This window comes from Urocitellus parryii, chromosome X (assembly GCF_045843805.1).
Source record: "Urocitellus parryii isolate mUroPar1 chromosome X, mUroPar1.hap1, whole genome shotgun sequence".
NCBI classification, from domain to species: domain Eukaryota; kingdom Metazoa; phylum Chordata; class Mammalia; order Rodentia; family Sciuridae; genus Urocitellus; species Urocitellus parryii.
The window spans coordinates 35,924,184-35,996,272 of NC_135547.1; the positions used below are offsets into that span (position 1 = coordinate 35,924,184).

Consider the following 72,089-nt stretch of genomic DNA (forward strand, 5'->3'; position numbering starts at 1 on the left):
TTCTTCACTACATAGCTTCAAAATAAATTGTGAACAGAAAGCTAAGCTGAAAATAAACTGGATTAATGTCAAGAGACTAATGTTTAGTTTTGTAAAGTACAATTTGGAAACAGAAAAAATGATCATGGTAAAATAAGTTGCTAAAATAATTACTGTAACCAGAAAATTTATCAAATAAAATCCCCCAAACTGGTTATAATAAGGACAGAAAATAAAATTAAAGTCTTCCTCTGGAACCTGCCTAAATTCAGAACTTATTTGATTTCTAATACAGAGGTAATATAGTTAACACTGAAAACAAATTGACTAGCTAATCGATGAACTTTATATTGAGAATAAAATAAGAGACATTAAGATATTAAAGTTTGTTTATTGTTTTTATCCCTCTGGATCAAATTTTTCAGGAAGAAAATGTTACTAAATCAAGTCTGTTGCTTGACATTGTCAACTCCAGCCTCATAGCAATAAGAAATCTTGGCACACTGAAACAACAGCAAGATGATATATCTCTTTGGAAAAATCTGACAGTAAGTTTCAACAAAGGCAAAACAAAGCATAATGAAACCAGAGTCCCCTAAATCTGAAAACATAAAAAAAAAAAATCTTCAGTAGAAGATCATGGAAATGTCTTTCAAAACATGTTCAGTAACAATCAGTCAAATAGCAGAAAACCTAAGAGATAAAACTGCTCAGTATCTATCTATATAAGTCAAATCATGGTATAAATGAACATTTATTACACTAAACTTTTGTAGAATACTGGTCACAAGATCACTAAATTCACTCATACTTATGATCCAATAGTTGGCTATGAACCCAATTAGGGAAACAAATTTAAAGAAATGTGACTTCTAAACCAAACTTCAAATATGGTAGGCAAAGAAGATGATTCAATAATATATTGCAGAGGGGGCAGCTCATATCCAAGAAGAATAGAAAACTTTAAAAGCAGAGAGATGACCTAGGGAAAAAATAGGTAGAGATGATATTAGAAAGAAAAAAGAGGACCAATTTACAGAGTCTAGCACTTGGTTATATAAAGGATTTCCAAATATGAGAGAGCCACTATTCATAATTATAGAAATTATGGAGCAGGCAGTATTCTTCAGGAATGAAAAAGAACAAATGTGCTTATTTTTTTAAATTTATTTTTGAAGCTTTATTCATGCTAGGCAAGCACTTCACCACTGAGCTATATCCCTAGCCCCAAATATGCCCATATTTAAAAAATAAGGAATGATCCTTAAAGTGAAAGACTGGTCATTTGGACATTGTTATTTTTTTAAAAAAATATATTAGGAAAATTGATCTGACAGCCAGTTATACACAATACAAGAGCATAGAACCATGCATATCAATTGATACATACATTTGAAAAAGGCAAGTGATGTCAGTTTAACTTAATTTCCTCCTACATGGGCTTAATAGCCTCAGTGGGTTTCACTGACACAGAGAAAAGTATATTTAATCAACTTAATTCATATAAAGCCATTGATTCTTTCCCGCATGTTATTCTCAAATTAAGATAAGAAGTATAGACTTTACTTTGGGGACATTTATTAGGCACTTCCCAAGTACTGGATACCAGGTAGACACTATCATGTGACTATGTCAATCCAATCCTGAAAGAAGTATTATTCACATCTATGAAAGTACAGATTGGGACATAAAGAGTTTAAGTTGCTTTTCTAAAATTATACAGATATTAAAGAAATCGACTTCAGATTGCATGTCATCAGCTTTTTCCTTCTATCCTTCATTTATGAGTCAATTATACATATAAGAGTCTACATGCTGACTGAACACCTTGCCGTCTCTGCTCTGCCACCAGGATTGCCATCCCAATGAGCATCACTACCATTGTTACTGCTATTATAAGAATGCCTGTCATAAGGCTTTTACTCGGATGCCAAAGCTCTCACAACAGAGCTGGTTCCCCTAGCTTCATCCTAACAGTGAAGGCTGAGAATTTCTCCCTTTGTACTGCTGCAAGATGAGATTTTATGCTTCCACCATCTAAGGAGCAGGAGCAAATTCTTGTTGACACATAGAGTTGATTAAAGTAGAGATGGAGAAAGAGATGTGAGATGTGACCCAATGATCTTAAGTTAGAACATTAAATGCAATACACACACACACACACACACACACACACACATACACACATACACTTTTTTAACAAGGTGGTTATTTCTAAAAGGCAATTATTCATATAGGTCAGTTACACTACAGCTTAAATTTTTTTGTTGTTGTTAACGGGCTGATGTGGGACCTGATAATCATTATAATGTTATTCCTATCAGAAAATTCATTCTGATTTCAAATTACTAGTAGATGAGCTTCTGAGATGCAGGTAAATTATACATTAAGTATTACCTTCATAGTCTTAATCATATTACTCTCAGGCTGAGGACTAGACTTTATTATTTGGGGCATTTACATCACACAATGAATGTATCATACATTTTACACTGTGTGTGTGTGTGTATGTGTGTGCGTGTGCATATGCATGTGTGTGTGTGCATTCTATATATGGTGACTAGTTCCTTGAATCCAAGAATAATGCCTCTTTTATAATATCTGGAAATATGCTTCTAAATTATAGGCAATCAATGAATATTTAATAAATAAATGATTTACTGGATAAAACAAACAAGAATACACTGATGAGATTTATAAATATTCAATTCCCCTAATGCCATTTTCTAAAGGCAGTAATAAAATCTGAAGTGATCTTTACCAAACACATAAAGGACTCTGAAAAACAGGAATAAACTACCAATAGCAAGAGCACTTATTTAGGATGGGAGATAAAAGGTTAGGTATATATGCAAGAAGAGAAAAAAATCAGAAACTAAGAATAAGATACTGTAGCAGTATTGGGGATGGGGAAGGACCTTGTTCCTGGGATATTTTACAGTATAAGCAACACAAAAATGTAGATATTGTAAATTAACTTCATCAGTATAATTTTTAAGTTTGTAAGGAAAGAACTAGAGATAATTCCAATAAGAGTGGCTAGGATTATGAAGGGATGGAAGTGAACCTTTTGAGGACTAAGATACAAGAATTAACCTGTATTTCAAAAAAATATAAAGTATATCTACCAGTACATGAATAACTTTATGATATGACTGGTGACCACTTATTATCCACCTCCCATTGAGGAAAAGAATATAGGTGATCTTTTATTTATTATAAATATTTGGATATGCTTATTCATAAAAAAATAACATCTTGACAGTTTGGAAAAATTGGACCATTCCCCCTAGATTATGTACATTTTTTTTCTGAGCAAAGGGGTCACTCTTCCATTTGAATATTTTAGATATTAACCGGGATGAGTCAAATTCTTAAAGTTGCTTCCAATTTCAGGATTATGAATTTCATTTATTTATATTTATATATATAAAATTTATACATTTTGTGCTAACATGATGTTTTGATACATGTGTACATTGTCTAATGTTGAAATCAAATTAAACATATCTAGCTTCTCATTTATCAATTCTTTATGATGAAAGCATTCAAAATCCTTTCTTCTAGCTATTTGAAATGAACAATATGTTATCATTACCTATACTCACCCTACTGCTTGATAGCACACTAGAGCTTATTTCTTGTAACTATAAGCACCCAACCCTCCTTCCACCCTACTCTCCTATACCTCTGGTTACCACCATTTTACCCTCATCTTCTATGTGATCAACTTTTTTAGATTCCACATATGAGTGACAGCATGTGGTACTTTTCTTTCTATTTCTGGGTATTTCATCTATGACATTACAAATGGCAAGATTTGTCCTTTTTAATGGTTGAATAATAGAATATTATGTTTATTCCATTTTCTTTATCCATTCGTCAGTTGATGGACACATGTTGTTTCCATTGCTTGGTTATTGTGGATAGTCCTACAATAAACATAAGAGTATGCAAATAAGTCTTTGACATACTGATTTCATTTCCTTGGGGTTTATGCCCAGTAGTGAGATGGCTGGATCATATAGTGATTCTTTTCTTAATTTGGGGGGAAATAAAGCCTGTACTAATTGGTATTCCCACTAATAGTGTACAAGTGTTCTCTTTTCATGTATTTTTAGGTACTTGTTATCTTTCATCTTTTGGTTGTAGCCATCATAACTGGAATGAGGTGAAATTTCATTGTGGATTTTATTTGAATTTTTCTGATGATTAATGGTATTGAATAGTATTTCATATACTTGTTTGTCATTTGCATTGGCATGCTTTATTTTGAGAAATGTCTAAGTCCCTTGGTTTTTTTTTCATTTTATTATTTGTTGTTTTTGTTGCCTTTTTTTTTTTTTTTTGCTATTGAGCTGTTTGAGTTCTTATACTTTAAGGAAATTATTCCCTTATCACATATATAGTTTGCAAATATTTTATCCCTTTCTGTAGGTTGTCTCTGTTCTTTGTTATTTCTTTTGCTGTACAAAAGCTTCTTTATTTGCTATAATCCTATTTGTCTCATTTTGGTTTTGTTTCTTGCTCTTTCATGGGCCGTATACAAAAAAAAATCCTTCCTCATTCCAATGTCTGGTAGTATTTTCCCTAGTTGATTTCATAGTTTCAGCTCTTACATTTAAATCTTTAATTCATTTTGAGTAGACCCCATCTCTCACTAGTTAGAAAAATCAGCTTACTCTTCTGCATGTAGATCAGAATTCTTTTTATTGGTTATTATACCTCTACATAATAATGGGATTCACTGTGATATATTAATACATGTGCAACTCTCGTACTCTCCCTTTCCTTCCCCCTCTCCCATTTCCAGATTCCTCTAGTATATTGATTTCTGTTATGTTTTCATGAGGTCCCTTTGCTTTTCTTTTTTCTCTTATTAAAAAAATATAGAACACTTCACAAATTTGCAGGGTCCATGCTAATCTTCTCTTTGTCATTCCCATTTTAGTGCATGTGCTTCCAAAGCAAGCACTAGATCAGGATTCTGAATGTCTGTAGTATAACAAGGTGTTAATTTGCTGGGATTGCCTTAACAAAGTGCCACTGACCCCGTGCCTTAGTCAATGGAAATTTATGTTTTGCAACTAAAACATAAATTTGACCAAAATCCTTTCTTCTAGTTGTTTGAAATGCACAGTATGTTATCATTACCTATACTCACCCTGCTGTTTGATAGCACACTAGAACTTATTTCTTGTAACTGTAAGTACCCAACCCTCCTTCCATCCTACTCTCCTCTACCTCTGGTTACCACCATTTTCTTGATCAGAAATCAAGGTGTTTTTGAATGAGCTCTTTCTGAACTCTGTGAGGGAAGAATCTATTGCAGACCACTGTCCTTGGCTTGTAGATCGCCATCTTTTTCCTAAGTCCTCCCACATTAACTCCCTCTTATATATGTCTGCCCTTGTGTCAAATGATTCATTTTTAGAAAGATATCAGTCATATTGATTAGGGCCCACCCAAAAGTTGTGATATTAATTTAACTACCAGTATAAATTTCCTACCTCCAAATAGGGTTACAATTTGAAATACAGGGAGTTAGGACTCCAATGCCTCTCTTTTGAAGGACATGATTCAACTTAATAGTTTCAGATATACACAATCATGCTGTCCTAAATAGTATTGTCAAATGAAATGGTTTGTAACTCAGAGAGTTATGGAAGATTTTCTTTTATTGTTGAGAAACCTCAAACTTACCTCTACTCTTATTGTACCTGGCACTAAGCTTCTGAGATGGGATGATGGATTCTACTGCAATTATGAATGCTGCATTGTTATATAAAAGTAGAAGAAAAGTTTCTCCCATCTTTTCTTAGTTCTCTACCCTCAATTTTGGCATCTGCTGAGGTCCCAGATATGTTTGGCAGTTTTAAAATTGGAATCTCCTGTTGTTCTTTCATTCAGTTGCTTCCCAGGCAGTTGCCAACATACCCAAGACAAACAGGTCAGTGTTTCTTCTATGTACAATATATTTTCATAAAGCAGTCAATACCCATATGACAGAAAAAGGGTAAAATCCACCAAAATATGGCCCAGTTGTTAAGATTGATCTCCCAGGGTTTATAATACTCTTTAATTTTGCACAAATGAAGGTTTTGTACAATACATTTTCCACTGAAGAGTGAATACTGAGTTAGAAGAAGAAATTTTCATGAACACTTTTCTGAATTTGACATAAAACTAATTTATTCAGCTATTATGCATTGGGCACTTTTTTAAAACATGTTGTGTGTGATGCAAAACCCTATGAGGGTATTCACTAAGGGATCTAACTCTTATTCAAAGGAAGATAGGTTAGCAGAGAAGATAAACATGTACACAGCTAACTTGAATACAAAGCAGCATCTAATAAGTGCTTTAATAGATAGAGATAGAATAAACTACTGTGAGGCCCAGAAGAGGGAGTAGTTAATCATGTCCAGAGTTCTTCTCACTAATGTACATTAACACCAATTTTTGGTCTTTTGCTTTTACTTACAATTCTAGAAGGTGAACTTGGAAAAACTTTGCAATAGCATTTTGAGAAGTGAAGTTCTGAAACCAGAAGGTTAAAGCTGGGTACTGCATCTGATAAACAAGGAAAGTTATATGACTGTGTCGAATGAAAATGCCACTGCATTAGTCTAGCAGTTCAATCAAATGTTCCTAATCCTCTATCAATCTAAACAGAAAATAACCATACCTTTTTCAGGCCAAGTGTACAAAAAACCTGCCAAGAGAACGGAAATGAAGCTGAAATTACTGCCGTTTCATGAAATTTATGATGCCAAAAATGCCATTTAAGTTAAGCTGCTGCTGAAGAAAAAAATGAATTTAATTAAACATGGGGCAGACCATTCATGGTTTCCTTTGCAGGGTGCAGAGGGGTTTACTCTACACTACCCATTATTGTTGGCAACAGTTCTTCTTGGTGAATGAACCATTTAAAAATAAAAACAAATAAAAAGACCATGATGCTTTTCCTCATTTCCTCATTGAAAGAGAAAAAAAAGACTCAAAAATTAAGAGAGTGCTGAGAGAAACTTCAATGTGTTTCTATGGTAATCAAGATCAGCAGCATGAGTCTATCATAATTATATATTCCAAAGCTCAAATAAAGTTATAACATACTGAAATTCTGTAGTTGCTAAAGAAAGAGGATTAGGATGATTGTTATCCAAATCACATGAAGCATTTTCAGAGTTGATGCATAATAAAAATTCTGAATAACTTTAAAAATAATTACTTGTTATAATGTCTCATAGAATCAGAATTGAAAGGGAGTCTTAGATTGAACTCATCAGTGGACAAATCAGAAAAACAAAGTCTATAGTACAGAAAACTAACCACCTGTTCCAAGGTCCCTGCAGCTAATAGAACTCAGATTACAACTCAGATCTCCTTTTTCCCAATTTGCTGATCTTTCTAATATGCTAATTATTTACCCCTGAAAAGTATAAAATTAAAGATATTAATTCATATTTGGGGTATAAAAATAACAAGGCTGACTGTTTCCCCAAGTTTAAATACATGGATTCTGAAACCAGACTACTTGGATTTACATTCTAGCATCTTCATTTACTAGTTCTGTGTTTGGACAACTACCAAATAACCCCATGCCTTATTTCCTCATCTGAAATGAAGGTGCAATGTCTTCTACCCTGTTGATTTGTCATGAGAAATAAATGAATAAACAAGTGTGAAGTGCATTGAAATGTGCCTGAAACATAATGTGTTTTGTGACTATTATTATTTCAACCAACTAAATCAACCATTTTAACATTTTTCCATGTTGAGAACATTGCCTTCCACCAGTGGCTCATCTTGGGAAAAATGTCAAAGTGGTTTCACTGAACATTTGTGGACTCATTCTTCCTTCCTCTGTCTTTGAGCATCCATCATACTGACTATATTGCCTATATGCCATAATTGCAATGTTCTGCTTGGTTCTGTCCACCTCTGGAAGCAATTGTTATGGCCAAACTTGGCAGCCACTTCCTTGCCACAACTGTCTGGTCTCACTCCCTTGGGGCCCCACAAAGTATATCTGAAATGTTATGATATAGTTGTTTAATATATTGTCCTTCTGAAAGGTATTGTGCTTTCAAGATGAATTGTGTTTAGTATTGCTACTTCAATAATGAGAAGAATATCTAATTAAGGAATTCTAAATATTTTGGCAGGGCAACAGAGAGGGGACAGGGACCCAATGATTTTTTCACTATTTATCATGTTATCTCAGTTAATTCTCAACCATGTGTTATGGTTTGGATGTGAGGTGTTCCCCAAAATCTCACATTTGAGATAGTGCAAGAAGATTCAGAGGAAAAATGATTGGATTGTGAGAGTCTTTAACCCAGTCAGTGATTTAATCCTCTGACAGGGATTAACTGAGTGTAACTAGAGTGTGACTAGAGGAGGTGGTTGATTTGGGGCATGGCTTTGGTGTATATATTTTGTATCTGGAGCTGGAGTCTCTCTCTCCTTTCTGATCACCATGATGTGAGCTGCTTCCCTCTGCCACACTCTTCCTCCATGATATTCACCCTCACTTCAAGCCCCGAGGAATGGACTAAGACTTCTGAAACTGTGAGCCCTCAAATAAACTATTCCTCCCTTATAGTTAAGGTGTGCTGATCATGTCCTGTAGTCACAGGAGCAGAAAAGCTGACCAAAACGCCATGGAATATATTATTCTCTCCCACTTCAGCAATAAGAAAACTAAGGCTCAGAGAGAGCAGGTGAAATGTTTAAAATCATACAACTAATAAATTTAAAGAAATTCTGGTTGATTTGATTCCAAAATCTGTTGTCAGTATTTTTAAAATAACTTTTTAAAAATCTTTATTTTTATTTATTTTTATGTGGTGCTGAGGATTGAACCCAGTGCCTCATGCATGCAAGGCAAACACTCTAACACTGACCTAAAACCCCAGCCCATGTTCTCAGTATTTTTCATAAATAGTTCTTTAATCAGTGCTCCTCAAAACACACCATTTGTGCAAATAACTCTTCCTTGTGTCTTAAGATGGGCTCTTTTTCTCTAGGAACTGCTGAACTATCTTCCAGTTGATATGACAATTCAAAATATAGCTAGAATATTTTCTGTACCATCTTATATGGAAAGTCAAGGCCCCAAACAAATGGTATAAGGTATTTTACATGGAAATTTTTGAATATGCTATGTATCAAACATGCTAGTTTGTTACACATTGAGCACTCTGTTGGTTTGCCATGAAATAAATGACAGAGCAGAAATAAAAGGGGTTCAATGAATACATGTTTTCAACAAGTCTGTGAATCCCCTTGACCAGTTATTTCACAGTAGAAGAAAATGTAAAATGGTGTTTATACTAAACAGTCAAAGTACAAATAAATTCTTGCACTAATAAATTGTTGACAGGAAAGGAAAAAAAACATTAAGCAAAAGCAAAAATTTTGCATTAAGTCTGGGCTGTACTGGTTGCTAAGGTGTAAGAACTCAGCATGTGTGAAATAATCTTCAAGTACGTGAATTAGCATAAATATGTCATGAGGTTGTCAAACTCTATTCCAAAAGGCTTAATGTTTTATATTTGGAAAAAAGCATTTTTATCACAACTCATTCTTTGCTGAACCTCCTCATTTTATAGTTCTGTCTAAGAGAAGAAAAGTCAGCTGGAGAGTTTATGTTGATCTATTAACTTCTCTGGAGTGTTTCTGTGGTAGATATATCTTCTTAGAGGTCTTCAGAATGACTCCTAAAAAGAACACACTAAAACCTTTTATCTCCAGGGTTTATTGCATATTATCAGTCAATAAATGTAGAAATGATGGGGTCTGGAGGTGCAGCTCAATTGTACAGCTGAGTTCTGAGTTCTATTCCCAGTACCATTAAGACAAACAAACAAAGAACTTAGCAGCCATCACATGCAAAGTTGTAGGGTAGATGTCAGAGATACAGACATAGAATGGAGTTTAGATTCTGCATAGGAAGAAATGTCATTCACATAAAGAAATAACAGTTAAATAAAGAACCCAGAAGCTAAATAGTATAGACAATGAGTGCTGCGAATCAGGTGAATGTTGCCACCAACTGGGGCATCAGGATGAAAATGGGTCAGTCTTTGTAGATGAATTCATTGCAAATAATTTAAGTCTTACCCTATCTATCTTCTGGCTAGCACTCATGAATGCATAATAAGGAAAGGTAATGAGTCTTCAGGAAATACACAACTAACAAAGTCTAAAAACTTGTTCTTACACTGTAAGAGGCAAGCTCTGTGAAAGTGATAATTTGTAGCTTTAGATTTCCTATGTGATAAAAGATTTTATTGGATGTTAAGATATAATGTGATACAAATCCAAAACATCCAATGCAGCAGAAAGCCAGCTGAAAATGGTAACTATTAACAAAAACAGATTTTCCTCTCTCTACCTTGCTACTACTGTGGAGTACAATATAATGTGGTCCCAATACACCCCAGCCTTCAGCTACAAAGCAAGGTCATGGACAGCAATAAATAAGAGAGAAGGCCTATGACTCAGCACCAGAGATGCCAAGAGAAGGTATAAGGGGGAAGATAAATAAAAAGGATAGCCCAACTATAGATTAGGTCTAATAGCCTGAAGACAAGAAAGTGATATAAGAAAATCCAGACAAGTAGCCAAGGGCCAGGCATCACATAGAGACAAGGTATTAAAACAGACAGAACAACTAATCAAATTCAAGAAAACAATAAAAACAGAGACAAATAGAGCATTCAGGAAATGAGGAACCAGATTACTGAAAGAAAGCCTAATCAGCTGACTTTCTAGACTTTGCTGGTCATCAGCATGAACACAGAAAGGCTGTGGCAACCTTAAAATTTTACATACTTGGAAGAGCCGTTCTTCCAAGGAACAATTACTGATACAAATGACTCATTCTTGGGGACTTTGAAACCTTCATTTTGTTGCATAAAAAAATGACTGATGGACCAGGCATAGTGATGCACATGTGTAATCCCAGTGACTCGGGAGGCTAAAGCAGGAGGATCGAAAGGTCAAAGCCAGTCTCAGCAATTTAGCAAGGCCTTAAGCAACTTAATGAGACCCTGTCCCTAAATAAATAAATAAATAAATAGGGCTGGGGATGTGACTCAGTGGTTAATCACCTCTGGGTTTCAATCTCTGGTAATAAATAAATAAATAAATAAATAAAGTGAGCTGTGGGCTGGGGAAGTTGCTCAATGGTAGAGCACTTGCCTAGCATGTATGAGGCCCTGGATGTAATCCCCAGCACCACAAAAAGAAAGAAAAAGAAAGAAAGAAAAAGAAAACAGTGAGTTGTTAGTTAAGCAAAGTTAATGAAAATAAGAGTCTTTAGAGTTGGACCCTTGCTTCAATGTGCTATAAACATTAGAAAGAATCTTTATTTCCACTTAAGGTTCCTGTGAGGATCCATTTGGTATGGTATGTGAGCACTGGAGATAGCTACAAACATTCCAAATGCCTCCTACATTCCTAAAGCAGAATAAGACTAGGTACCAAAATGGTCTCAAACTTCAAGTTTGTGAAAATATCCTATTTATGGTTTAAGTATACACTTTGCAGATTCATTCTCTCTCTCTCTCTCTCTCTCTCTCTCTCTCTCTCTCTCTGTCTCTCTCTCTGTGTCTCTCTCAGAATTCAGTTCAAACACGGTTTAGTTAATTTATCACCTCATCGATTGTTATGCTGCTACTATCATATTTGGAAATATTCCACTGAAATGCAGCTTTTAAATGTTCATAACACATCAGATGGTATTGTTGCTATAGGGACTCTGTTTCATTATGAAGATGGTATTTCTAGGAATAATTTCAAAACGGAGAGGCTGAATTGGATTTGTTGGAAGGTAATGCAGGTTTTTCTTAAGCATTGTGCAAGCACCCAAGAGCCTTAATTTATCTTCAGTATACTCTATCTATATTTTTGTCAGGCATAGGAAAAAAAAATTATACAACAGTCACAGAGGACTGTTGGTGTAAATAAGAATACTACCCTACCCCAGCCTTCTAGGACATGTTAATCATCTTTGTGTCACTGTGACCGAAGACCATACAAGAAAAATGTAGAGAAGGAAAAGTATATTTTAGCTCACTGTTTCAGAGATTCAGTGCATGCTTTGCTAACTCCACAGTGCTGGGTCAGAAGTGAGGTAGAACATCATGGTGACAGGGCATGGTAGAGAAAAAGAGAGAAAGCTCTGCTCACCAGGGATAAAATGCATACCCCCAAACCACACCCCCGGTGACTTACCTCCTTCAGTTGCACTGTATCTGCTTACAGTTATTGCCCAGTTAATCCATATTAGTGGGTTAATTCATTCACTATTATATCTCTCTTAGTTAATAATTTCACCTCTGAAATCTTTTGCATTGTCTCACACATGAGTTTTTGGGTGTCACATGATATCTAAACCATAACATAGGAGGTTCTAATACTAGAAGAACTATTTACTTTTCCCAAATGGGAAGAAAGACAATGAGAATCATTTAAACCCAAGTTTTAAAAGCACCAAATTACTTTTTCCTCCATCTTGCTACAGTTTTAGCAATCAGAGAAGTTAAAAAAAAAAAAAGTTTGACGAACTTAAATAAATTGCAGTCCTGGCTATACATTCTCTCCATTTCACTTCAGGATGGGGGTCAGATTTGATCAAGGAGGCTGGGGTGAAGCTCAGTGGTAGAGAGCGCTTGCCTGGCAAGCACAAGGCTCTGGTTTACATGCCCAGCAATGCATAAAACAAAACAAAGTCCATATTTGATCAAGGCATTTACTGTCAGAGTGAAATTGTTCAAGTCCTTGTTTCTCCATGCAACTAGAAAAAGGAGTTAGTTTATATACATTCTCTGTACTTTTGCTAAGAAAGAAGAGGCAAAGCTGCTTATGGAAGCAATCTATTCTCACCACCAATGTAACCAGAAGGCCTTATCCTGCCTTAAAGTAAAGAAAGTAAAATATAATTCCTCCTGAGATGGCATTTCTTCTTCCAGGGGAACCAATTTACATCAGTCAGATGAGCTCTTGCCTCCGATGAGAAAGCATATTTTACTCTTTTATAACCTAGAATAAAGTTGGGCTCATAACTTGAGAGGAACTGAGTTATAATTTGATTTGGAAAATTACACAAGTAATTTATATATGTATTTACATATAAGTAGATATATATATGTGAGTAATTTATATATCTATATGTATATTTATTTATGTATGTATATATCTGATGTATGTGTGTATATATATATATATATATATATATATATATAGCAGAAAAATGTCACCTAAGACTGTCTAATATATCTCTTAGCCTAGTAGCTTTCTCAGTTGAGTTCCTCAGGTAATATGCCATAGTTTGTCTCCTACTTTATCTTTATTTTATCTTTTATTTTTTTGAGATAGGGATCTCAATATGTTGCCCAGGCTGGCCTCCTGGGCTCAAGTCATCCTCCTGTCTCAGCCTCTCACATAGCTGGGACTAGAGGTTTACACCATTGTACCAGGTTTGTCTCATAGTTTAGAAAACCAAATCTCTCTCATGTGCCATATTCTTAGTGAGTTACAATCTAGAGATCAACGCTTCTATTCTTACCACTATTCCTTTGGGCCTCCAGAACAATCCTACTCAAAAGATTAGCATATTTATCCCAGTACATTGCAGTACATGTGATCAAAATTCAGTTTGTCAGAGCAGGACTCTAAAAAAGTATTTCTCAAACTATATGTTAAAAAACCATTGCCTCCCTGACCACTATACTTTGCTATAAGGTTTTCTAATTTTTTTGGCAGTACTAGGGATTGAACCCAGGGTTTCACACATGCTAGGCAAGGACACAACCACTGAGCCACATCTCCAGCCCTAAATGCTAATTCTTAATTTCTGATCCAGTCCTGGAGTAGCAGTTCTCTAAGTGAAAATGCTAACAGGAAAGCACATATTTTGATGAGACAAAGAAAAACCAAATATCTACCCTACAGCCTTAATTGCTGTCTGTTAGAAGCAGGATACCACAGTGGCCCTGGACTCTGGGGAGGGCAATAGAAATACCTTGTCTATTTTACAGTCTGGCAGAAAGGCTAACCCCTAAAATGAGAAAGCCTGGCAAGAAAAATTTGTTCCTGAGAATCAAAATGAATCTCAGAAAGAAGGTTCTTTCCGTCCTTTTAGACCTTACAAGTCTAAGATGAAGAAGTTAAGAACAACTTTTGATGTAGTCATAAATACCCATTGTAACTGTTCCAAAGTAATTAGTGGGAAGCAGAAATACTAGTTACCCAGTTTCATAACTTCTTTTTTAGACTCTTGAGCAGCTGTTATGAAATTTTAAATTTCCTAACACCTTTGGGCTATAATCTTGCTAGGTTTCAAAATCTAAGCAGAATTGAATTTAGGCAAAAACTAAATGAAAACAATAGAAAGAAATCCTGACATGCTGGTGTAAAAAAAGTATTTTAGGGAGATTCAATTACCTAAGTTCCTTTTTGCCTGGGCTAAAATATAAGCTAGCTTCAGGGAGATAATGTTCTTCAATCAGGAAGAAATACTTTGGAAATAAAGGATGATTTTCTAATCTTAATGACCATGTAGCATCTTCAGAGCAGCACATTAACTTGATCATCTCAGAAAATCATCCAGTAGGCAGATTTGATTTAGCTTTCTATTTAGATTCCAAAAATAGCATGATTCAGCCACAGGTAACCCATCCAAATCCAAAATCTGATGAGAAAGAAGAGAACAAAATGAAAATTGCTTTGCTGCTTAGGGTGTTCGACCCCAGGCCAAATATTTCTATATGAAAGTTCTGGAAACCAAGGCTAGAGGGACCAAAAGGCAGAAGAGGACTCAAGGCAAAAGTAGAGGCCCCCAAGAACTACTGTATATTCCTTTCATATTTTACCATGTCTGGCCCTTGTTCATAATTGTGAATCCTATGATTGCTATCATAGAATTCATTTCAACATACCCTGACAGATATTGATAATGTCAATGATAATTACTTAGCATTCAAACAACTAAAAATGCAACAAAGAGGCAACTTACTTCCCTGCTTATTTTTACTTTTTTAAAATTTTTTTTTAGTTGTCAATGGACCTTTATTTATTTATTTTTATGCAGTGCTGAGAATTGAATCCAGTGCCTCGCACATGCAAGGCAAGTGCTCTACAACTGAGCTACAACCCCAGCCCCTTATTTTTAATTTTTGACTCAACTTTCTGTTTGAGAAGTTCATTTTGTGTAAATTGTGTGCAATGTCTTTATTGTGAAGTGAATCCATTTATATGTAAAATTGCTCATTACTCTGACAAGAAAAATTAATTCAGGCATGAAGAGTGAATTACATATATTACCTGGTTATTCTCCATCATATTTACTTTACGAGCCACCTGTTTTTCCACACACACAATCCACAAAAACTAAATCTATAACAAATGCATTCCCCACCATGATTTAGAGCAAGGCTACAATTATGCAGTAAAAGAGTAAGAGAATTCCAGATGGTTGATTTCACATATCTGACGGTCACAGAGGGGTTGTTTTTAGCTTAAATATCAACTAGCAATTTTTTCTTAGGGAGAAGGAACAGGCAACACACACACACACACACACACACATGAACACACTCATATATACACATATGAATGTGCGCACGCACACACACACACACACACACACACACACACACATCCTTGCACCCACCACTCTCATTTTTCATCAAGAAATGAGGTCAAATTTTAATATTGATTGTGATTTCTACACACAATTCTGTCTACAAAAATCCAACTTCCATATAGGTTTAGAATGTCTTTCCTGTTTAATTAACTCTTATCTTTTAAATTAAGTATGCATGCTTTGTTTCCAGACAAGCCTTTCTTTATGTTTGTCAAAGGAAGAATTTGGGTGAGATTCATAGGCTAATTCACTGGAGTCTTGTTTATACTCCCATTGGCAACTGAATCTTTAGTACAAGAAAGTCATTAACTTCTGTTAGTGAGAGAAAATGTGCAAAGCATTTGAAAATAAGGTGAATTGTATACGTCCTATATTTCTTAGCAGAAACTTAGTCTTTCTTTCAATAGTTTAACAGTTGGATTCAAGGCACTAGGTTGTCCTTAAATTCCACACAAAGACACCACATCATAAGGTTACATATTACGGCATCATATATTTGCATTTTCAGTCTTTTCCTCTGCATAGACAGAATAAATTCCATTACACGGGCTTAGGAGAAAGGCTCTATGGATATTGCCTTAAGTTGAACTATTACAAAGAAAAAAAATTTTACCATGGAATTAGGATCATGAAAACAGCAGGTTGTCTTGAAGATATGTGATTCCCATTAGTGCTCTGCTACTGCTATGGCTGGGAATAGCAAAGAACCTAAACACCCATCCTCCTCTCACCCCCACACAAATGTTTACAACAATATTCCCTTTGAAGTTCTCCAAATAAGGTCAAATATAAACTGACACACATTGAGATATGTGACTGAATGTCATTAGTCTCATTAGTCTTTAATTATTAGTAAAGTCTACCTTATTATTTAACCTCAACTTAATCTTGACTTACATGACTTTCTCAATATTACATAATAGTGAATTAGAAAAAAAATGCCTTTAGTGTTTCATTCATCAATCCTTTCTATTTCTATTATAACCTGTTTGTAATTCAAAAAAAAAAAAAACAAAGGAAGTGGACCGCTTAGATTCTTAACCATAAATCACAAATATTACTTCTTCTAGAAGAGAATATTGCATTTCAACATATATCTTGTATTCAGGAATGGCTATACAATTTGGGGGTCATGAATAAGATAAAAATGTGAGGCCTCTTGTTCAAAAATGATTAAGAATTTCAAGATGGTGACAATTGAGAAGTAAACCATGTGCATCCCTTGAAAGCAGGCCCATTTACACTCTATTTTTTTGGTAATTACATGCAAATTAACTCACTTGATTCTTGTGCCTTGTCAGGTAGGCAGAGAATCTAATGTCAGCCCCAACTTTTTCCTATGACATTTATCGAATCTGATGTTCAAAGAACTTATGTGACAATCCAGTTGGTAAATGGTGGAGTCAGAACTATAACTCTGGCCTTCTGACTTCTAATCCAGTGCTCCATGCACTATACTGCATTGCTTCTTTATGAAAATAGATTTATAAAACTGTACCTGCCTGTAATTAGCTTTACTATATTGGTATACAATTCCAGAAATAAGTGCATAAATAATCACAAACTGATATATATGTAAAATTCTGTCATTAGCTTGGTTAATGAGAAGCTATAAGGTTAGATTAATTAAATGAGAGGCTCTTAGGCTAAGATGGTTCCAGCGATCCTAGTAACCAAACTAAAATTCAACTCAGAGTAACTTAATGATTCTGTAACTTCCAACAAATCTAGAACTAGACAATTTGCCAATCAGAAATTATCAACTAGCCTTTAACTAAGGACTTTTTCCTTTAACAAATTGTGTTAGCTTTCCATTACTGTGGCAAAATACCTGAGATAATCAACTTTTAAGGAGGAAAAGTTTATTTTGGCTCATAGTTTCAGAGGTTTCAGTTCATGGCCACTTGGTCCCATTGCTTTTGGGCTTATAGTAAGGCAGTCCATCTTGGAAGGAATGTGTGTGGCAGAGGAAACTGCTCATTTTATTGTAGCCAGAAAAAGCCAAGAGAGAGAGAGAGAGAGAGAGAGGGAGGAGGGAGCTAGGGTTCCAGTATCCCCTTCAAGAGCATAGCCCCTATCACCTAACTTCCTCCCACAGGCTCCACCTCCTAAAGGTTCTACCACCTCCGGAAAGTGCCATGGAGTAGGAATCACATCTTCAATATATAGGCCTTTTGGGAACATTTCAGATCCAAACTGTGACATCAATCAAATATTTCATTTCTGTGAACACCTTATAAGAGTTTTTTCTTTTGTGCCCTGTTGGTGCAGCCCAACTGCCTGTGGTCTGAAACTGCCTAACTAATGAGTCCCTATCTGCTCAAATAAGCTCTTTAAAATTTTAATATACCTAAGCCTGTTAAACTATGATTTGAGTGTACTTCTTCCAACCATGAAGCAAAACTAAGCTATAAACAAAATAAACTGGCAAAAATGACATTGTTTTTTTTTTCTCACCAAGAATGATTCCAGACAATGAAAATCTTTGTCTTTTACCTGTGCAATGGCTTTCAGCAAACCCTTCACATCCTTAGTACTAAAAGTCATTATAGTACTTTCTCCTTCCACCTGCATTTAGTGAGTTACTAATGGCAGAACTCAGACAAAAAAAATAGTTTTAAAAAAATTAAAATAGCTGGTCCCTCTCCTGAAACAGAACTTCTTAGCTAATCTTAGTGAAAACCACAAATTGCCCTTTCTATCTACTTCTTCATTCATTTGCAGAACAGGAAAAAATGGAGAAAATATTATGCTGCTTTTTCCCCCTTTCTCCAGTTGCTAGTTTGTATAAAATCTGCTCTTGACCCTGCTATGGTTTGTTTCCAATCACGAACATGTTGCTATAGCAACCAATTTACTAACTCAGTCAATTGACTTTGCTCAGATTTTTCTGAATATCTGATTAACATGAATTCCTTCATTCATCTTAAAATTTGTTTTTTAGTTCCTACTATGTGCAGGGCACTTCATCCAGTCTTTCATCAGAAAACATTTTGTAGGACCAAAAGAGAAAATTGCTAAGCTGACAATAAAAAACTGAAGCTGTGAAATACGTATGCAGATGTTTTTATTTTATACAATGTACAATTTTTAATATATTATGTGTACTAATATAAAATATACACATTTTGTACATTATATGTAGTTAAAGTTGTGAGATCCTTTTGATTTTGGATATTATGTACTGTTGACTTGAATCTAGGGACTTTGGGTGGTATTTTGTTTTCTTCTTTGAAATGTAGGAGAGGAGGAAGGAGGCCAGCTCACATAATTCAAGAGTAATTGCTTCTTGAATACAGAACAAAGGAATTGCTAATAATTTAGTTGAACTCAGCTTTCCTTTTCAGTGCACAATATAGTCTAGTTCATTCATTATAGAGAGCAATATTACTGGGTCAGAAAAGGGAGAAAGTCCTTGTGTAGGCATACTTGTTGTGCAGAATATATTATAGCCAAATCAACAACGCTTTGTTTAAATGATAATAGTAATTATTATTATTGAAATCCCTTCAATTTGCATAACAGTTCAAACCTTAGAAGTGCCTTCCAGGATCTTGTAAACTCATATAATTTCCAAATCTTGCAGATTATAGGAATAGGCTTCTGGAAGATCACATTTCAGGAGCTTATTTTGAGCCCTCAGGGACTGTTTATCTCAGGAACTTATTTAGCTCTCCTCTTGAGAATAGGAGAGCTTATTTATGTCATTGCTAAATGGTAGGACCCCAAAACTCTTCCACACTTTTGTGTGTGAGAGTGAAAGACATTCAGGGATAAAGGTGGGGGTGTCACCTTCATCTTAGAGAAGGAAAAGTTTATTTTGGCTCATAATTTCAGAGGTCTCAGTTCATAGTCCACCTAATGTATCATTCTGAGCCAAAAATAAGGTAGAACATCATGGTTGAAGGGTGTGACAGAGGAACATGGTCAGCTCATGATCAGAAGCAGAAAACCCTAAAGACACACTCCCAGTGACCTGACTTCCTGATTTCCCATGCATCTGCAGTTACCACCCAGTTAGTCCATTCAAATTATAAATACATCAAATTTATTCACTGATTAGGTTACAGCTCTCATAATCTAATCATTTCACCTCCTGTATTAACATAGGAGCTTTTAGGGAATACCTCATATCCAAACCGTAACAGTCCTTAATAAATTAAAATCAAGCTTTACCAAGATAATAGCAAAAGAAAAATATGCACATAGCAAAGATGTAACTGAATTCATTTTTCTCTTGAGACTGTTATGATTCCATCTTGCCTTCTCCATGCTGGCCATGAAGTAGTGAGGTGAGGTCATGAGGAGGAGAGGTCACTCTGCTTTTATCTCCATGAACAGATGAATTATAGATGACAATATATTTGCCATATTATTCTGTTTCACAGTTGAAACCAGGCTTTCGTTTTTATACATAATGAATAAACATCTGGGGACACCAAGAGGAAAAGAACCTCAAAGAGCAACATATAACTAGATACTCTTGTTTCTCAAATCCAAGATTCTCATCTGCAACTTTTCTTCTCTTCCAGAGTACATTGAGACCTAGTTCCCAGAATGCCTCTGTGTGGTCACCATAATTATTATTAATGGAAAAAGTCTTCAGTTAGGTAAGGGTTCTAAGAAAGGTTTGTCTCAGAGGGACAACATTTCTGTTATTGTTGTTTAACACATACCATTGAAATTTGAGATTCCCATATGAGGATTTGCTCTCCACCCAAATATTTGACTTTGGAAAAGTCCATTACCTATAAGGAGGCATATCTTCTACCAAATTTCAATCTTCCCAGTGGGATCAGCAGAGGCCTTGGTTGAGACTGCCTTATAGATTACTCTCTCCTTCTGTATAGACCTTCTTCTTTCATTTCCCCATTTGTGTTGTATTTTAGTCAGCTTTTTTGCTGCTTTGACCAAAAGACCTAACAGAACAATTTTAGATAATGAAAAGTTTATTTTTTTTGGGGGGGGTCACGATTTCAGAGGTCTCAGTCCATAGATGGCTGACTCCACTACTCTGGGCACAAAGCAAGCATATCATGGCAGAAATATGTGAAGGAAGAAAGCAGCTCAGGACATGACACCAGGGAGCAGAGAGACTAAGCTCAGCTCACCAAATATTTACCCCAAAGGCATGCCCCCAATGACCCACTCCTCCAGCCACACCCTACCTGCCTATAGTGACCATTCAATTAATCTCCATCAGGCAATGAATACACACTGATTATGTTAAGACTCCAATAACCCAATCATTTCATCACTAAACTTTCTTGCATTGTCTCATGAATGAGCTTTTGGGGAACACCTCATATCTAAACCATAGCAAATTGGCCCCAAGGTCACTCCACAATAAACTTTCTAAATGTAAATCTTCACCTCAGGATCTGTATCCCAGGTAACCCTAAGAGGGATTAGTTCTAGAATTAATCCAAGAGAACAGGCTCTAAAATAGGATTTTGCAGATGGATATCCTGCTGGTCAACTATCAATTAGGGTCCTCATTTCTAGGGGAACTGAAACACTGATAACCCCTGGTATGCATGAAATTATTAAAACCTTCATAAGTTGTAAGGTAGCATGGGATACTGATAGAAGGAGGAAAAGGCACAATATTTCAGGCTTTTAAAAGTTTATGTGGAGCAATACTAGTAAGAACAATGGAATGAACTGTTTTTTGCTAAGTACCATTGATTCTTTACAGAAAAGCCAGGAAAGACCAATGGTAATTAATCACAAACTGAAGGTCAAGTGTGGAAAGTCAGGGGCACTCTTTGGGAGCATGGAAATAGAATGTTATCTCCTGCAGTTTAAGGATGGAAAAAGCTAAAGATTGCATCCAAAACTTAATTATAAGAGTAACAGAAGTCCTAGGAAGCCAGGCATGGTAGCTCACACCTGTAATCTCAGTGACTTGGGAGGCTGAGGCAGGAGGATCACAAGTTCAAAGCCAGCCTCAGCAAAAGTAAGGTGCTAAGCAACTCAGTGAGATCCTGTCTCTAAATACAAAATAGGGCTGGGGATGTGGATCAGTGGCTGAATGCCCCTGAGTTCAATCCCCAGTACCCCTCGTCCCCCAAAAAGAAGTCCCAAGAAGATGAAATGCTCATCCCTGAAATATATATTTGCTGAATTCGAAGCTTTGGTTAAGAAGAATGGGACCCTGAGTGGAGAGGATGGGAACATTTATTTCCATTCACCAAAATCCTTGAAATCCTAGATTCTCCTTTAGTAACTCATTTCTGCCTTTTACAGACTATCAGTCCCCCTTTGCTTGAAGACTTTACAGAGGCTTCTGCCCTGTAAGTCAACTTGCTTCCTATCAGGATTTATTTCCACCTCCTGTCCTCACCACTGGGCTAAAAATTTGGGTCAGTTTACACAAACTGGGTGGCGAAGCTCAGGACCTGTTAAGGAAGGAAAGGGACTATACTTCAAAAACAGCTGCAGGCAAGACTTAGACAACACATACCAGCAGAAGCTAAGAAAATATATATGGTACTAGATTGTGAGGCTGGAGCAAAATAAGGTGGAAGATTAGGTTATTGATCTGGATATACTCTCCCATTTATATAGGATTTAACTCCTGATATTAAGCCCTGCTTTACTCATCTTTCCTTTATTGCTCATAATCTGTGATAATGAGCATTTTCTTTTAGCTCTGTATGCTTTTATATGCTACACCAAGCTACTAAGCTGTGGCTCGTGTTATGCCCACTCTCTGCCTGGAATTCCATATCCATCTTTTTCCATTCGATTATCTCCACCTCATCTTTCATGTTTTAACTTACCTTCGAATACCCCAGCCTGAGCTAAGTATCTCTTCTTAATGATCTCATCAAATCATTTTCAGACCTCTTATATGGTGAACTGATTTATTTATTGTACCATCTCCCTCACTTCATACTCCATATAAAAAAACAGAACTCATCTTTGTATTCTTTATAATCATCACAGCTTCTTTCCAATAGAAGTACTTTAGTCTCTGCAGCACAAAACTTTCCTTTTTTCACTTTTCCTTTCCACTGCCACCCTCTTCACCATGAGTGCTGCCTCCTCTCTTCTTTTGATTGACATGCTAAGCTCGTTCATGTAAAGTGTCACCTCTCGTAAGAGAATTTGCTTTGTGCTTAGCACGTATATGCTCAACGACTGCATAAATAGATTCTGCAGGCAGGTAACTATGCTGGGCTTACTGGAATTTAAATGGAATTTTTGGCTTCAATGGCAGCAAAGTTTTAGTGTGGATGGGCTTCGTGGAGCAATAAATGCATAGTAAGAAGGCAGCCACCTTCTTCATTTATGCATAATGATCTTTAGTCCCAGACCTTCCTATATAAAACTGAAAAAATATGTATTATCAAATTAGCTAAATATCATTAGGTAAGTTTAAAAAGCTGAGCATTCTGAAGCTTTGGAGTTTGCTTTTGCCAGTATAAGTAAGGAAAAAAGTGCTGAGATGCTTCTACATTTTTTTAATTCCAAATTATGGCTTCATCCTCTAAAATAAATTAATTTTGAATCAACTTTTCTTGATGCCCTCAAGACCCTTGTTAACTAAAAGGCAGCTGGTCTCTCTCACTGGAATATTTGATACAAATAGAATTGGATTGCTTTTGATGTATCCCTCTTTACTCACTCTGCCCTGTTTCTCTATCTAGAGAGAAATAAACATACCTTACAGGCTGTCACAGAATATATTCTAAGCATCAAGTTATTTCATACAAAAACTTTAAAACCCATTCACCTATCCCCCCCCACAAAAATAGTAGCCTCAGTATGCCACTTGGTAATGGTGACTACAACAGTAAGGATACCTTTGCTTGTGTTTGGAAAAGGATTCTCACAGCTAGATGAAACTTGTTATAGATTTTCCTGTGGTCGAGCAAATATTAGCCATGTGACCTTGGATACAATTTCTCTCTCCCTCTGAATTCTATAAAATATAAAATGAATGGATTAGTCTTTATATGAGTTCAATTCCACAGGTGTTATACTGGTATGACACACTTCCACAATAATGATTTCATGGCCAAAGAGTTTGGGAAAATCATGACCCTAACAAATGAAACAGTTTATTTACAGAGTAACTTCTTAGTGCACTTAATGCCTTTATGTGGACTGTGAACCTCATAAAATTGAGAGTTAGAAATGTAGCATTTTTTTCTACACATTTATTTGATGACACAATACTGTTCTTTGGAGTATTTTATCCACTTACTCTTTTGTAAAACAAACTTTAAAAGCACCTTTATGTATAAATGAAAAGAATCAATCAAATATAAATAGATGAGGGAAAGAAAGTAGAGTAGAAGAAGGAAAACAGGGAAGGGGAGGAAGGATAGGAAGGAAAATGGGGAGGCAAAAGGGAGGGATCATTAACTGAAATGAAATTCCATAGATGTATGTGTTTGTCAGGATGATCCCAACTACTTTGTATAACAATAAAACCCTAATAACAATTAATAAGAAATAGAAACACTAGAATAAATAAATAAATTTTGAGCTACTCTTTCTAAGTCCAAAGCTCTTTGAATCCTGCTATGGTTTGAATGAATCCCTCAAAATTTCATAGATTAGACACTTAATTCCAAAAGTTGTATGTTAATTATACAGCTGTGCACCATATGTTTCAATCAATGATGGAACATATATGATGGTAATCCCAAAAGATTATAATGGTGTTGAAAAATTCCTATTATCTAGTGATGTCTTAACATTGTGTCATAAAGCAGTGCTTTATTCAGATATTTGTGGTGATGCAGGTAGAATCTGTTTAGATATGTTTAAATGCACAAAACTTAGTGTTGTGTTACAGTTGTCTGCAGTATTGAGTATAATAGCATGCAGTACTGGTTTGTTATCTAGAAGCAATGGTCCATAGCTTATAACCTAAGTGTTCAGTAGGCTATTCCATCTAGGTTTGTATACATATGCTCTATGATGTGCTCACAATGATGAAATCACTTAATAATGTGTTTCTCAGAAAGTATCTTCATTGTTAGCAATGCCTGACTATATTTGAGAGGTGTGACTTTTAGGAGGTGATTGGGTCATGAATGCTCTGGTCTCATGAATTGATTTATTAGTTTATGAGCTTAATGGATTAATAGGCTATTGAGAGTGGCTTTGTTAGAAAAGTGGGTCCTTTCTGTCTATCTTACTCTATCTTGCCATGTTATGTCCTGTGCTGCCTTGGGACTCTACAGAGTCCCCACCAGCAAGAAAACTCTCACCAGAGTTGGCTGCTCAGGCTTGAATTTCCCAGCCCCCAGGATTGTAAGAACTAAACCTCTTTTCTTTATGAATTATCCAGCCTGTGATTGACAGTTATAGCAAGAGAAAATGAGCAAAGACAAATCCCGTAATATCTAACCAAGGTGACTAGGAAAGGGGTGAAGCCATTAAATAAATAGGGTATGAAATGGCAGAGGAAAGCATTCAGTTGGGACCTAAGGAATCTGACATTCCTTAGTTCACAATGAAAGCAATTGTTTATATGATGATGGAATTGTAAAGCCCTCCAGAATATTTTGTAAGTAACTTTTCAAGAGACACCAAAGATAAAACATTAGGAGTCTATTTGCAGCTTAGTGTCAGCCAGGTATCTTAGCTAGTCTTCATGATGATTGTGGTTTGAAATTGTTGTCCTCAGTTTTGAAAGTTCCTGATCTTGAGATCATGTTCTTTTTGTGTTTTTCCATCAAATATTACTTTCTTCTCACTCTGTGGTTTGCTTGGACATTTAAAACAATAATAACAAACAACAATTGAGCCAATGGGTTGACTAGCAACCCAGGTCTTCTATTTTCCATTTTGCTTCCTGTCTTTAGTCTTCTCTGTCACATCAGGTTTCTTTGCCTTACCCCATTTCTGACTCATTGCTTGATTGCAAGCAAATCACTTAATCTTTTAGCAGATCAATTTCTCTGTTTATAGAACAAGGATGATATGCTTACCTCCCGATGAACTTGCATGGATGGTGTGAGGATTAATGGAGCGAACCACTGAAAAGCAGTTGAAATCCTTAAGGGAGAGGAATCCTAGAAGTATAATCCATTGTCCTCATTATTAGGTTTGGTTCTATTGTCAGATAAGCCAGCATTCACATTTTACAACCAGACCCAGCACACAGGTGAAAAGTGTAATCCTTTCTAAAGTGCCTATGTTTGAAATGTAATTCAACTACTTTTTCCAGAGTCACAAAATTGTAGTTCCAAAAATTGTCCTTATGTGCTTTTTTTATAGAGTTCCTAAAAGTGTTCCTGAACTGTATTTTCGAAGCCTTTCTCTCCACTTTGTTGAAATGATGGAGAAGCTATTTGACAATTAGGTTTTCAGGCCTTAGTGTTAAGTGAATCAATACCAACATTGATATTTCCTCCCGAAGTTGGGAAGAGATGTTATTTGCAACTAAAGTTAGGAAGAAATCCTGATTCTAGGCTGTTGGTGTTATTTTGACATAATATAAAAATCAAATAAAATCCTTGATATTTGTGATAGATGCTTTCCTAGGGAAAAAAGAGAAAAGCTGTTTTATGTTTTCATGTATCTGTTTATAAATCTAAGTAGCAAAATAGACCAAAAGAAGAAAAGGGATTGATTGGATCATAGAATACAGAAGAACAGATTTAGAATTTGTGGGGGGAAAATGTTTTAATTGTGGGACTCTTAATAGCAGATTAATTCATTCCAAAATATTTCTTCAGTACTAATTGTGTGTTACCATTTAAACTTTCCTTTGTTTAGTAAAATGGTTTACATGGGACATTGCTGTTTTAGCACCTAAAAAACCAAATTGTTCAGTTTATTCAATGAACATCAAGTTAATTTAAATTGCTAATGAGCAAAAAACAGGTTGTGTAACAGAAGATATCTAGCTCAATTTCCTTGTTTTAGGATTGTTCATTCTGTTTGGAAACAGAAGAAAAGAAGCCAACATATGAAATGTTAAAAATGTGATTAGGGCTGGGGGTTTATCTCAGAGATAGAGCTCTTGCCTAGCGTGTGCAAGGCCCTAGGCTGAATCTTTAGCATGGAAACAAAAAGTGATTAAATAACATTAGAAAATACTATCTTGGTACATGCAAATCACTGCAGATAATTCCCTTTCTATACAAGACATGTTCACATTGTTTGTTAGACCAGAATGCACCTGTTAAGAAATCTTCAGCTAAGAAAAAAAAAAAAAAAGCATGAGGATCACTTTTGAACTTCTGAGTTTGCTGCCATTCTGCTGCCAAATTTATGCATTATTTTGTTCAGAGAATATTGGTTATGAAATATTTGAGACACATAACATTTAAAACATTGGTTTTTCTTAATTGAAATTATTGGACACATTGAAAAGCTTTTTGACAAACAAATGATCAACACAACAAAGAAATGATATTTACAAGATGCTTTGGGTTCCCGACCATGGTTTCCATGACAATAGCATCATTTCCCTTAGTGTAATCACTGAATTTTTATATTTGCCTACAAATCTTGTCTTTATTTTCAAGTCAGCAGCTCTGATTGAGAGCAAGTACACTCTTGTCATTAAGCACATAGTAATAAGTATCAGTCTAGTTTATAGTGTGCAGTTCCAACGACCTTCATACAACTTGTGATTGAAGGATAAGAAAGAAATAGGAAGTTGTGTGGCCAGGTTTCCCTTTGAGGAATTACAATATCTCTCTGTGTGGGACTTTAAACCCACATTTAAAAACATGTGCCTAAAGAATCCCTCTTTTTTCAGGTAGCAGAGGGTGAGTTCTAATTTATTCTTACATAGGGTCACAGCTAGAAAAAGATAGCTGTGCACTTTTTATTTTGCCAAATTTATTTTGGCCAAATAGTTCCTTTCCTGTAGCTATTTTGTATTTGAATTGCCTTCATCTATAATTAGCTCTCACATATCCTTCTCTCTAATCAGATTCTTTATGGGTCCTGAAACACAGCTGGTATCCCCTGAGGGCAGGTAAAGTGGTGAAATTAGGAAAAAGTTAAAATGGAATAACAGGATAAATACAAGGACCTGACCATATTAAGTACTGTTGGATTTTAAAGAAACATGGATGGATTATTATTTCCCTCATAAGAATAAGTATAGGCAAGTATGATATAGGAGTTTCATTAAACATTTTTGGGGGTGGTACCAGGGATTGAACTCAGGGGCACTCGACCACTGAGCCACATCCCCAGCCCTTTTTTATATTTTATTTTGAGACAGGGTCTTTCTGAGTTGCTTAGAGCCTCACTAAATTGCTTAGGCTGGCTTTGAACTAGTTATACTCCTGCCTCAGCCTCCACAGGTGATGGGATTATAGGCCTGTGCCACCACACCCAGCTCATTGAACATTCTTATGTAAGAATCTTGTGGAGTTTTAGTCACATTTTTATTATCGAATTCAATTATTATGTAATGAATTCCCCTAGTATTTTATCCCTCTTATTCCATGATTATTTCAAACTCTTCATAGGGATCAAAGCTTTCCTGTTTGTATGGTGTATGTGATACAAACATTGGGTGGCTTTCATGTAATGGAGTTTGAAATAAAAATAAGGGAAATTAGATTAAGATGAAGCAATAAACGATCCTAGTATACAAATGTGCACTCACCTGTGTTTGCTTAATTTGGTAGTGAAGTCCTATATCAGTTACTGATAACTAATATGGGTCAAGATAAATAGTACACATAAAAATACATAAATAATTCAGAAATACAAAAAATAAACAGAATTAGCTTTACATGAAGAAAAACATGCTGTGGCTTAAAGTATACCAAGAATGTACTCTTGACTCCAAATATCTTCCTGTACCATCTTAATTGCTCCAGTAATATTTATTTCACTGGGTTTAACCATTACTTGTCCAGTAATTTTCTTTAGCTAAAAGTTTCCTTTGAGCAGCAAGTCAATGATTCTTCATAATCAATGAGTTTATTAATCTATTCATTATCACAGATGTAGAGGGGACATGAAGATACTGAATCCTCATGCATAAAAGTGTTTTTAAAAGGTGAAACAAAGAGTATCTATGGGAAAACATGTATTTTACACACATGTTTTGACACACATTCCTTAACCTTCAACTTTTCTTCTGAAATTCATGTTCCAGTGTTGGCTCAGTTATAAGGATAACTCCTTATAGCCCAATGAAAAACATTTTGAAAGTATCAAATTCCTGCTGTCCTTGACAAAATTGTACATTATGAATGTGTTCATTTTTGTTCTCTCTTTATATGAAGGGTTCATTGGGGAATGTCACTTGGTGATGCTTTCACTGAAGTTGCTGATAGGCATCTGGGCTACTGATGTCTCAATGATAAAAGCAAGTATATAACATCCCTTTTTGAAATGATTCAGCAGGTGTTTTATTGGTTTTTGACAGCTGGAGTCCATCTGGCAAAGCAAACAAACTCAAAATACCAATAACTGTTTCCATATTTTTGATAATTATTCATTTAATGCTTCAACAAGGCAAATTTTTACTCCATTTATATCCAAGAGGACTGAGGCATGGAGTTTAGCAGTATTACTTTACATTCCAGGAAAGAGAAACTTTTAGCTTTCCATTTTTCCATAATTATATCTAAATACCACTTTGCTTATATAAGGTAGCCTTCCAAATAGTAAGAACAGATCTTTCAAGATTGCTGGTATCTTCAGAAATAAATTTCTATAAATGAACATCTGTCAAGATTTGGCCAAGTCTCAGGTATAATTTTGATCAATTATATGTCTTGAAATATTCAGAGGACAAGGGAACATTTCTGTAAAATTTTGACTAGTCAATTATGTATTGAGGAACTTAACATTTTTAGAATTTAGGTCTTTAAAACCATTTTCTCAAATTGACAAAGAATATAATCTCTGGGGTGGACATAAGCAAATGGATATATACATTTTTTTATGAAGAAAAATTCTCTAGACATATATAGTGACAACAATTTGTTTTGCTAGGAAACATGCAATACACAAATTGCTCCCTAGAACCTTCAATGTTAAAAGTACTAAGAGGCAAATTAATTACATGGACACTAGAAGCAAATTAATTACTTGGACATCATTGAACCTACTCTTCAACTGAGAATCTTCCTATTTAAAATTTTAAAAGTGTGAGGGGGTATTGGGAGGTTAATGCTAAGTATTCTTTCTGGGTATTTAGGAAGTATTAAGTCCTATGAATGCTAAACCGTCTCAGTATTGAAAAGTAAATGTTTTAATATCCTGAGCTCTTCTTGTAGAAATGATGAAATTTTTACCAAGAATAAAAATACTTAAAACTTCCACTGGGACTAGTTCAATCCAGTGTAAAAAGTTTTGGAGGATGTTCCTCTTTGTTCCAAATAGAAAAAGAATGGAAATTAGAAATCTGGTAGAGGGTTTCATGAAATTTGTAAAGTGGAGAGAGATGAAATTTATGAATTTAGGCTTAGATCAGGAAACAGAGACACTCTTTATATACAGAGCATGAAAGTTTTGGGAGAATAAGGAATTATTCAATTTTTTGAAAGGAAAAGCAGGTGGAGCAGAGGTCAGGGAAGTCACAACCAATTAATCCAGCCTTTGGTATTGAAGCAGATGGTTCTCCTAAGCTCATTCCCAAACCACAGTAAATACCAAGAACAATTAGAAGGTTTCCCAACTATTGCAATCTGCAACAGTGAAGTGAGTGGTTCTCAAGAATGTTCCTTGAAGCAGCTGAGTACCAGGAATGTCTGGAAAACTATCATCAATTATGTAGGTATGAAGCATGGTTACAGGTGATTCTTTTATTTTTTACTTGTTCTTTTTAGTTATACATGACAGTAGAATGTATTTTGACAGAATATACATACATGGATTATAATTTCCCATTCATGTGGTTGTACATGATGTGGAGCTACACTGGTCATGAATTCATATATGAGCACAGGAAAGTTATGTCTAATTCATTCTACTGTCTTTTCCATTCACATCTCCCTTCCTTCCCTTCATCCCTTTTGTGCAGGTTATTAAGAATTTCTTCTAGAAATTCATTTCAACCTCATTTCTTCCCACTGGTTTTCCTGCAGCTCCTTCCAGAGGATAGTGATCAATCTTTCTCATCTGCTTTCCCTATTGTATATATCATTCATTGGCAAATTTTAACCAGAAAACATGAGAAAAGGTGTTCTAGGAAATGTGATTCTCAGCTTCTCCTCTGTATGGCAAAGGAAACTTTTCATGGTGGTTCATACAGACAACATAGCATGAAGATGACATGAAGATCATGATGAGGCAGCAACATCAAGTGTAGCAGTGGTAGTGATTGAAGAGGCTCAGAATAAAAGAATAATGGTTTATGAGAGGTGAAATATCACCATAATGAAGCAATATGGCCACCAAAGAGAGGGGCAAGATGAAATTCAGTGGGAGATGGGTTGTTGTGATACTTGTTACCAAAAAAAGATTCCTTTCATGTTGGTAACATCCTCCTATACCATCATGCTAAGGCATATTTCATTGAATACATGACAGGTGGAGGTAACCTTAAGAAACAGAAAAGATTTAAGGTTGGAAGAAAATAAAAGAAGACCTTGGGACTAGAAGAAATTCTATATATTCATCTGAGATTTCTATATTCTTTCTCAACCAACAAATTCAAACTGAAAAATTTACAGTAGTTCCTCCTTATCCACAGGGGGTGAGAGGACATCCACATGTTCTAAGGCAAAGGAACATGTTTGAAACCTCAAAAAGTACTGAACCCTATATATATTATGATTTTTCCTACATTTCTGTACATATCTATGATATAGTTTAATTTGTAAATTAAGCATAGTGAGAGACTAACAACATATAATAAAATTAGAATAACTAATAATAAAATAGAAAAATTATAACAATATGCTGTAATAAAAGAAATGCAAATACAACCTTTCTCACTCTCTTAATATCCTACTTTACTGTACTCACTAGTAACTGAACAGCAGTTGACCACTGCTAACTAAACCCATAGATAAGTGAGAACTGTACTTGTTCTGAAAGGCACTTTGAAAAAGACTTCCCTGGCTCAAAGTTTTGTGTTTCTAAGATTAGAGTGGAGTGCACTCAATTTTTCTTCTCATTTATAAGCTGAAAGTCACCCATTTACTTCTAGAGAACAGCATTTTGTTGTTGTTGTTGTTGTTGTTTAAATATTTATTTTTTAGTTGTAGTTGGACACAAAGGTATTGTACCTTTATTTTATTTATTTATTTATATGTGGTGCTGAGGATCAAACCCAGGGCCTCACATGTGCTAGGCAAGCACTCTGCCACTGAGCCACAACCCCAGCCTCTGTAGTTTTTGTTTTGTTGTTTTTTATTTTCCTACAATATTTAGCTCCACTCTCTCTGTAAGGGGTCTCTTTCCCTTTAAATGCAGATAAAGTAATGTTGTTGATAGGTAAATGGCTTAAAAGAATGTGTATATTTGCAATAGTTATTGAGACTAAAAGAAGATGTTTTATTTTGATTCTTTTACACCCCAGTTGACAATCCCAGGGCATATCACCACAATTTGATTACAATGTTGTTTGGAAATTTTATTTTGTCATGGTATAACATTTAGAAGTCCCAACTAATATGTTTTCTAATTTTCTAGAATATCCATTTACCTTGAAACTTTCTTCATTTCAAGCTAGTCCTTGACAGTCATTGCTTTGGGACATAAAGGTTATGGATGAAATGTCGGGAAAAAAATCAATTTAAAGTCTATTTTGGAACCAGTGGCAGAAAAACAGGTTAGAGAGAAAACTTCCAAAATCCTGAAAATTTGAGAACTAAAAGCCAAAACCATAAAAAATTGGTTTGAAATAATGTATAATGATACATAAGTAAATTCTTCCACACTAAAAAAACAATATCTTCTAAACTATAGGAAAGAGGAGAATATATCTAAAAGAAAAGAATAAAAAAACTCTTGTGGGCACTTCTAAGAAGTGATTCCAAGAATTGTTATTCTCTAGCTTTGTCCTTGGGTTGTTGTGTTAGTCAGTTTTGTGTCACTATGTCAAAATACCTAACATAAACAACTTAAAAGGAGGAAAAACTTATTTTGCCTCATGGATGCAGAAGTTTCAGTCCATGGTCAGCTGGATCTATTACTTTTGGGCCTGTGGCAAAGCAGAACAACATGGAGGAGAGCATGTGGTAGAGCAAAGGTGCTCACCTCCTGGTGGCTGGGAAACAGGGAGAAAAGGAGGAAGAAATCGGGATCCCAATATATCCTTCAAAGGCACACCTTCCCCAATGACTTGCTTCCTCCAACTATGCTTACCTCTTTATAGTGCTATCATTTGGTGTTCAACCTTCAATAAGTGAGCTTTTGGGGAAAATGTAAGAATTATTTTTTCTACTATAAATAAAAGACCTGGAAAGAACAATTTTAGAGGAAGAAAATTTTATTTAGTGCTCACAGTTTCAGAGGTCACAGTTCATAGATAGCCAGCTCCATTGCTCTGGGGCCTAGGTGAGGCAGAACATCATGGTGAAAATATGGTGGAGAAAAGCAGTTCAGGAAATGGCAACAGAGAGCAAGGGACAAAATATGTATTCCAAAGGCAAGCCCCTAATGGACCACCTTTTCCAACCACATCCTATCTACCTACAGTTACCACCCAGTTAGTCCCTATTAGTGGATTAATGCACTGAATATTTAAGGCTCTCACAACCCAATCATTTCACCTCTAAACTTTCTTGCATTGTCATACACATGAGCTTTTAGTGGATACCTCATATCTACACTATTAACAAGACCCAAGCCATAACAATTGGGATGGAAAGAATTAAAACTTCATATAGGTTTGGAGATCTGAAAGGATACTGATGCTTTACCCTTAAGATGAATTTTAAGGTAGTCACAGGCTTTAAAAATTTTTTAGTGCCAACATGGTTAGATGACAGTACCATAGAAATGAGGGTATAGTATGTCTAAGATAGAGGATCTCAAACTGTTCTGGCAATTTCCGAAGGCCCAGAGTGGAAGGGGAAGGCACTCAGATATTTTCTGTCTCTTGTGAGTAGAGCAAAAGGTAGCTAAAGGAAGGGATGGCAAACCTAAAGATGTAATGATTAGTAGGATACAAAGCATCCTGGATGGATTGTTAACTAGATATTATATGGATTTCAGCAGATGCTACCAGGAATATTTACCAAGGGCCAAAACAAACAAACAAACAAATACTCACCACCTAGAGGTACCTCTTCCCAATAATATTGAATCCTTGGACCTTTGATGTAACTGGGGAGAAAGCAAAGTATGAGGAGAATACACCATTTGACTGAGAAAAACTTACAGTCATGAGTTCAGTTTGAATGGTTTAAGATGTTCCACAATAGAGAAGATAGATTCTGTTTTAGGGAAAAAAATCATTTTGCACACCAGAGTTAGCATTTTATGAACTTTAGACTTGCTATATCACATTTTACTCTGTGAAGAAAGGACATATATGACACAAAAAATATCAAGATGGAGTGCTTGCCTTGCATGCACGAGGCCCTGGGTTCAATCCCCAGCACCAAAAACAAACAAACAAAAAATCAAGATAGTTTAATCCAGAACCATTAAGCATTATGAAACTAACAACAAATATTCCAAAGGATAGAAGACATAACACATTAATTAATACCTAATGGATCCTTTTTAACCCAGTGCCCTAGAAATTAGGCTATGAGGTAAGCTGACTTACTCTATTTCTTAGCATGAATTCATTTCAGAATGTGGCTTTGTGTTTTTAGAGTAACATACATATTGAAGATTGTAAGTTGAAATTGAACCCTTGAGACTATTTCCTTGATATAACTATATTAAGTTCTTAATTAATAATAAATTTACATAATATTTACAAATATTTTCTCCCTTGGTCATTATGACTTGTGCAACAACTAACATTTCCAACCATTTTGTCCAAGTGGCCCCCAAACCTCTCATACTAGCTCAGAGACTAGGCAATTGCCCTTCAATAGATGTTGGGCTATCAGTTTGGGTGCAGGTTGATCTAGGAACAGAAATATTTCATTGTATTATATTGCATATTATGTTTAGTTTTAAGCTTTGAAAATGATTAATGCATTTCTTAAAAAAAATTTTTGTACAACTAAAGATTAAATGAAGCCTTGACTCTATGATTCTATGAATTCTATTTTGGGTTGGGATAGTAAGAGTTATGATAAAAATTGATATCCACAGACATCTCTTGGATCCACAGAATTCTGGGATATCCATGAAAGCCAGCAAGAGTCTCATTCGCAAGTCCCCTGGTTCCTACAGGAAAAAAAAAAAAAGTGAGGGATTTTAATGGTCTGTTTATCAGGTCTCTGAATCCCCCAAATTAAGCACCTTAAACAAAGAGCTCTACAGGTAGGGGTCATGAAAATTCAGTTAATCACTGGTATGAAATAGCAACAAGAACTAACCTGTAGAACCAATTACATAGTTTTCTGGGTTTGGCAGACTTTTCCCAACAGAGGGTGCTATAAACCTGAAAGAGGAAGACAACTTCAAGGGTGCAAAACATTTGTGAGCTCTGAGAAGCCAGGTGGTCTATGATCGACTGGAAAAAATTTCTTCTGCTCAGTCCTAAATTACTACGAATCTTGCCATAGCTGATGAAGTTTGGTAGCAGATTCATAAGTAGTTGTCTTACCACAACCAAGGCTATAGTAACAGCAGGGAGAAGTGGCCACACAATTAACATTAAGTTCCTTATGTTAATATTAAGTTCCTTTCTGATCATTTCCCTTTTACAGAGGGAAATAAAAGACAAAAATGGAGGATGGAGAATTTCTAGTCAGAATTAGATCAAATTTAAGTTTAATCATAGCAAAAATAAAATACATATGTGACCATAACTCAAACCCTCACATTTTTCAGTAATGAAGATGATCTGGGAAACCAATTTTTTAATTAATTTTTATTGCTGCATTATAATTATACACAATGAGGCGATTCATTAGACATTTGTACATTTACATAACATAATTTGGTTAATTTCATTCCCTGTGCCTCTTCTCTAGGAAGTCAAATTATTTATACAGTACTTATATTTAAAATATTAAAAAAATAAAAATATTTATTTTGTAATAAGAAAAAAATCTGTGTGAAATAGATGAGATAGATGCTTTGAAGGAGGTTGAAGGATGCAAGCATAATTTGCTGAAGCAAAAAAAAAAAGATACAAATTACACAATTTGTACTTTGTATCCATCCCTCATTCAATCCTGCTTTGCATACCTTTGATGCAGCTGTACCAAGCTAGGTACCAGGAATACACAAATGACTTTGATGCTTTCTTTCCCTCCTCTGAAAAGAAAACCAAATTGTGATATTATAACTCTTATCATTGTAGCCATTACCTGGAGTTTGATCTGTAGCGAAGACACAGAGATACAAATATGTACATAATATTTTCCTAATTTGTTTTATTTATATTTTTAAGAAGGGCTAGACACCATAAAAATTTTACAGTTTTTTTCTTTTTCAGTCCTCAGAAAATTCTGTCTCAAGCATTAATGGATGCTACCATAGAAAATTTAGTGAATTTTGGTTAAAATTTCACAGGAATAGTACTTTCAGCCTTTCAATTGTATGTGTCCTCCTGTCTTCTTAACTGGTAATGAGTAGATTCATTCTTTAAAGCAGATAGGTGAGTATCTGTTGAGAAGGGGATGTCATATTACCTGTTTGACTAGTAGCAGTGATTTGTGAGGGTAATTATTAAAATTTTACTCTTTATAGTGTATTCACCTCACAAAGTACAAAAAAAAGTTCTTCCTGGTGCTGAAGATATAGCTCAGTGGTAGAGTGCTTGCCTAGCATGTGCCAAGTCCTGGGTTTGATTCCCAGTACTGAAAAAGAAAAAAAAAACATTTTTTAAAAAAGACAAATGAATTAATAGTACAGAAGAAGTAAACAGAGCACCTTTTTCAGATATCCTTAAAAATTCCATGTTAAGAAGAAAGGCTAGGGAGTTGAGCCCCACCTCTCCTTTCTAATGCTAAGCCCCATTATAATAGTCCTCCTTGAAAAAAAATCTTCCTAACTGTCTGGAAAAAGAAAACAGAAAAAAAAAAAAAGGCTAATGTTTAATGACATCGAATGATGGGAAAATTCTAGAGATAATCCCCAACCTATACAACAAATCTGTGTTAATATCCCTAGGTATTTTGGTAAATGGAAATCCACACACTGATGATTGGATTGGCATGTTAATCTCCTGTCACCCTAATCCATTTTAAGATACCTAACTCAAAAATAACAAAAAGCACTCAGCCCTACCTTTCTAATTGTTTAACTTCTGAAGAAAAGGCAGAGGTCATAAAACAAGAATGATGGAAGAGTTTACCAGTTTTTCCTTGTCACTTATTTCAAAATTCAGCTACAATTTGTAATTTTCTCATCTTAGCAAATCTGTCCAAATGAGGAATGCTCTAAAATGTGTCAAAATCTCACATCGGTGTCATTAGTAGAAGGAGTATATAGACTTAAATGTGTTTTTTTTTTTTTAATCTTCATCCTGCATGTGGGTCTATACTTTGAAAGGGCACACCAAACAGATATCATTCCCTCAAAAATTTCACCAAAACCTCTGTGCATAAACTATTTTACATAATTATAGAAGTGCATCCTCTAGAGAGTGGTTGTGTTGATGTGGATTATTTGAATCTGTTTTTTTTGGGGGGGAGGGGTGAGATATTAGGGATTGAACTCCGGGGTATTCTACCACTGATCTACCTCCCTAGCCCCTTTTAATTTTTATTTTGAGACAGGGTCTAGCTAAGTTACTGAAGCTGGCCTCCATCTTGTGATACTTCTGACTCAGTCTCCCAAATAGTTGGCTCATAGGTTGTGTACCACCATGCCCGGCATGAAACGATTTTATAGTTCCTACATAAGACTGTTGCAGAGCTTGTGTCAACTACAGAAATAAGAAGAATTAAGAAAATAAATATCCAAGATATTACTTGCATCTTGAAAAAATCCCACCATTTTGATTGAGTAGAGCTCTAGCAGTAGCCAGAATTGAAATGATAGTAGTGAGAAAGAGAAATAAAAGCACATTAGGGAGCTTTTGCAGATAGGTCCCCTTTACTGGTCTCTCTTCTCTTCCACACTACTAAATGTTAGACTGCCAGGGCTCTCACTTCTTACATCTTTCTTCTACCTGTACTCTTTCTCTGAAATCTCTGTCTTCTGACCACAAATGCTATGGATACCTTCAATTTCTCAAATCTCTCTATATATTCCTGATCTGCCCCCTGGAATTTCTAGATTTATATTCCTTCTGCTGCTGGCTTATTTTCTTTATTTGGATATCTCATTGGCATTTCAAATTTAACTTTAGCTCTATCAACACTTATCTATTCTGTTTTAGTCTTTCATATCTCAATAAATGGCAGTAAAGTCAACCTAGTTTTTCAAATTAGAACCCTTACAGTTATCCTTAATATCTTTAATATTTGTCTTTCCATTATACCACATGTATAATCCATAGATGAATGCTGATATATATATATATATATATATATATATATATATATATATATATATATATATATAATATCTATCTTTAATTCACATCTTCTATCACCAACTGCCGCAGGCTGCCCGGCCCCGGGCCGTCTGAGCCCTGTTCCTGCCGCTGCTATCACGGAGCACTGCCTGCCGCACCCCTGACATGAGTAACCTGAGTCCTGAAACGGCCCAGGTAAACAGCATGAGTCCAATTACCATATGAATGTGAATTGCTGGCTGGCCATCACTAAACCCAAAGGTGCCTGTATCAATATTTTTGCTGTGGCTCCTAACATCCAACATAGTTTAGGCTACTGTCATGTCTCCCACAGGCTACTCTTAGAGTCTCCTAAATTGTTTTTGCTACATGTAGAAGTCATAAAGTTCTTTTAAAAAATTATATATATCATGTTCCTCTATTAGTTAAAACTCTCTTAGTCAGCTTTTTTTTTTGTTGTTGTTGTTGTTGTTGCTGGGACCAAAAGACCCAACAAAAACATTAAGAAGAAGAAAAGTTTATTTGGCTCGTTTTCAAAAATCTCAGGCCATAGCTGGTGGATTCTATAGCTCTGGGCCTGAGGTGAGACAGAACATCATGGCAGAAGAGTATGACAGAGGAAAGCAGCTCAGCAGCTCAGGACATGGCAATCAGAAAGAAGAGAGAGCTCCACTCACCTGGGACAAAATATAAACCCCAAAGGCACACCCCCAGTGAGCTACCTCATCCATCCATACCCTACCTGCCTACAGTTGCTGCCCAGTTAATTCATATGGGTGGATAAATGCTCTGATTAGGTTAAGGGTCTCATAACCCAATCATTTCACTTCTGAACATTCCTGCATTGCTTCACACATGAGCTTTTGGTGGATACCTCATATCTAAACCTTAACACCTTCTCTTCTCTTCTTAACATGATTTTCTTCATTCAGAAGAAAATCCAAATTAATTGCCATGACATACAAGTTTTTAAATGATCTGCCACCTAATTACTTCAATTTAGGGAAAGCATCCTGCCCTTGATCACTACTCTTCAGTATTCCAGGCCTACCCTCAGTTCATTGCACATGACAGGTCCCTTCCCTTAGGGGGCTCTCATACATGTTCATCCTCCCATCTACAATGTTTTGTCACTGGTTTATATGAGTAGCTCATTATCATTCTTCAAGATTGATACCATAAATGGTGACTCTTTAAAGACATCATTCTGATTACATACCCACCATGAGGCCCTCATCACATGTCATTACCCGTCTATATTCATTTTCTTCCCTGGACTTAGTGAGTTATATAATTATTTGATTCATTATTTTCTGCTACTTGTACCAGATTGTAAACTCCATAGACTCAGGTACCATATTTGTTTAATATATATATATATATATATATATATATATATATATATCTCCATCCTAAGTGGTTTTCAATAACTATTAATACTTAAATGAATGAATATGGAGAGGACAAGGGCCAGAATTGAATTCAGTGTTCTTTCACTTCATTTTTATATTTTGAGCACTCTGAGAAAATTTCACTAACATCAACTCATAGTTTTTTGTCTCTGGGGAGAAATGTGGTGTCTAATTTAATGGTAACCATGTACACAGTAACATTTTAATATTTATCTAATGTTAAAAGGTCAGATCCTGGCAGGTATATTATGAAGCAGGGCTAATGGCACTTATGCAACAGGAACAGGATGTTCCATCCCTATGTGTAATTCTCTGCCATACCTCCTGCCTTTACACTATCCCACTCACTCTCCCTGAAACTGCTGCCCAGTACATCCCACCCAATCCCTTTCCCAGCCAGCAGATGGCTGCTGTCAGCCAGTGACTGCTTAGTCAGACCCTGGTGGTTTCACATGTCCCAAGGTCCAGGCTGATATCCTCATCTGTGAAACAGGAATAAAGGACATCTCAGAAAAAAAAAAAGTCAGATCCATTTCCTAGTGATAAGAATAGTGACCATTCCTTCAAAATGTCATACCATTTACTGTACTGTTTTAATTTTAAGTGCATCACTTCATGTAGTTCCTGAGAAATAAGTAATATTTTCCCATTACATAGATAAAAAACTGAAGCTTAAAGAGTGATTAAATAACCTACTTCAACCAATAAGTTTGAAGACAATCTGACTTACCTCAAAGCCTATGCTCCTGGCAATTTCATTTCGACTGGCTATAAATCTCTCAACAAAAGCCTTGTGTAATTTCTTTCAGAAGAAATACACAGATAAAGAAGAAATCTAAGGGGGAAGCAGCAAAATGGCAGCCCAATAGTTCCTATCATTTTTTTTCATGACCTCAATATAATTTAAAAAGTTAGAGTGAAGGGTAAACATCATGTGTTTCACTTAGAGGGACTGATTAAAAAAGGGAGGACTAGAATATTTAAAGAATAGTATTTGGGGTAAGGCCAGATACCCATTCCAACACACCAAATTCCGCATAACTGAATTTATTAGAATTTTTTAAGGCATCTAGCAATGTGTATTTTAAGTAATTATTTTCATGGGTCCCTATACAACATATATTCAAAATGCATTTGAAACCTATGGGTATTGGGGTGAACATGTTTTATTCTTTTCTTTTTAAAAATTTGTTCTTGGGGTGACCATGTTTTATAAAACCAAAGGAGTAATATTTCAGATATTTTGTATTATAGTATCATTTTTCCCATTCTGGCTTTTTTTTGTTTTGTTTTTCATTTTTAATGGTGCATTTTAAAAAACAGAAGTTTTTAATTTTGATGAAGACCAATTTATCATTTTTTTCTTTTTGGACTGTAGTTTCAGTATGATATCTAAAAATTCTTTGCATAATTTGAGGTCACAAAGATTGTCTCTTATCTTTTTATTCCAAAAGTTTAAAGTTTTAGCTCTTAAATTTAGGTTTATAATCCATATGGAGCTATTTTTTGCATATTATGTGTGGCAAGGGTCTAAATTCATCTTTATTTGCATATGGACAGCCAGTTGTCACAGTATCATTTGTTGAAATAATTATTCTTTTCTCATGGGATTGTCTTAGCAAAAATCAATTAATCAAAAATGTAAGCATTTCTCTCTAGCCCTTAATTCTGTTTCATTGATGAGTCTGTGTATCCTTATGGCAATCTCATAGGATCTGCATTCAGTCTTTACAAGTACATTATACCTGCTTCCATTAAAATGTAACTGTTTCCCTTTAGTGAGCTTGCAGCTGTGTGTGTGTGTGTGTGTGTGTGTGTGTGTGTAATTGAACCTGAGCCTTGTAGATGAAGTGCTCTGCCACTGAGCTACACTAGTGAGCCTATTCTCCCTACATTTGCCATAGTGCAGCCAAAGTAAATAATTTTAAAATGTGAATGTGACCCACTCATTCTTTTGTTTAAAATCCTTATAGAGTTCCTATTGCCTAATAGTAAAATAGAAATTTCTTGGCACATAGTTCAAAGCCATTTATGGTCTTTACACAGTCTGTGTCAGTATGACCCATCATTGTTTGTACTTAACTTTTCTTAGTTCTCTGAACTCATCACATGCCCCATTGTTTCATGGCTGTTCTTTCTTTTTAGAACATGATTACTCCCACAACATGCCTTCATACTCTGCCTAATTCCTGCTCATTTTGCATGTCTAATTTTAGAATAATATTCCTAACAACTTTCCCCAATTCTCCTGAGAGCTAGTTAGCTATCGTCATAACCAAATGCTATAACTGTGTGCCTCCCTCACAAAAAAGGTTTTAATCCCTATACTTTCATTTTCTACAAAAGAATTGGAATTGAATGAAATAAAAATCATAGAAATAATAAATAATATTGGTAATGTTTTGTGTTCTTAGTATGTTACATGTATTGTTAAACCCTCAGGAAAACCACAGTCAGTAAGGATTGTTAGTTATCTAAGTTATTCAAGTAAAGAGACTGTAACATGGAGATGTGAAATTACACGTTCCACATGGTCAAAATGCAAGAAATGGAACAAAAATTTGAATGGAGGCAGCCTGGCTCCACAGCCTGGGCACTTTAACTCTTACTCTCTTAATGTACATTTTATAATGGTCCTCACCTGTGTGGGGAATCCTGCACTGTCAAGTTAGATAAGCAGGATTTCCAGAACAAGGAGAGCCATATTGGAATGTACAGATCATTTGTTTTAGGCAGCCTATAGTTTCCAGGAAATGCTTAATGAACAAATAGAAAGATTTGGTTTGAGCCACAGCAGAAAGCCAAAGGATACCACAGGAGCAAGAGGTGACATTGGTTTCACATTCCAGACTTAAAACAGGCTGTTGAACTACTTCAAAATAGGAAACCTGCATGAAGCAAGTACTTCCTTTGTCCATCAAAACACTCTGATTCAAAGTCCAGACCTGGTTTAGAGTCAAATTCCAGAACCAAAGATAATAGTGGATGAAGGTAAAGATGGAACTTACCTAGAAAGGAAGTATAAGGTATTGTTGACTTCAAGTTAGTTTAATTCTTGAAGCTTCCAATCTAAAAGGGGGTCTAGAGTGCAGCTAGAATTGAGTATAATTTGTAGCAAGGCTAGATTTGAAATCCTCAGGGTACTGTGTTATGCTGAGAATGATATAATAGACTTTCAATGAGTTTAAACTTTTTTCCCATTTTGCACCATTAGTCTCTCAATGATGTGCAACTACTTGCCCTGCAGAATAATAAACCTGGAGAATTGGACCTAGTTAAGAACTCGAAGTGTTAGATCTTTTACTTTCTTTACTTCTAAGCTTGAGCAGACTTTGGTACTTTTATAGATGGAAGCTACAGTACATGTTTATATGGAGTAAATCACTTTTTTCCCTGCTCCAAATTCCCTAATGCAATGAGTCATGTCCTTCATATCATTCCAATTCTTCATCAAACTTGTCAAATTTTTTAAAATTGCGATTGTTGTGCATACAAAAGAATAATTTGGTGAACTGGGAGACCTCAAACTGTAAGTGGTAAGAAGCTTCATGCACACCCTGCATAGCAGTTATAGTTTACAAAGCATAAAGGAGGAGGTATTTTGACCTTTTTGTTGATTGGCTGTTAAACATTACATTCTTGTAAAGGTTAGCAGAGCTGGTTAAGCTGATTGATTTATAGCTAATTGGTTTAATTTTACTGAATCATACTGTCCAGGACATAATGCTTATATTTCTTATTTTGTTTATGATTAGAGTTAGCCTTTGTAGGAAGTCAGGATGACTTAAGTTTTGGCTACATGGCCACAATAGGGTGTTGGCCTTGGAGTATATTATTAAACTGTGACCTCTATATTTATTTATTTATCTATCTATTTATTTATTGTGGTGCTGGAGATTGAACCCAGGGCCTTGTGCATGTGAGCCAAGCACTCTACCAACTGAGCTATATCCCCAGCCCCTCCAATTTTATTTTTTGTTAGCAGACTTTGCTTGTTCATCACCCATTCCTCTGCAAAGTGCCATCTTCTAGGGGGATACATGGGAAGCAATTTGACAAATTAAAACCTTTTCAGTTGAAAAGACTTCTTAGATATAGGACACCATTTGTAGTGTAAATATGCTCTCAGTGTGTGTTAAAGTAAGGCATTTATCTTCTCTCAACTTGTATGATAAGTTATCTTGCCTGCATGTTCCTGACTACTTTCACTTTAGAAGACCAGGTCAATGCTAGAACATGCAGCTTATGTTACCAAAAGGCAGGAATATTTTCTTGTCATATAAAGTACTTTTTTTCCTTTCTTTTTTCTTTTTTTTTTCTAGTCAGTGGTTCCTTTGTTCATGTCATTCTTTTCCAAATAGTGATTTTTCCATCATTTGCAATACAAAGTAATTTAATTAGTAAGTTTATGCCAATACTTTCTCTATAGCACAATAAAAAGATCAGTTTGGTATAGAGGAGAAATACTGAATTGGGGCTCAAGTCACTCTTCCTGGCTATTCTTCCTATATAATGTGAAAGATCTGAATTATAGAATCTCTAAGATTTCTTCTTGCTCTAATATTTTCCTAAATATTTATGCTTATTAAATATTACACTGAACAAATGTGCTCATTTACATGGTTGCATTAAGCTCCAACAAAAATTGAAATGAGGAATATTGGACTTTATTGCTTCTCTTCTGCCACTCTTTAGACATTTCTATTAAATTGCTGTGTTCCTGAAATTCTTCCGATTTAAAACTCTGATGTTATTCCTGCATTACATGATTCTTAGAGAATGATTCAGCTGACAGAAGCTTAAGAGTTCCTCTACTCAGTTGTATTTATGTTTAAAATCCATAGGAATACATGTCTGATAGTATCATATTGAGTAATATAACCAATATATATGTGTGTGCATTCTGGGGAAAGTGAGTCCCAACAATTTGACTACATACTAGTTTGTGCCCATCTGACTTCACACGGGTCACACGCTACAAAATAAACAATGTGCAATTCGAAGGAATTTTTCTACTGAAAATACTGTGTAAGTGCTTACAAGTTTTTATGCATGTGCTTTTGGATAATAAAATACTTGGGGCAGAGTCTTCAATTTTGATATAAAAAATCCCTGTTATTAGCAAAGAAAGAGACCTGAGAGTGCTCACAGCAGTAAGGTACAGGGAGGCAGGAAAGAGCTTCTCTTAAGCTTTTTTGATTAATTTATGTTTTAATCTTTGTAATATACAACCACATATATTATTAATAAATAAATACAATTTATTAATAAATAAAATATTAATATTAATATTATTTTTATGAATATCAGAAATTTATTTCTCACAATTCTGAAGGCTGGGAAGTCCAAGATCAAGGCCTTGGCAGATTTTTTTTGTTTGGTGATGACCCACTTCCTAGTTCATAGATGCTGCCTTTTTGTCCCCAACATGGTGGAAGGAATGAGGGAGCTTTCTCTAAGATCTTTTTTTTCATTTATTTATTTATTTGTTTGTTTGTATTATGTGAGGGAAAAATAAAAGAAGTGTGTCACATTAGATTGGGTAGAGAGAAGTGATAGGAGGGGAGGGGAGGGGAAGGGGGGATAGGAAGGGCAGCAGAATAAAATAGACACTAGTATTGCTGTATGTATAAAAGTGGCTGACTGACCAATGTGATTCTGCAACCTGTACACTCAGAAAAATGAGAAATTATACCCCATTTGATTCAAATGGGGGATAGGAAAGGTAGCAGAATACAACAATTACTAATTGGGCATTATGTAAAATTGTGAATGTGTAACCGATGTGATTCTACAATCTGCATTTGGGGTAAAATTGGGAGTTCATAACCCACTTCAATCTAATGTATGAAATATGATATGTCAAGAGCTTTGTAATGTTGTGAACAACCAATAAAAAAAATAAAATTAAAAAAATGATTCAAATGTAAAAAAATATTATTAATAAATAAATGAATTTGCCAAGTTGATAGCATAGTTTCTTTCTAGAAGGAAAAATCAAGGTGTACAACGAGGAGTATAAATGAGCACACATTTTTTGATAACACGTGGGTTTTTTTGGGGGGTGGTGTTGGGGATTGAACCCAGGGCCTTATGCATGCAAGGCAAGCGCTCTACCAACTGAGCTATATCCCCAGCTAAAATGTGGGGTTTTTTGTATTGCTTTTAAGCAATAGGAAATATTTTCTTTTCAAGTGCTCTTAAGATAAAGGGCTATTTGGAAAGTGAAAAGGAAAAGGAAAATATTATAACCACTCAAGATAGAACTATCCAAGTGCATTATTACCTAAACTGTTGTGTGCACATATGTATTAGCTGGTAGAGACAAGGACTCTGGAAATTTCTTCCCTCAATCATCCCTAACACCTACTTGAAATGGATTGATACATTCAAAAGGTACATTTTTTAAAAAGACATGGTCAAAAAAGACTTTCTTGATAATCTCTGTTGCCTAGTGTTTACTCTTCATCTAGAATTGAGTACACAAGTCAATAGTAGGCTCTTAAATGAGTAAATCAGTTGAAGAAATCTAACATGGATAGTTAATGTAGGTGGTGGAAAACCCAGAGTATTCTCCCTATTCCACTATAAAGAACGCTTCTTATATGAAGAGAAAAATCACATCTGTTGAAATATAGACTTTATTCTCTTGGATAGGGCTGGATCAACACCAATCCAATCTTAATTCTGAATCACTCTTGTCTACAAACAGTTCTACCATGGAAGTTTTACAACAGTATGTTTTCAAAGCTTAATGGACATATATATTTTAGTTCTTTTGATAAGATGGAGTAATAGTACCTAGGATGAAGTTGTGGGAGAAACTTCATTCGAAATAAATTTATAATTCATCTTTTATGGTGGAGGACTTCTGTATATGATCAATTTTGTTTATTTAATAGTGCTCCTAATCACTGTAAGGTTTGGAGCATGATGTTTTTCTCATCTCCTGTCATGATTTCAGAGCAACACCATATTTAGAATCTATAGTCCTCTCTCCCATATTTGGTGGCCTGTAAAAATTTGAACAGGAACCTTAAGCTGTATATTCAATGATGATGATTGATTTTTGTTCCAAATCTGACAGAATCTTAACCAACTTCCTCTGGACAGCTATCTTTGGGTAAAATGGAATAAGAGGTCTTTATTGAAATGAAACTAGGCCTTCTATTATGGCAGGTTTCTAAAAATCATTAATCATCAGAAAACATAATCAGCTTACAACTAAATCATTGACTTAGACATCACTAATGATTAGTTCTTAAATTTGTAATGCTTGAATATTGAGTGAACATCTGTACAACTGGCAGGACAATGATTTTCATCCCTCTTATCTGAGCAATAAATGTTGGCTTAAGGTAGAAGTAGAAACAGAGCAGATTGTTCATTACAAATTCCCAATCAATTCAGATCTGGAAATATTCTCAATAAAGGTTAAAAATATCATCCATTTAGAACCATTCGTATCTAGTACCACTATTACAGTTAAAATTCAATATTTCATTAAGATTTTATATAACATCTACAATGTACCAGGACTTATGTTAGGTACTAGAGGCTGTAGGATGAACAAGGGAAACAAAAGGTGCCTGCCCTTTAATTGCACATGATCTAGTTGAGCAGGCAGCAAATAATAGAACAATTATAATGCTGGGGAATAATAAGCGTTAAGTTAGAGAACATAAAATGTGCTATGTAATGATGAAGAAGGGCCACTAATTCAGCTTGGAAGGATAAAATTTGACTTTCAGGTCTAAACTGAGATCTAAAGAAAATCAAATTTGATAGAAGAAAACCATTTATTTGATGCCATTGATAGTATAATTCACTCAATCAAATGATAAGGCCTAAAGTCCCACATAGACACAGTTATGAGGGTTAATCAGTGCATTTACAGAGGATATGCTAGAAAAACTGTGGCTAAATGAAAAGAGGAATGGAGTGCAAGACAAAACACATAGTTTAAAATATTAGACATTTTGCATTTATGTATATCATGCAAACTCTCTCTCAACTCCCATTTTATTATAAGTTTAAGGTAAATGTCACCCTGACCCTCTTTCTCAAACTGGGGATAATTTTAATATTGCTAGCAATCCCCTTGTAAAATCAAATTGCTTCTCAGATTTTAGGTATTATAATTATTTGTAATATTTTAAGGGATGTAATGTACAAATGAATGTTTTAATTTGTTTGCCTTGGGTCATAACGTATTTTTCAAAAACCTACATATTAGAATTATATTAAAGGGTAAACAAAAATTTTCTCTTCTCAAAAAACATAAATTAAGTTTAGGGGAAGATTAAGGAGACTGAAGTTTAGTTCACAGGCTATAGAATGAACTTTGAAAATCTTTCCCAGCCCAACTATAATACTTATCTTTTGGAACTTCCCAACATAATTTATCACCATTATCAAGGAACATATTCTTAATAGTGATTTGTTGCTAATACAATAATATTGACATTGATCAGGCAGAGACAGTGATGAAATGGCTACAATCTGTTTTTCAGGACATAAAATTGTGCTGGATGCCAAAACACATAATAAAACAAATGGCAGCTTTGGAAATTCTAATATTAATGAGTCTTTTGAAAAATTACCTTGTTTCAAATACATATACCACCTGGTAGACTAATGTACTAAATGATGATCGATGAATATCCAAAAACCTGTTTCTAAGGAGGGTGGCAAGAATAAATTGACCATCATAATGTGACAACCATAAGTTGTTTCACTGGTTGATTGCAGTTACCAGCCAATGCATTTTAATTTATTTTTAGCTTTAAAATTAGTTGAAGAGTTTTCATAATGGAGAACTGAGCTTAAAGAACGACAAAAGTTTTCTGCTCTTATGACTAGATCATCATTTGCCTTTTAAATATTTTTAAAATGATCAGTTCTTATTCTTGTGAGCATAAACACATCGAGAAGTTTGATCAAATCTATATTCATCTCAGAAGTACAATTTTCTCTTAATTTTATATTATGATATAGTAGCTATTAACTATCCACATGCAAAAAAATAATTTACTGCCATTTGCTTTCCATTCTGATAAATGCAAGTCTGTTAGTATGATCACATAAGGATGTTTTAAAGATGAACTCAGTGGTTAGTAGGCTGTGAGAAGATTAAATTTCTATTGCATTTTGGATAGGCTTCTTGCTTGTTTATGTTCAATAGCTATCTGAAGTACATACATTATAAAGGGAGTTTCCAATGTGTGATCCTAAAAATTCAAATGGTGTAAGTGAAGCAAAATTGTGAGAGGTGAAGCAAAGGCTGAGCTACCCAAGGGGATGTCATTACATGAAGGGGTAAGCAGCCTAATGTAGCTGAAATAGCTATGGACTGTGAGTATGGGGAAGACTGACTTCTAGTCCAGATTCTGTCAGCAGATGGTTGACTTGGCTTTATTCATCTATTAAATGAATGACTTGGATTAGATGATATCTAATATCATTTCAGTAGTTGTATTCTATGGCTGTATTTCTACAAGTTTTCTGTCAGTCTATATTTTCTAAAAGTGAGGCCTAGAAAATCAGTTACATAATATTTTAAGGCTCTATGAACAGAAAGGAAAAATTGCTTTATTTTTGGTAGGAAAATAACCAATATAAAAAGATCTTAACAGAAACCAGAATTTATAACATAGAATTACAGATTCCAAAAAAGAACACACATAATTTCATGAATGAAATAGTCTCTCTGAAGAAAATATATATATATATATATATATATATATATATATATATATATATAAATTATATACATAATATGTATAGATGCAGTTTTGAGTGTGGCTACTATTATCTGAAGAACCCAAAACTATTTTATTCACTTTTATGATATATATTTTATTTTCCTTATATGATAGAAACCACATTATATTTGGAAACAAAAATTTAAGTCTTATTTCTAGTTGCACTAGGGCTCAGGAAAGCCAATGAGTAGTAAAAGAAAAAAGGAACCTCAAATTCTATAGGTCATATGAATATTATGCATTCCAACATATGAGATATTAGACTTAAACCAAATATAAAGTACTACTCAGTATGAGGAAGAAAGGGCACTAAAATAATAGAATGATTTTAGGAACCAGAACACTTAGAAATTGAATTGATAACAGGTACTTGTCCTTAAAATGAAGGGTAATCACTAAGCATGGGAAGCTTTATGACCAGTTTCTAAAATGTCTTTAAGGCCAGTACCTAAAACTGGAATAGAGCATGTAAGCTCTACTTTTTCAAGGAGCACAAAAGAGACTATGTAAGCATCTGATGGTTAAGGACCCTATGAACTTTGGCTCTAGGTACTCAAATTAAATTAATCAAAACCCTGCTTTACACACATGGAGGAAAACTACTATGTGTATAATCTAATCTGAACAGATCATGGAGACCCAAAGAAAAATAATGTGATCAATATGGAGAAATGGCTTATCTCAAAGGAGAAAAAAAGTTATTACATTGATTTAACCCTTCATGGAAACAATAAAGAAGAGATTTTAGAGTTAGAGAGTCAGGAAAACTATTTTCTTCTTCTAAGGGTGTAGGAAATGTCCCCTCATTTAAACAGAGGGAGAAATATAAGATCAGATAATTCTTCAGGAAAATGCAAGCCAGAGGGTTGTGGGACATCATCATTAAAGTAATGACATATCAAACAAACGAGCAAACAAACAAACAAAAACAACAAATGACAGCCAGAACAAAAACCTGACAAGTGAAATAACTATTAAAAATATCTTCTAAAAATGACAACAATTTGTTTTTCACACATACAAAAAGCTGAAACAGTTTATCACCAACAGATTTATTATATGTTAACATAGGAAATGCTGAAACTTTCAGGCCAAAGGAAAATGATGTTGGATAGAAATCTGAATCTACAAAAAGGAATGAAAAGCATGGCAATGATAAATATGTGAGTATATATTTTTAAATACATTTATCTAGAAGATATTAATTATTTAAAGCAAAATAGTAATAATGTATTATGAAGTTTATAAGAAATGAAGACATAGAATGTATAATAGCAATTGTCCAAAGGCAACAAGGAAAAAAATAGAATATACCTTTGGTTCTTAAACCATTCATGAAATAGAAAAAGACCACTTAAAGAGAGATCATAATAGGTTAAAGAAGTATAATGTAAACTCCAAAGCAACCACACACACATATACACAAACCAATAAAGCAGATAATTTGATATACCTATGCTAAAAACAAGTGTGCCTTTTCCTAATACCATATGCAAATATTCACTAAAAAGGCATCATAGATACAAATATAAGTGTTAAGATACAACAATAAAACCCCCAACAAGCTATTAAAAAAAGTTAAATTAATTGGATATTAAAAAAAATTAAAATAAACCTTTCATTCTTCTTTATCTATATGTTTGGTGCTAGGGATAGAACCCAGGGCCTCATATATGCTAGGCAAGCACTCTACCACTGAGCCACATCCCCAGCCCAAACCTTTCATTCTTCAAAAAGCTCTTAGAAAAAATAAAATTTTAGAATAGGTGAGATATTTGTAAAACTTAGGATAAAGGACATATATCTAGACGATATAGAGAACTCAGTTGTAAGGAAACCTAATTTAAAATAGTTCAAAGATTTTAATAATCAAAAAATATAAAAGTGATAAATAAGCTCATGAAAAGATGCTCAATGTCATTATTCATTAAGGAAATGCAAATGGAAACCATAAGGAAAAAACACTGCTTCATTCAACTTAGGCAAGTTATATTTAAAAACTTAACTATAATATAAGTTACTGAAGATAGGGTAACTAGAACATGCCTGTAATGCTGGTGGAATGTAAAATGCTACAAACATTTTGGAAAATATTTTTTAATTTCAATATATATTTATTGTAAATATTAACCATTTCACTCCTAGGTACTTATCAAATAGAAATGAAGTGCTGGACAAACACAGAATTTTGCTTTACTATCAGTGAATTTTCAGAATACCAAGGGCAGAAAATACAGTCAACTAAAATTTAAAAAATATATATATTTTGGAGTTTATAGCATATGTGAAAGTGAAATATTAAACAACATGACATCATAAGGATTTAAGGTATATAAAATAAGTTGACTATGCATTTTGCCATCAGAAAAGCAAATATAAAAAAAGAGTTTTTATCTAAAAACTAGTGGAAGAACTAAAATTGAATTTAAGAAGGCCTAAATGAATGAAGAGATGTAATATTTTCACTGATAGGAAAAATGTTTGTAAGGCATAATTCTCCTAAATTTATCAGTAGATACAGTATACTTCTCTAAAAATTCTTGCAGATTCTTTTTCAGAAATTGACAATTTAGTTCTAATGTTTATGAAGAAATTTTTAAAATTTGAAATAGCCAGAAACACTGCATTAAGAGTACAAAGTTTGATGACTTCACACTATTTTATTTCAAGATATCTATAAAGCTGTAATAATTAAGACATTGTGGGATTGTTATGAAGGATAGGTATGTAGACAAAAGGAACAGAATAGAATGTCTGAAATAAATTCATACATGTATTATTACCTAGTTTTTAATTAAGTCACCAATTCAGTTCAATGAGGATACAAAATGTTTTCTGACAAAATGTGCTACAACCAGATATTCACATGAAAGAAAGGAACCCTACTTTTACAATACACCAAAATTATGTTGATGTATATTATTTAATGCTTTTATAAAAGAACATAAATTAAAAAGCTTTTTCAAAAAAATATGAAGATTAAATCATGCTGAAAAGTTCTTATTATCATTATTCAGCAAGAAAATGCAAACTAAACTGCAATGAGATACTACAACTCACATTCTAGAGTTTCCAATTAAAAAGGCTGAACAAACCAGGTACAATAGTATATGCTAGTGGCTTGGAGGCAGGAGGATCGGGAGTTCAAAGCCAGCCCCAGCAACTTAGAGAGACCCTATTCCTAAATAAAAAAAAAATAAAAAGGGCCGGGGATGTAGTTCAGTGGCAAAGCACCCCTGGATTCAATCCCCAGTACCCCCGCACACACATACACATAAAAAGACAGAAAAAGGCAATGATGTTCACTGTTACTCTTCTTATTCAACATAGTTTTTACATCCTTGCCATGGAAATGAGGTAAGAAAAGTCAGATTAGAAAAAGTGAAATGCAACTGTCATTGTTTATAGATGACACAATTTTTTACAAAATATATTCTTAGTTGTAGATGGACACAATACCCTTATTTTATTTATTTATTTTTATGTGGTGCTGAGGATCAAACCCAGTGCCTCACATGTGGTAGGCAAATGCTCTACCACTGAACCACAACCCCAGACCAGACACAATTTTTCAATGTAAAAATTTTCATGGAAATTCAAAACATATAAACAAACAAAAAACAAAGAAAACAATGTTTAGAAGTATTGAATTCAATAAAGTCTCAGGATATAAGATCAAAAGATAAAAATAATCATCTTATATCTCTATTCTAGCAATGAATACTTAAAAACCAAAATGAAAAAGCTCAATACCATTTTAAATTTATCAGAGAAATGAAAAATTTTGGTATAAATCTAACAAAAACATAGGAATGGGGGCTGGGGATATAGCTCAGTTGGTAGAGTGCTTGCTTCACATGCACAAGGCCCTGGTTCAATCCCAAGCACCACAAAAACAAAACAAAACATAGGAATGATGTGTTATAAATAAAATGTTGATGAAAGAAGTTGAAGAATATCTAACTAACAGAAGATACATAGTGTGTCCATAGTAAAGACGCCAATTTTCCCCAAATAAATGTTTAGTATAATTCCTATTAAAATTCTATTGGGATTTTCATCAGATATTGACAAACTAAAATTTATATCAAAAGGCAAAAAATCTTATATAGTAAAACAATTTTGTAAAAAAATAAATTGGGATGAATCATTTGACCTGATGTTAAAACTTACTGTCTAGTTATAGTATCAGTAAAGTTTATTATTGCCTGAAAGACATATACACAGATCAATGCAATGGAATCAAGAGACTAGAAATAGGTCTATACAAATACCAGCAGTTGATTTTTGACAAAGTTGCAAAATCTTTTCAGTGGAGGAAAGTCTTTCCAAAGAATGTTGCTTGAGCAATTAGATACCCGTAGGCAAATATGAAACTTGACCTAAAATTCTTATATTGTACACAAATTATTTCAAAGTAAATTATGGATTGAAATATAAAATGTAAGACTATAAATCATTTGGAATAATTCTTAGAAGAAAAATTTCCTGAGTTTTTAGACATGACACAAAAAACATAACTTACAAAAAGGAAAAATGATTAATTAAATGTATTCAAAAATAAAATTTTCTTCTCTGAAAAAGACTTAAGAGAATGAAAAGACAAGGCACAGACTCTGAAGAAATATCTGCAAACCATACATGCACCAAAGGATTTGCATCTAGAATATATAAGAATCTTGAAACTCAATAATAAAAAAAAGATTCAATAGAAAATGTGCAAAAGATGTGAAAAGACCTAAATATGATATATAGAATGCAAATTTTCAAGGGGAAAGAAGTTAAACACCACCTATTAGAACAGCTAAAGTAATAATAGCAACAATACCAAATGCTGGCAAGGATACAGAGAAACAGATTATTCATAAATTGCTAGTGGACACAATACCCTTATTTTATTTACAATGGCATATGCCAGTGGCTTGGGAGACTGAGGCAGGAGGATCAGGAGTTCAAAACCAGCCTCAGCAACTTATGTTTTGTGACAAAATTTGCTACAACCAGATATTCACATGAAAGAAAGGAACCTTGGATATGTGGATATGTAAAATGATAGAGCCACTTCAGAAAATAGTTTGTCAGTTTCTTATAAAACTAAAAATGTAGTCACGATACAAACCAGCATTTGCAGTCTTGTTCAATCATTCCAGGGAAATGAAAATTCACGTTCACACAGAAACCCATACATGAATTTTTATAGACAAAACTAGAAGAGCTCAAAGGTCCTTCAACAGTTCAATGATTAAACAAACTCAAGTACATCCATACCGTGGAAAATTTCTCATCAATAAAATGAAACAAACCACTGATATTCCCAACAACATGGGCATTATGTTTAGTTATAAAAGTGAATCACAGAAGGTCAACTATTGTATGATTCCACTAATGTAATATATTCAAAATGACAAAATTATAAAAATTAAAACCAACCATGGTGCTCTACCTGTAATCTCAGCTATTCATGAGGCTGAGGCTGCAATATCTTGAGTTTGAGGCTGGTTTGTGAAGAAACAAACAAAGACAGAAAAAAAAACCAAACACATGAAAAAGTCAAAACAATAAAATTTTCAGGGACTAAGAGCACTGTTATGGTTGCTAGAGCACACAGGAAGGGTGAAGGGGTGCCACTAAAAAGTGATAGTACAAGGGAGTTCTTTGTGATGATGAAGCAGTTCTGTATCTTGATTGTGATTGTGGATGAATATGGAATGTAACTGCATGGAACTTTATACACACACATATTCATACACAGAGACAGATTCAAGTTCATGCATGTAAAAACTGGTAAAAATTCAATGAAGTTTGTAGTTTACTTACTATATAATTAGGATCTGTACTTATTAATATATCAAATAGTAAGTAAAACAATGTCCATTTCTAAGTTTGACATACTACAGATGTATGTCAAACAAAAAAGCATCTATGTATTCTTTTTCCAACTCTCTGTGAATTTATAATTATTTCAAAATGATAAGTTAAGGAAAAAATAAAACTAAGGAAAACAACTATAGAAAAGGATGTGGAGCATGTAGAATTCTCCAAACTTGATAGTGGTATCAATAATACTTCAAACGCTATGGAATAAAATATAGTTTCTGAAAACAGTAATCAAACACCTTTGATTCAGCAATTCTACATCAAGAGAAATGAAAACTCATAAATACCAAAAAGATTTTTACAATGATGTTCAAGGCAGCCTTATGATCTTCCTAACAGGCCCAATGTAGAAAGATCCAAATATCCTTTGATAAGAGAATGGGTAACCAAAACTGTGAAGTAGTTATATGCTAGAATATTATTCAACAATAAAAAAGAATTAACTTCTGATATGCACAACATAGATTAATCTCCAAAATATGTTGAGCATTAAAAGCCAGACCCATGGGAGCATAAAATACATGATTCCATTTGTATGAAATTTGAAGGAAAGTAAAACAACATCTATAATGGGGGGGAATCAGAACAGTGGTTGATCCTGGGTAGTGAGCATTATTTTAAAGCAGCACGAGGAAACTTACAAAGTATTGGGATTTTTTTATCTGCTTTTGGTTGATGGTTATATGAATGAATATTATCAAAACTCAATGGTGCCAGGCACGGTGTCATATGCCTGTAATCCCAGCAGCTCTGGAGGCAGAGGCAGGAGGATCATGAGTTCAAAGGCAGTCTTAGCAAAAGCAAGGCACTAAGCAACTCAGCGAGAGACACTGCCTCTAAATAAAATACAAAATAAGGCTGGGCATGTGGCTCAGTGGTCCAGTACCCCTGAGTTCAATCCCTGGTACCCCCCAAAAAAACACCCCAAAACATCAATGAACTATATAATTAGGATCTGTACTTATTAATATATCAAATATAAACTCAATAACAAATAAGGAAAAGGAAAAAAGTAACGGTTCAAAGTGATTGAAATAATACTAAAATTGCCTTTTATTTTATTATAAGGTGGAAAAAATGCATGATGTAAACTTTTAAAACCAGCATGCTGAGGCTGAGGCAGGAGAATCATGAGTTCAAAGCCAGGCTCAGCCATTTAGCAAGGCCCTAAACAACTTAGTGAGACCCTGTCTCAAAATAAAAAATAAAAAGGGCTGGGATGTGGCTCAGTGGTTAAGTTCCCTTAAGTTCAATCCCCAGTACCAAAAAAAAAAAAAAATTCTTACAAATATAATAGAAACAAATAAGAAATCATGCCTAAAATTACTGAAAGGAAATATGCCAAATTATTAATGAAGGTTAGACCATTAGTTTTCCATTTCTACTTTTCTGTGAATTCAAAAATTTTAATAAGCATGTATGAACATTAAACTGAATTTTAAAATAACCGTCTTTTAAAAGAAAAATATATTGCCTCAGTATAAGGCTTTTCATAGAAATTAGTGCACAAATCAAAACACAACCACACAAGAGATATATAACAATAATTTCTCAGAGCATACCATCTGATATTTTCTTTAACTGGTTTATTGAAGCACCAGGAGTCAATCAATTGTTTGGAAGCAGAAACTAATTTTATTACTTTTTTTTTATCGTTCTTTAAAACCTGCCTTGAGATTTTCCTTTTAACCACTCCTTGAATGGGAACTCACTTATATCCCAGAGTTTTTCTTCTTTTCTTAGGTCATAAGCAAATATTTCCTTTATTAAGTATTAAAGAATCTAATTCAATGTAGTGGTTACATTACTCAGTTCAGTCCAATATAATCAACAGAACTCTTAAATTCTGATTTAAATTAAAGTTTTGCTTTCTTTGAACTGGAGCCTGACCAGAAGAAAAAGCCTAGAGTTGAGGAGGAGGACACAGCCAATAGTTTCCCTATCTTCTGATCTTTCTCTTCCCTGCTCACTAGCCAAGTTTTCTGTCTCCTACCAAGTTTCAGTGAGGGATAAACATAAGTACAGAAAAATGACAAAATGGCATTGTGTTTTTCTGAAGATGGGGAATGCAATGTTATTGATTTTTTTTACTTTGGGATTCTTTTTTTTTAATCTGCAAAATATAGTTCACTTTTTAATACTTTTTCAATCTGTGGCTCTTTAACGAAAACTTAGAATTCAAAGAAAATGGTAGTTAGGATGCCCACAATTTATTTCAAAGGCACTGAGATTCTCCATTAAATTTAAAATTCAGTCTTGGGGCATTGCTCCTAGTTGTCCCTAGTACCTTTTTTGTTGTTGTTCTAATTAGTTATACATGACAGTAGAATTCTCTTTGACAAATCATACATAAGTGGAGTATAATTTCTCATTCTTCTGGTTGCATATGCTGTAGAATCACACTAGTCGTGTAGTCACATATGTACATAAGGTAATAATGTCAGATTCCTTCTACCATCCTTCCTACTCCCATATCCCTCTCCTCCTTACTTTGGGATTCTTTTTGGAGGTTCTCTACTAGGGATCTCCCAATATAGGTCTTTTAATGAGAAAATGCTTCTTTAACTAGCTTCTTAAAATCTCCTCATTTATCTCATAAATTTTGGATTTCATCACAATACTGTGTTCAGATCTCCCCACGTGGTCCCTTTTCAGAGTCATCAGGGTGCTGGGTGTGGTGGCACATGTATGTAATCCCAGTAGCTCAGGAAGCTAAAACAGGAAGATCACAAGTTCAAAGCCAGCCTCAGCAACTTAGTGAGACTCACTTTCTAAATACAATATTTAAAAAAAAAAGGGCTGGGGATGTTGCTCAGTAGTTAAGCACCCCTGGGTTCAACCTCCAGAACAACAACAACAAAAAAAGTTAACAGGTTTTATTTTCCTTAAAGAGGTCCACATTTGCTTCTTGAGCACATGCATTTTTCCCCCATCTCAGTTTGTTGACAGACTGGCCAGAGCCATTTAGGCCAATAATACTAACTAGTCTCTCACCTTTTGTTTTCTTGGGCAAGAGTTACTATGCTTTCCAAATTCTATAAGATTTTCAAACTCTCCCTGTGGTACCCTCTAAGTCTTTCTCTAATTTGCTTTAGAGAAGGCTTAAGAAAAGTAGGGTTCTGCTCTTGTCCATGGCAGAACATGCACAAAACACAATACCTTTTTCTTTCTCCCTCTCTTTCCCCTTCCTTCCTTCCTTCCTTCCTTCCTTCCTTCCTTCCTTCCTTCCTTCCTTCTTTTTTCCTTCCTTCTTTATTCATTCATTCTCTCTCTCTCTCTCTCTCTCTCTCTCTCTCTCTCTCTCTCTCTCTCTCTCTCTCTCTCGGGATTGAACCCAGAGGTGGTTAATCACTGAGCTACATCTCCAGCCCCTTTTAAATTTTGTGACAGGGTCTTGCTAAGTTGCTTAAAGCCTCACTAAGTTGCTGAGGCTTGCCTTGAACTTGCTCTCCTCCTGTCTCAGCCTACCAAGCTGTTGGGATTACAGGTGTGCACCACCACACCCTGCTATATACAGCTCTTTCAAAAGGGAAATTCCCCTACTCATTTCCACATGAAACTATAAACACTCTCCAAGTGAATGAATAAATAATAGTCAGAAGGAGTTTAATAATCCCAGAGCTTATACTGAAAAGGAACCACCATATATAATCAATAGATGTCCTAGATCTAAATGCACCTAGCAGATTTTTCTGTATTCATAAGACCTGATATTGCATTATTATATTACACCATCAATAAGCATTTGCTAAATATATGAAACAACCTTTCTTCACCTTATAATATAGTGAGAAAATAGACTCCAGTGCTGTGTTCCAATACTTCATCTATTTTTGGATTATTGCTTTACTATTTGCTGTCTTTTTGAGTACTGACAATATAACAAGGATTTTCAAGATTGAGAGTTAAAACATGGCCCTGTAGGAAAAGGCATGCAAACTAACTGAACTCATTCTGTTGTTAAAAAAAAAAAAAAAAAAAAACAGAGCCCATATAAATTTCTGGTTGGTCACAATCATTGCGTTAAGGGAACCTTTAAAATGATTTCTACAGAGTTAATTAAGAACAGCTCTTGTTATCTAGGTTCTTAATTGGTTTCTACTGTTTTCTTAGTGAGAAATTTCAGGAGAGGCTCAGCAGACATACTGAATAAATTATCATATGTTAAGCAAAAATGTGAAAATGTTCTGAAGTGAACAAGCTGATGGTAAAGGCAGTTAAAAAAGATCATGGACTCTGCAATGGAATCTTTTAAGAAGAGCTTAGAGACCCTTTCCAGGTCTTATGACTTGCTCAGCACAGATGGCTGCATAAAAGGCCCAGCACTAACAAAAAATAGATTATTTCCTTCTCAATATGCAAGTTTCACATAATTAAATTTTAACAGATTTCTAGTGAAACATGATGATTGAGATTATAAAAATGCTCTTGCTATATAAATTTTGCATTTTAATTGGTCTATAAAAAGAGTACAATAATAAACATAGTGTTTAGAAATATTATTGTCTTCTACCTGGAAATGACAGCCACTACAATTAGTACTTCAAAAAAATTTTCCATCTTGGAAAGTACATTGCAAGAACTTGATTGAATTTGAATAGTGTTAATAATTTTTCTTGAACAGGTGGCAGTAAAAAGCCCTTATATCACCATATTGGCATTAAGAAATAGTGGCATATCTTTTAGTAAAATGAAAAAAATATCTAGATAAATATATTTTTAGAGGTGCAATGCTGTCTTTGTGCACATTAGTATATTTTTAGAGGTGCAATGCTGTCTTTGTGCACATTAGTATATTTTTAGAGGTGCAATGCTGTCTTTGTGCACATTAGTAACAAAGGAAAGTCTAGGAACTTCTGGCTTCCCATAGGATAAATTGAGCTACTAACATCTGAATCTACACACACACACACACACACACACACATATATATATATATATATATATATATGTTTTGTATGATATATAATCCAAAATATATATGTATATATAAAATCCAAGAAATCACACAAACAAGAAGAGCGAACTAAATTCTTTCTATCTCTTGTCTACAGCATAAGCAAGATACAGAGACTAGTATAAATTTTAAAGTACTTGTAAGTGTGAACTAAACATTCCAAACTTGCATAATCATGACCCAAGACAAAGTAGATAATTAAATAGAATATGTGAAATATAGGAAAAAGGAGCAGGGAAGCAAGAGATACAGAACCAGAAACATATGACTCCCAGTAAAAAGAGGAATCCTCTTTGAGAAAGAAAATGCTTAGAAAAATCTGAAAGCTGCTGGATAAGAGACCTGGGTAGTGATGAATTATAAAAAATGGATATGGAAGTGCTCAGAAATAAGTAGCAATTTTGAAAAGATAATATGTCTGATAGCAAGAGTGGCAACTTAGAAGGCAGATGTATCCCTTGGATGCTTGATACAGAGAAAAGAAAATGAAACAAGGAGAGGAAATTAAGGGTCATACAGAAACCAAAGTAAATCATAAAATCAAAAACCCTTGCACCTGGAGAAAAATGTAACATTGATTAAAAACACACATAGACACATACTTCTTTTAAAATAAGCAATGTAGTCAGTAACTAAAACATCTTGCACTTGGCAAGTAGTGCTGTTCTGGAAGAGGTAAGACATTTTAAACACCAATCTACACCTACATAAAACTGTTATAAAAAATACAAGGTGAAGATCAAATTATTTCAGCTGATAAAAATTCTGTAGAAATAAAGACAACAAAAACCCTGAGTACTCTAACAGAATTTAAGCATCAGGAAAAAAAATGATTTGCAAATATAAAATAAATGTCTACTCTGAAATTCAAACTTCAGCATGCAAACAAACAAAAAGAAATGAGAGGTGATCCAACTCAAGAATGAAATTCAAGAAAAGTTTAAGAAATAAAGATTATTTTGCTAGGTGCCCAAAGGAGAAAAAATTGAAATAAATATCTAAGAGAGGGAAGAAAAGAAAAATGACTAAGTGCCTGATAATGACTAAGAACCTCTCTCATAAATTACAATTATAAATGCTGGGCATAAATCAAAGTCACAGGGGAGTAAACAAAAGCAGGAAGATTTGGCTAGAGGGTCCATGCACTGACAAAGCAGATGTACACTGTGAGCTCCCTGTTTTCATAGCATTTAGTATGAGAGTTAGCACAGCTGGTGATCTGTAGGCAAAACTTCAGGCTTCCTGGGTTGAAGACTAAGAAGGTTGAGTCTGGTGCAATCATGAACTCCAGAAAGAAAGAAAAGGGAACCAAGAAGGCAAAGAACAAGAGTGAATCTTGTTCTAATGTTCTATCTCCTAATGTCTCTATATAATGCCCAAACCACATATGTGTGGAGCATAACAAAGCAGCTCAGCTAAGAACAAATATTTTATGTCATCTGCTTTGCAGGCAACAGTTTTCAGTTAGAACCCAACCAAATTAACTGGCTGCTAAAACAAAAGAAATAACACTCATCACAGAAGAATATGTGAATACAGATTCTGCAGAACATAGTGTCTATAATATCCTGGAAACAATCCAAATAATAAGAGATAAGAAGAACTGGGAATAAATTAATTCTTTTCAAGAGAAAAAGACAATCAGCTGGCACAAACCCCAAGATCTACCATTGAGGGAATTAGTAAACAAAGATTTTGAAACAGCTATTAAATAATTATTCTCAACAACATGAAAACACAAACTCAAATAATGGAAAGAGAAAAGAATCTCAGCAGACAAATAAAAAAATAAAAAATATAAATACAAATTGAAAAAGTGAAAAAATTACTAGATTAAAAAAAAACACATTATTGATGGACTTTAAAGTAGAATGGAGGTAACAAAACAAAGAAGGCCACATACTGCATGAGTCCAACTATGTAACATTTTAGAAAAAGCAAAACTATAGAGACAGTAAAAGATCAATAACTTCCAGGGGTTGGTGGTCAAGAGGGATGAATAGGCAAAACATAGGATTTCCAGGTCAGTGAAACTACTTCATATGATACTTTAAGGATGGACAGATGTCATTATACACTTGACGAAACCAATGAATATTCAACACCAACAATGAAATCTAATGTAAACTATGGATAGTGATATTTCAGTGTGGATCAACAATTCTAAGAGTTTACCACTTTGGTGAAGGATGTTAAATGTATTGTTTACCACATAGTTTATTATTTTTATTTTCTGTGTATTATGATATTTTGACAATTTTTAAAACCTTTCTGGATGAGGAGAGATTGCCCTCTCTGGGCTTGACAGTTCTCAGAGATAGAAAAGGGTTCAGCCTGGAACATGCCTTGGTTAGGCAAACTAACCTATCCAGAGCCATATCTACTCTATCTGACCTGTACACCCCAGGAGGCAATACTCCTGTGCCTTACTCAACCCAGGGCCAGATGCCAGGCAACTGGGTACATAAGGCTTACCTTTGCAGTTTAGAATACATCCATTACTCATACCAACCAATCCTAAGCTGTTTAAACTATGCTTCCTTGCCTTTCTCATAGCTATTCCAATATAGGTCATGATCTAATCTCTCCTTGCTCCTGCCCCTTCAGCTACCTAATCAGTGATGGTACTTTCCCATGTGGCTCAATGTGACATACCATGCTTATTTTTTCTAGTTCTTATGACTATTACAAACTTTGTTTTTTGAGTCTCTTCTGTGTCTCCTTTTGGGAGACCATCACACATTAAAAAAAGGCTCTGTAGACATGCAGGGGAGAGAGTATATAAGAACACTGGATATGTTCCAGTCATTTTTTTCTGTAAACCTAAGACTATTCTTAAAATTAAAATTCATTTTTAATGACATTAACAGACCCTTAGAGATTTGATGATAATAGCAAATTGACTAAAATGCATGTAATTGGGGTTCAAAAAGGAGAATATCAAAAGAATAAAGAGGAAAAATAAATTTGAACCGATGAACATTGAACAGTCTATTTCTAGGGACTTCATAATCAAACAGTTGAAAGCAAAAATGAAGAAAATCATGAAAGCAGCGCATTTATATTTACTGCATATTTATAATTTGAATCCTTAAAACAGAAACATGGCATATTTCATACAGGGAGCCATGACCCAATGAATAGTTGGCTATGCATCAGGAAATAAGGAACTCAGAAGAGAATGAGACATTTTTAAAGTGCTGAATGAAAAACTCAACCTTTCAACCACGTTTGCCTTTTCCAATGAAAATATCTTTCAAGAATGAAAGAAAATAAAGACTTTTTATAGAAAAGAAATAGAAGGGAACTTGTTGCTATTAGACCTACATCACAGGAATTTGTAATGGAATTTATTTAGGCAGAAGGAAGTTGATTCCAAGTCATTGGAAAGTTGGATCCGCAAAAAGAAATGAAGAGCACTAGAAATGGAAAATATAAAATATATTTGTCTTTTAGATTACTTTCTTACACATATGACAGTTTAAGGAAAACTTTATAACATTCTTTTAGGGTATATAATCGATGGTGATGTAATACATAAAACTATAGCATACGAGACAGGAAGGGGGATTGGGGATATAGCTCAGTAGTAGAGCACTTGACTTGAATGTGTGAGGCCCTAGGTTCCATCCTCTCTGTACCACCAAAAAAAAAAAAAAAAAATGGAAGCTGGTAAGCTGACCTTTATGATTGCAAAGTTTTCTGCATTTTAATTGAAGTTATGCAACATTGACTCTATGTGGATTGTAAAATGTTAACAGGTATTTTTAGTATGGTTTTAATAAACTATCTTGGCCCAAATTAGAGACAGGTCAGTTTCCTTTCTTAAGCAGCCAAATAAATCCACACCCTGAAACACCTTCTTTATCAGGCTCTTTGACTCTGAGTTGCTATCACCGACCTCAAGCAGGTTTAGGATTCGCTAGTTTGAATCATTTCAGCAGGTGCTGGAGCATAGGGGCTGCCTCTGGTGGTTTGGTATTTGACCCTGGAGTAATTACTGAAGGTATATAGTGGTATATAGTTTGACCAGAAAAAATAAAATTATCTCTGTTCATAGAAAACATGATCATCTACATATGAATCCTTGAAAACTATACATGACTTGGCTATATGCATTGAAAAAGAAATTGTGGGGTGGGCTATAGCTCAGCCGAAGCGCAATTGCCCAGCATGTGTGAGGCACTGGGTTCAATTCTCAGCACTACATAAAAATGAATAAAATAAAGGTCTGTCAACAACTAAAAAAATAAAAAATAAAAACAGAAAAGAAAAGGAAATTGCGATAGTACTACTAGAACTTTTTAATTTAGTAAGGTCATAAGATGCAAAGCCAGTGTATTCTCTATTAAAATTAAACATCTGTATTGAAAGACACAGTGAAGAAAATGAAAAGTCAAGCAACAGACCAAAAGAAGATATTTGCAAACATATTTATTACAAAGTCTTGTAACTATAATATATAAAGAAAATGTTAAGAGAAATAGGTATACAACTGTTTAATTAAAATAAAATTTATTTTATAATTTATTTTATATATGTGATACCTCTGGAATAATGGGTTTAAAAATAAGGAAATAGAAACATAATAGTGAGTAGATAAAATTACATAAGAATTGATATAGCAGATAAACAAAGAAATATTGCATATTTATAATTTGAATCCTTAAAAAAGAGAAGTAAAAAATAAAACATAAATAATATTCAGGACTATAATCAAAAAAGGCTTTTTTATGGAAAAAATAAAAGGGCTGGTGTGTAGCTTAGTAGTAGAAGCTTGCCTAGCATGTGTGAGGTCCAGGGTTTAATCCCCAGTATGGCAGGAGAAGAAGGAGTAGAAGATACAAATCTAAATATCTAAGGGCCCTATTGTGATCCCTGAGTAGTGTATAAGGGAATAGCCTAATAAAACAATTACAGCTAATGTATAAGGATTGTATCCTCAGATCTTCTAGGGATGGGGGAAACTCATCTTTTACAAAGGAAAGAAAATCAAGTGGCATCAGTCTTCACAGGCAGTGGCAGAGCAAGTCAACAGTGGAGTTTTATTAAAAATAAAACCTGTGCTGGGGTTGTGACTCAGTGGTGAAGCACTTGCCTGGCAGGTATAAGGCACTGGGTTTGATCCTCAGGACCACATTAAAATAAATAAATAAATAAATAAATAAATAAATAAATAGAATAAAGATATTGTGTCTATCTACAACTAAAAATAGTTTAAAAAATCAAAATAAAAAATTCTCAAAGAAATAAATTGCAAGCAAAAGATTTTTCATCTAATCGAACGATCATTCAGTTTTCAAGACTGTTGGGAGAAAATTGCTGTCACTTAAGTGTACTTAGATGATATCACACACATGAGCCCTTTCAGAACAATTTAGTAAAGACTAACTTTGTTTAATCAAGACATGACTGGGGATGCTCAGGCAAAAGAACTAAAGATGAGTGCTGAATATTTGCAATCATAGAATTAAGATTAAAAGTGGGAATAAGTACACAAATTAGAAGGTAAATACTGTATGTTCAGATGAAGTAGAAATAGCACATTTAAAAATGGGAAATGAAGAGAGGCAAATAAATAAACTTCACTGATGTTATATGAGTAGTAAATGCGATATATATGGTATTATTTTCTTAAAGTAGAAAACATGTTTTTTAGCCTTCAAACTCCTTTCATACAAGGCCATATAAAAACTTTTAGCATCATATGCTTTTATGTATTACCTAAAAAATAAACTTTAAAAAATTCTTAGCACTTCATTTATACATGTCTATATTTTCTACATACTTATAATGATGTTCAATATAATTTAACTTTTCACAATATGTTGCATCAATATATTGTTAGTTTTCTTGAACATCAACACTTATTTTCTAATCCAATACTAAATACTTTCCTCTGTACATAGTTTAGCAGGTCTGATTAACATAAGATGCTGTTATTAAAAAGAATCTGCTCCAAATCTTAAGGTTGCTTAAGTTCGGTGTTTCTGTGTTTTTTTTTTTTTTTTTTTTGCTTTGATCACAACAACACAAAGCCCTTAATGACACAGAAGTTCAGTAAGTCAGATCCAGAGATGTTAAGTATTGAATCAAATTAATACATTGCACTATAATGTTAAAAACCTTAAGAAACTTTTTGAAATCTGCATTGGCCACAGACCTTTCCCATCAGAATAAGGCTACTTAGGATCAGGAAGGAAAAAGACAGTTTTGAGTTTCCTTGTGGTGCTGATAAGAAGAAAAATGCTAAATTACCTTGTTTCCTGTCACTAATCATGACAATTTGGGGAAATACCACAACAAACAAATTCTATGGCCATTGAGAGTTGGTTTAGCTCATGATTTCCTGTGGAATCATAAGACATTTGCATACTGTCATCTTAAACTGTAATAAGAATTCCTTAATACATTTTGTTCTATTTCATCCTAAAAGACCTGACTTGATGCTCAAGGTATAGCACTGGTCTGGTCTACTTATTAGTAGTAACTCCAAGAGATAAATACTAACATCAAAATGCCAGTTTCAGTAATTGGATAGACCTGAAAACTAAATAAATAAAAAAAAATTGTAAGCCAAAAAACAAAAAAAAACAAAGAAAAAAAACTGCATACCTTTAAATAAACATAAAAGAAAATAAAACCCTCTGAAAGTCAAACAGTATTATGTTGTAATCCCATTCATTATTAAGCTGTAATTGGACTACAACACTATATTTGTTAATTCTAATTTTCTGTATTACTTATTATCTGTATTTTCATTGTGATCTTCCATAGCCTGAAGATTGTCAGGTTCTGATGTGAATGGGATTCTGACAAAGCTCATGCATGTGATATCATCTAAATGACTGGACACTGACAGAAGCTAAAGGTCCAAGTAAAGCAGTATGTTCTGACACCTTGTTTTCTTCTTGATTATTATCCATGTCACAGTCTGAATCACCTTGAGAAGGAACAACTTGTTGCTTGCAAAGTGGACAGGGTTTTTTTGTTTGTCTGTTTGTTTTAGTGAGCCAAGGGTCTGCACACTTGCAGTGATAAACATGGGAATGGGGAAGACTTCTGAGCTTATCTCCATCTTCATGTTTATCCTAACAAATGGCCTTTACATTATACTCATCTCCCTGCTTGAATTTATGTATAGGGCATTTCTTAAGTTGATCTTTACGAAGTCTATTTCTTCTAGTTCTGTCTGTCCTGAACAAATACTGTGATGGTAAAACTGATTGTCAAGATAAGAGAGATGCCCACTCTGATGAAGAATGGTAGTATCCCAGAGGAAGTCTAAGTTCTGGAACTAAGATGATGTGGCCTCTTTTTCATTTGTTAATTTATCTTTAAGGCAATTAGCTGATGTTTCATTAATAAAGACAGAATGTCAATTGTCTTTAATATGAGTGTCATTGGATTCTGTGCTAATGAGGTCATAAGAATCAACATTGTGAGTTATGGCTTCTTTGTATCCTGCTATCTGTGTATTTAAAACTTTTACATTGAAATTACAAAGTTTTCTAATTAATAATATGAAAGTATGAGATGAATTGTCTTTTCCTGGTGGAGGCACTACAGGTTTGTAAGTATTCTCTGGTTGTGAGTTAATCAAAAAACCTTTTAAACTTTCAGCTGGAAATCTATAACCAAATCTTGCTGGAAGATCACTAAATGTCTAAGATGCATTTTCAAAATTATACTAAATTGCTAAAGTGCCTGCTTCTATAGACAGTAGATTTAAGAATGCAAAGAGCTGAACAGTCAGGATAGAGTAGACCTGTGTAGCTGACAGTATGAGCATCCCTCTGGAAAGAGCAACATCCAGTAGTAAAATCACCTGGAAAGGCTAAGGGTATTGCTCAGTGGAAGAGTGCTTGTGTAGCGTGTGTGAGGCTCTGGGTTCTATTCCCAGCACCAAAAATATAGTCACCTGGAAATGTGTCCCCTGAATTTCTGCAGAAGTCTTGTTTCTGACTTCATGACTGAATATCCTCACTGACTTCCACAGTCTATAAGTTGGAGAAGGGGCAACACCATTGAGGCAAAACCTATACAGTATTTTAAACTATCACCCATATTGATATTTTTTTTTGAGAGGAGAGAGAGAGAGAGAGAGAGAGAGAGAGAGAGAGAGAGAGAGAGAGAGAGAGAGAGAATGAGAATTTTAATATTTATTTTTTAGTTTTCGGCAGACACAACATCTTTGTTTGTATGTGGTGCTGAGGATCAACCCGGGCCGCATGCATGCCAGGAGAGCATGTTACCGCTTGAGCCACATCCCCAGCCCCCATATTGATATTTGATACCCATAAAACACATTCACAAATGATGATAAGATAGAGGCTACATATATATCTTATTGTCATTTGTGTATGTATGTGTGTGTATCTATCTATATAATAAGCTAAAATGTGGTGATCACTTCACAATGTATATGTATATCAAAACATTAAACTGTATACCTTAAAATATATATATATATATGTATGTATAATTTTTATATGTCAAAGAAAATTAATAAGTGGAAGTCCAGGATGTTATTTAAAATGATTAAAAAACAGCAGAAGTCGAATTAAAAGGGGGGTACACAGCATTTTAGAAGATAACCATAAAACAAAACAAAAACACACCTAGAAATATAGCATAGCATATATTAGTATAGCATAAAATAGCATGAAATTATTGCTACCAAAACAATTCATTTCTGTAAAAGTAAATGGACTTAGCTTACCTATTAAAAAAGAATTTCAGATTGAGCTCACCTATTAAATTTTAGATTCATTCACATAGTGAAACCCACAGAAAGGCTAAAGTATAAAGTAATGAACCATTGTATACAGAGAAAATATAAGTATAATATAATATAAGTATAATATAATATAATAAAATATAAGTATAATATAATATAAGTAGACATAATGATCCTGATGATAGGAAAAATGAATTCAGGACAAAATACATTTAGTAAAGAAGGAGACTTTCAGACAAATAGAAAAGAATATAAAAGATCTAAATAATATAACAAGTAAATAATAGAGAATATATCTTCTCTTCAAATGACCATAATACATGTTCAGAATTGGTCATGTATCAGGTCATGAAGAAAATTTCAGTAGGTACCAGTAAGAGGAAAAGCTAAAAGCAACAATCTCTGATCATAACAAAACAAAATTTAGTCTCTTTGATTTGTACTTTGACTTTCTTCCTCATTTTGGGTCCTATTTTCCTGACTCTTTAGATGCCTTAAAATCTTTTTTTTTAAGAGAGAGTGAGAGAGGAGAGAGAAAGAGAATTTTTAATATTTATTTTTTAGTTCTCGGTGGACACAACATCTTTGTTTGTATGTGGTGCTGAGGATCGAACCCGGGCCACACGCATGCCAGGCGAGCACGCTACCGCTTGAGCCGCATCCCCAGCCTTAAAATCTTTTATTGGATGTCAGATGTGATAAATTTTACCTTGCCCAATGCTGTATTATTTTGTACTCCAAAAGGTCTTTTTGAGCTTTGTTCTGAGATGCAGTTAAGTTACTTGGAATCATTTTGATCCTCGTGAATCTTGTTTTCAAGGTTTGAAAGGAGAAGAGCAGCAATTAATCTAGGAATAATTTGTCATACTTCAGAGGCAAAACTCATCTGAGCACCCTTCCTAATGCTTAGTGAATTATGAGGTTTTTTTTTTTTTTTTTTTTTTTTTTGCTCTGATTGCTGGGAACAGGATCTATTTCTCATTTCTTTCTCTTGGGGTCACTTTCATTCTCTTAAGCCCAGTATCTTGAAATCCATCATCTTATATATTTTATTGATTTAAAAATCATTTCAGTTGGGAGGGCAAATCTAGTCACTGTTGTGGATAAGATTTATAAGGATGTGACTTGTACATTTTCAAAAATAGAAATGAATAGAAAATATTGGGAAACAACAAACACTAAAACTAAATGTATACAGAGATAAATGAACAGAACTAAACAAACTTGATAAACACAGAGAAACAGAATATGTAAACTTTCAAGCACAGTATAATCTAAACACCAAAATAACTCTAAAGAAGCTTGGCATTTTTATTAGGTTTATTTTTGGTAGTGGTGTTGGGGAGAAATTTTGCAAATGAGAAAAAAAATTCAAGTTTTTGGAAATCAAATTTCTCTCTGTATAATAAGGGGATACAAAAATGGAATACAGACTTATGATTTAAATAGAGAAATAGAAAAATATTAATTGTAAAAGGCTGACACTTAACAAAACCAATAACCATCTATGTCTATACTGTTATTTTAATCCTTCTTTGATTTTGTTTATATTGACATTTTATATTCTCTATATTAAATATTTGGACTTTACAGATTCAATATTTTCACATTACATGTGCTTCAAGAGTTTAGAATTACTATTTTCTTTTTCAATGCCTAAATGATCACAATCATTTTAATTTGGGACTTTTGTCCTTTCAATGCTACCTTAGACACAATTTTTATTGATTTTTTTTTTTAAAAAGTGAATGACAGCAAAATGCATTACAATTCTTGGTACATATATACAGCACAATTTTTCATATCTCTGGTTGTATATAAAGTATGTTGACACCAATTTGTGTCTTCATACATGTACTTTGGATGATGATGTCCATCACATTCCACCATCCTTGCTAACCCCCTGCCCCCTCCCTTTCCCTCCCACACCTCTGCCCTATCTAGAATTCATCTATTCCTCCCATGCTCCCCCTGTACCCCACTATGAGTCAGCCTCCTTATATCAGAGAAAATATTTGGCATTTGTTTTTTTGGGATTGGCTAACTTCACTTAGCAATATCTTCTCTAATGCTATCCATTTACCTGCAAATGCCATGATTTTATTCTCTTTTATTGCTGAGTAAAATTCTATTGTGTATATATACCACATTTTTTTTTATCCATTCATCCACTGAAGGGCATCTAGGTTGGTTCCATAGTTTAGCTATTGTGAATTGTGCTGCTGTAAACATTGATGTCGCTGTGTCCCTGTAGTATGCTGTTTTTAAATCCTTTGAGCACAGACCGAGGAGAGGGATAGTTGGGTCAAATGGTGGTTCCATTCCCAGTTTTCCAAGGAATCTCCATACAGCTTTCAATATTGGCAGCACCAATTTGCAGTCCCACCAGCAATGTATGAGTGTACCCTTTTCCCCACATCCTCACCAAAACTTGTTGTTTATCTTCATAATAGTTGCCATTCTGACTGGAGTGAGATGATATCTTAGAATAGTTTTGATTTGCATTTCTCTAATTGCTAGAGATGATGAACACTTTTTTCATATATTTGTTGACTGATTGTATATCCTCTTCTGTGAAGTGACTGTTCAGGTCCTTGGCTCATTTTTTGATTGGGTTATTTTTTAAAATTTTTATTGGTTTTTTTTTTTTTTCGTGCTTAGCTTTTTGAGTTCTTTATATACCCTAGAGATTAGTAGATTAGTGTTCTATCTGGTGTGTGTGGGGTAAAAATTTGTTCCCAGGATGTTCACCTCACAGATTGTTTCTTTTGCTGAGAAGAAACTTTTTAGATTGAATTCATCCCATTTATTGATTCTTGGTTTTAATTCTTGAACTATAGGAGTCTTAGTGTCTAATCCCACATGATGCAGATTAGGGCATACTTTTTCTTCTATTAGATGCAGAGTCTCTGGTTTAATACTAAATCCTTGATCCACTTTGAGTTGAGTTTTGTGCATGGTGAGAGATAGGGGTTTAATTTCATTTTGTTGCATATGGATTTCTAGTTTTCCCAGCAACATTTGTTGAAGATGCTATCTTTTCTCCAATGATGTTTTTGGCACCTTTGTCTAATATAAGATAATTGTAATTTTGTGGGTTAGACTCTGTGTCCTGTATTCTGTACCATTTGTCTACCAGTCTGTTTGGGTGCCAATACCATGCTGTTTTTTGTTACTATTGCTCTGTAATATAGTTTAAGGTTTAGT

At 34.4% G+C, this 72,089-nt stretch overlaps 1 non-coding gene and 2 pseudogenes across 1 annotated transcript; all 3 read right to left on the reverse strand.

The window, feature by feature from the left end:
- Positions 1-4,862: 4,862 nt before the first annotated feature.
- On the reverse strand, positions 4,863-4,954 carry LOC113175512 (U6 spliceosomal RNA; annotated as a pseudogene).
- Positions 4,955-43,863: 38,909 nt separating this feature from the next.
- On the reverse strand, positions 43,864-43,926 carry LOC113175513 (small nucleolar RNA SNORD42). The gene has a single exon (XR_003299982.1). It is a non-coding gene; the product is annotated as a small nucleolar RNA SNORD42 (small nucleolar RNA).
- Positions 43,927-66,978: 23,052 nt separating this feature from the next.
- LOC113175510 (E3 ubiquitin-protein ligase RNF13 pseudogene) overlaps positions 66,979-72,089 on the reverse strand; it is a 6,662-nt pseudogene continuing 1,551 nt past the window's right edge.